Here is a 63,076-nt window from a genome sequence, read left to right on the forward strand (position 1 = left end):
ACACACACACACACACACACACACATATCCCAGCCACAGATTGTGTCAAATTGGAAGATCCTACTTGAAAACAAAGTGAAAGCCTCTTCCACATCTTCCTCTGGACTGTGTGTGCATTTCTGAGCATTGACCAGTTTAACAGTGAATGCACCACCCCTTCTTCCCACTGCCAGGACATAGTTCTAGGACAATAATTTTTATTTCTATTTAGTAGATGGGTAAACTGAGGCTGAGAGACCCTGAACTGCCTCCCCAGGGTCACTCAACCAGGAGTAGCAGAGGGGACTCCAGAGCTGAGCTCAGAACGGACATCCCCCTCAAGCTGTCCCTGGACCCACTGGTCATAAGGCCAGCCTCGGTGCCCTGGGTACATAGCACACGCAGTGGATGATCAGCCTCAGCCCGACTGTGGAACAGCAAGCCTCCTCCCCCTCTTCCTGCCCCTCCTCCCCACAGCCCAGCTCTGCTCAGAGCTATTAACCAGGTCACGCTGGCTTGTCCCAGTCCAATAGTTCCCTTAATTGCCTTTTTATAGCACGTCGTACAACTGTTCATTACGCTGTCATATTTCCCCTCGAAGGCAGCAGTGGGGGAGCCAAACTGAGGATGGGGACCCGTCCAGGTGGCAGGGGCTGTGTGTAGAGCACCAATGTGTGAAGCTTATTTTCTACTTGGTCAGAATGAATTAAATGCATGCTTCTCACACTTGAGTCAGACATGAGCCACTTTTAAAGGGGAAAAACAAATCACAGCCCCTTCCCAACAATTGATGAATTATCTTTATTACAATTATACTGAAATATGTATAAACATAAAGCTAGGTAGAAATCCTTATCCTTTTAGCTCTATACAATAGGAAAAGCTAAGACAATGTGCCAATGGGATACAAAGAAAGCTAAAAAATGAAAAGATTAAAAACAACACAATTAATTTAATATGATAGATGATGCACTGCTGAAATTAAATCGCCACTTGCACAATGTGTATGGTTCTCTATGCAGCAGCATTTAGCCCCCCGCTGATCTTTTGTCATGAGACCTGTGACAATGACAGCAGCTTGGTCATCTAGAAGACCTAGAGTCGGCTGGTAGATTTTCATTTTTATTTTTATTTTTTATTTTTTTAAAGATTTCATCCATTTATTCATGAGACACACACTCACACACACACACACACACACACACAGAGAGAGAGAGAGAGAGAGGCAGTGACACAGGCAGAGGGAGAAGCAGGCTCCATACAGGGAGGCTGACACGGGACTCGATCCTGGGTCTCCAGGATCAGGCCCTGGGCTGAAGGCAGAGCCAAACCGCTGAGCCACCCGGGCTGCCCTTGGCTGGTAGATTTTTTAGATATAAAATAATATAGGAGCGCCTGGCTGGCTCAGTGGCTAGAGTGTGTGACACTTGATCTCAGGGTTCTGAGTTCAAGCTCCATGTTGGGTGTAAAGATAACTTAAAAGTACAATCTTGGGATGCGTGGGTGGCTCAGTGGTTGAGGGTCTGCCTTTGGCCCAGGGCGTGATCCTGGGGTTCCAGGATTGGGTCCCACGTTGGGCTCCTTGTATGGATCCTGCTTCTCCCTCTGTCTGTATCTCTGCCTCTCTCTATGTCTCTCATGAATAAATAAATAAAATATTTTAAGAAATAAAAGTAAAATCTTAGGGCCGCCTGAGTGGCTCAGTCAGTTGAGCATCTGCCTTCTGCTCAGGTTGATTCCAGGGTCCTGGGATCAAGCCCTGTCCTGGAATTGAGCCCTGTGTCTGTCTGGCTGTCTGCTCAGCAGAGACCCTGCTTCTCCCTCTCCCTCTGACCCTCCCCTTCTGCTCGTCTTCACTCTCTCTCTCGATAAAAAAAAAAAATCTTTTTAAAAAAGAAGTAAAATCTTAAAAAAATAATAATATAACACAGAATGAACCAATTCTGAGTGAGAGCTCACACACCTCAGGTTAGGAAACAATCGATGTCCAAGGAGTCTTTATCAACTGTGCTGGGCTAAGCCATCCTGCGGGGAAGAACCATGTTCTCTTGAGGCTGGAAAGCCCAGGACACAGGGTGCAGCCCTCTGAGGCCAGCCTGCATCCAGACATTAGTGACACCCACAAGCTCTTCTGAGCACCTGCTCTGTGCCTCTCCATCTCCCTGTCCCAGAGGAGTTGCATGTATAGTCAGGAGGAAGAAGAGGGTGGCCAGAGTAGACATAAACACTAGTCAGTGCATGGAGAGACATCTGGCCAGTGGGAGCCAAGTCTAGACTACAGCCCCTCCCTGGAGCCCAGGGTCCAGGTCCTACTAGGAGGACTCACCTAGAGTACTGAACTTACAAGGATAGCTCTGAATCCTGGATCCACTACAACCTAGCTGTGAGACTTTGGGCAAGTTACTTAACCTCTCTGTACTCCGGTGTCCTCATCTTGTAAATGGACACGAAACCAATCCAAGCTCACAGGGATGCTCTAAGGGAATCATGAAAGAACTTGCATAGCATAAACACTTGCTAAATAGTAACATTGACACCTCGGCTGACTCCAGCTCTCAGGGAAACTGGAAGAGAAAGAAACTTACAGATTGGCTTCTTAAGCTGGAGGCCATGAAGTCATCATGGGCAGGCTATAGAGGCTTTGGAATCCTGTGTGACATGTGTATGCGTCTGGAAAGAGGACCTTCAACCTCATCAGACGTCCAAAGGGTTTGTGACCTAGAAAAATCTTTGCCCACTAAGCTAGTGCTGGTCAGGGGCTGACAGAGTGACTCAGTGTCTTAGCTATCTGACCAAATGCCACAAACTTGCTCTCTTACCCAACAAATGTTCACCGTCTCACAGTTCAGGAAGCTGGAAATCCCAGATCAAGGTCTGGCAGGGTGGGTTTCTGGGGAGGACTCTTCCTCGTCTGCAGATGGCCACCTTGTCACTGTGTCCTCACATGGCAGAGACAGCAAGCAAGGTTTGAGGGTCCAGGAGGTCAGACACCCCCATCTCCCCAGCCCCTTTGCACTCCTGGAGCCCAGGGTCCTCAATGCAGAGCTCACCAGAGTCAGAACCTCCCCCACAGCTGTCTCTCCCAGTTGCTATAACCAGTGATCCACAGATTCCTAGGATCACTGAGCGCTCTCGAAAGGAGTCCCTGAATCTGAGTGTGCACCCCAAGCACGTTCTGAACAAAGATCACATCTTGCACATGTCCGTATGTAGGAAAAGACATTAGGGTTCAAGAAGGAATTCTTGAGACGTCTTTGGTACAAAAAGGTGGTGTTATTAAAGCACAGGGACAGGACCTGTGGGCAGAAAGAGCTGCATTGGGGTCATGAGGAGTGGCCCATTATATACTTTCAAGTTGGGAGGAGGTCAGGGATAGGGTAAGTCTCTAAGGAATTTTGGAAACAAGGTTACCAGGACCTTGAGGGGGCTAGCCATTGTTGGGAAAAAGTCATTTATTATCATCTAATAAAACCTGAGTCGTGAGACCCTTCAGATGTATATGGGTTCACTCTCCAAGCCGTGTGCTTGGGGATGATTGTCAACATGTATTCGGGCAGTTTAGAGATAAAGGAAATTTCTAAAGGAATTTTTATATGTTAAAATAGACTTACAGGATCCTGGGGGTCAGGCTAACATTGCCTTTTGCCCTTAGCAAAGTACTAACATCAAGACAGTTGAGTCCCTAGAGGAATGTCACTCTGTTTCAAGGACTTGTCAATAGGCTGTATAGGTAGTAAGGAAATTTAATAATTTTCCTCTGTCTTGGTTTCCCACATCACGTTTGACTAACTTTCAACCCTGCAGAAGGTGATGTGGGTGTGAAAAATGAATCTGTTTAGAGGGGCTACAGATCCTAAAATTCAGAGCTGGATTTTGGCCACTGTGTATGTGTGTTTCCTCAGCCAATTAAAAGTTCACAAGGGCAAACGGTTTTGTGACATGGATTTAATTAAACCCCACAAATGTTTATTGAGTGTCTAATGTGTGCTGGGAACCCCTCGGGGAGTCATGTCACTGTGCTCCCCACCTCCCACCATAACAGGAGGCTATGTTCTCAGAAAGGGGCAGAAACCATTGCTCTAACCCACCAAGTCTGGTCCAGGTGGTCCTCCTTTACAGGCAGCTTTTTCTGGTTTCCAAGGCTGCCGAGGGCCAGGCCTGGGTCCCCACTTCCCCTGTTCCCTGGTTTTTCCTTAGAGCCATCCGCACAGAAAGCTTGAGTCTAGAAACCCAGAAGGTTTGGAAATCCAGCCTCCCTTGCTCTGAGACAGAACTCCCCTGAACATCATCCCAGCATGCCTTCAGAGATGGGATGCTAATTTAACAAGGAAAACCACTAATATTTTGTCATGAATTATTTTAATATGTTTTACCCAGAGCTATTGGAGGCAGCACTTACACCCTCCATGGTCCCACCTGATTTGTCACACTAAAGAGGGGAAGAATCAGGTCTTTTTTTTTTTTTAAGATTTATTTACTTATTCATTCAGAGAGAGCGAGAGAGAGGCAGAGACACAGGCAGAGGGAGAAGCAGGCTCCATGCAGGAAGCCTGATGTGGGACTCGATCCCGGGTCTCCAGGATCACACCCCGGGCTGCACGCGGCGCTGAACCGCTGCGCCACCAGGGCTACCCCCAGAATCAGGTCTTTGTTTCAAGCATGGGCTGCCCGCTTGGAACCCTCAGCCCTGCTGCCCCCTGCCTCCCTTCTGCCCACAGATACAGCATCAGGAAATTGAGTTCTGGTTTTGGGCAAGGTAGGCATGGCTTTCTCCAGCTGTAGGAAAACCAATGCCCCAGCTTGAGGGAGGAAGGATGATTTATAGATCCAGCACCTGTCCCCTCAGCAGGAAAAGGCTCACGACAGAACTTGCTCTGGAAAAAGAAGGAGGGGGTGTCTGTCTGTGATCATTCAGCCCCGAAATGATGCTCATGATGTTGGCTTTCCAGGCCATTAATTCAAGGGCTCCCTGCCCCATCCCCCATGTTACTGCCTGCTCTGGGAGATAAGCCCAGTTCTATTTAACCCTATTTATCCCCCCCCCAAAAGTGGCTTCCATCTCCCTTTGCCAGGCGTTTAACCCCTTGGGTACTGAAAGCTTCAAAAACAGAGATGGGAAAAAAAAAAACAAAAACAAAACAGAGACGGATCTCATGTTGTGAGAGCGCTGTGCATTCCACTTGGGCCCACGTTGCAGGGTTGATCCAGAACACTGTCCTCACCTCCTGGGGCTTGGCAGGAGTCCTGGGATCCCCCACGCCCCTCAAGACTGTGGGACCTTGTATGGCCCTGAGAGGAGAGCCGCACCCCCACTCCCAGGGTGTGCTCCCTCCCCACACTCCCTCCCAGCTCCCATTTTCTTAGTCACAGGACTGGGTCCCTGGCATGGGTCAAGAGGAAGGCTGTATGTAGCATCTCTGTCTCTTTTGTGCCCTGCTAGTTGGTGCTTCTGCCAGGCATGTCCTCCTCTGTCTCCCACTTCCCTCTTCTGGCATGTTCCTTTTTATGTCTCTTCCACCCCTTTCCTCTCTTTGTTCTCCCCTCTTTTCTCCTTTAGTAATCCTATAGAGATATTCTTGCACTGGGGGTGCCTGAATATGGGTCTCAGCATGAATCTGGATGTGTGATCCTATGTATATGCCTGTCCCGTGCTGCCATGTATCCAAGGCTGTTATCTGGGTGGTGGTACCTATGGGCATTGATCGAGGGGTGTCTGTCCTGGTTTCTTTGTGTGGCAGGCAGTCTTGGGTCAAATCTTCTGTGTGTCCATGCGCTGCCCTGTCTTTGACCTGTATGCGCTGCCCAGTGTAAATCTGCCAATGTGCTTGAATCCATTTCTTTGTCCATCTGTCAGTTGCCTTGTCATTCTCTGTTATGCGAGTGTATGTGTATATGTGTGCGTTGTGTTTCAAGGCAGGGGGCTTCGATGCTGCAAATTCCTCTCGAGAGGGTGCCCCTAGAGGAGCTGTCAGGAGAATCTAGAGGCTGATGGCTTCACTAGAGCACGCCTAGCTCATTACCAGCTAGGCAGGTTGTCCTCTTTGCCTCCTGGGGCTGCCTGCCAGGTTCCCTTCCCTCTGCCCAACACCTGATGTCCATTCCTTTCCCTGGAAGGGGTGAGGACAGAGAGGTGAAGCAAAGACAGAAAAGTGCACATGCCAACTTACCCTGACTTTCACACCCATCACAGGATTTTTCTTGTACACTCACTTTTCCCTGAACAACGAGATATGGCCATTTGATATGACACCAAGGATAGAATAATTGCTATCATGAACTGGCCACTGAGCATTCATTGCTAGGCATTTTATATACAAGACTCACTGAATCCCTTCAAAAACCAAATGAGGTTGTTATTATTATTTTCATATTTTAGTGATGAGGAAGTAGAAGCTAAGAGAAGTTAAGTAAGTAGTCCAACGTCACACAGCTAGTACACTAAGAGCAGAATTTTTAGTACAAGGGAGCAGAATTTTCCAACAAGGGAGGGGCTGCTTGGGAGCTTGCCACCCTGGCCAGAGAAGAGACATTTATCCCAATTAGCCAGAAAAGAGGGATACAAGGCTTTCCTCCTCCAACTGCTGGCATCTAACTGCCAGAGAGATGGATGTCTGCTTCGAATTTCGTCTCTTGATGGTGTGGTGGACAAATACCAAACAACCAGGAAGAGGAAATGGAAGGACAGACAAGGTCATGGAAGGAAAGGTATCAGAGGAGCATCAGGATTCCTGGGGCCTAGCCTGGCTCTACTCTAGACTCTGGGTGACCTTGAGCAGGACACTTCACTGCCACACCTGGGTGTGCTTATCTGTAAAAGAAGCAGTGCTTTAAGGATGTTTTAAGCATCGCAGAAAGGATGATTAGACTGAATGCCCTCTGATGTCTTCACAAACCCAAGAATTGTGGTGGGGAGCCTAGGCAGAGACCATGTTCACATGTCTTGGTGGCTTCCACAACAGTGGGAAGACAGACACATGCGTAGTAGGGCAGTGAGAAGGTTTGCTGAATGAATAAATGAATGAATGACCCTATTTTTCACTAATGAAAGAACTGCACAGCTCCCCTTGGGTCTTATAGCAGTGGACATCGTAAGGGAAAAAGAGAGGGTAAGCATTTTGGACCCTCGTAAAATCTACACATAAATCAGCAATGATCAACTGATACATATATGTCATTACTTCACTTATCAAAGAAGGCATCAATGGCCATCTTCAGGTCTGGATGTGTATGGGGTAGAGGCAGGCACTAGGGACCCCTAGTCTCTGCCCACATCACCTTGTGTGGAACTAAAGAATTTCACCTCGAACAGAAAAGGTGGCAGCTGAGGATTAGGAGGTAAAGATCTTTGTCTGTAGTAGTCTGTAGGAAAAGGATCTCTCTTCCCCAGCCTTAGGGGATGGGGGTAGAGGAGGGTCTCTGCATAGGGCAAATCTCTGCAATGGGAGATGAGTTCTACTTCAAGTCTCTTTGGAGGAGACGGTCTATGTTTGAGGAGGAAGAATTTCTGTTCTGTCTGTTGAGTCAAAGCATGACTTGGAGGGTCTGTGTTTGGGGTCTGGCTCTATGGAAAGGTTTTCTTGTCACAACAGCTGGTGCAGGGAGACTGATTCTTCAGGTTATGGAGGGGTGGTTCTGTCTTGGTTTCTGGAAAGCAGGCTCTTGGGGCAATTTAAGGGGGGGGTGCCTGGGGTGGGATCAAGAGCATCTCTGTCCAATGTGGTGGAGGTTCCCTAACTCTAGAGGAGCTGCTTTGGAAGACTGTGAGGTGCTGACAGTGAGGGAGAGGGAGTAGGGGGAAGCCTATCTCGTCCTGGCAGCTCCAACTCGCTGGTCAAAGCCCTCAGGCCGCCCTACTTGTGCGCTGGCGTGAGCTAATCTAGAAATACTACAGGGGAGGGGGAGACTGGGGTTCTCAGAGAGACAGAGCATCGAGAGGGGGGGAAATAGGGGATCCCTTTTTTTTCCCCTTTGCTTCAGTTTCTCCCTACCCCTACCCCCACCCCAGTCACAGCCGCCAGTCCTCCACCTAGGCCGGGTTGCAAAGCCGCTGTTTACAGCTCAGGCTCAAGAAGAATCCCTGCGGGAGCCCAGATGGAAACACAGGCAGGGACCCAAACCGAGCGGTGGACCCTCAGGGAGACACAACCACAAAAGGGCTCACACAGGCAAAACCGCAGGCAACCCATTCGGGAACACTTAACCACACAATCCAACACACAAGCTCTGCGCACGCAGAGACTCAAATGCGCACGAAACCACACATCTACAGAATAAACACGGTTACCAGCTCTCACCCTCGGAGTCCGCTCAGATTCGGCCCGTAGCTGTATCTGATGCAGTATCGGTCTTTGTCTGCGGGTCGCTCTCTTACCCGTGCGCGCACACACGCACCGCGCTCAACGGCACCGGTCCAGGGTTTCAGCACCGCGGCGAGCGCCCCGCGCACCTGCGCGCCCCGGGCCCGCCGCGAGCCCTGCTTTCCTCGCCGCGCGACACCGGCTGCGCCCCTCCGCGGCGTGGACATACGCAGACCCGCCACGAGGCTGTCCAGAGAGGCCCTCAAGAAGTCCTGCCTCCTTCCACGCTCCCAAACGCAAAGAAAGTGAAAGGCCAACCTTTCGCCTCCATTCTGCTCACATTTTGAGAGCGGTCGGTGGCGAGCGAGCCGCAGAATCGCTTCCAGCGCAGCGGCCCTGGACGGGCTGAAGCTGCCCGGCGACCGAGGCCAGGCTGAGCATCCTTGAGAGCGGCCCAGGACGGACACTTCTGCCCTCGAGGGGGGCTTGCGGACAGGTCTCAGTGTGCGTAACGGGTACGGATCGACGCCCAGACGGCCCGCGCCGCCGGAGACAGGTGACTTGTCGCTGCCTTTCTGGACGTCTAGACCAGTCCTTGGCCAGAGGCTCTGGGGCCGAACGGCTCTCGGGCTCTGGAGGGGGTAGTCGCGGCCGCGGGACCGCGAGAATCAGCACGCTTCGGCCCCCTCCCTCCCTGCGGTGGCGAGGTGGGAAGGGCTAGGATCCGAGCTTAGCACCTCCCCCAGAAATGCAGCACTCCGGCCCCCACCGTGCCCTCTGAGCCCCTTCCCCGTGTGCGCTCCCACTCGGTGCCACCCACCCCGCGGCCGCCCTTCCCGGCCCCCATCTCAATTCTCAGGAGTCCCTCCGAGCCCCTTGTCTCTTCTCGTCGCCCTCCCCCCCCCCACCCCCCGCCTCCGGGTGTTCCCCCTTCCCCAAAGCCCGCCCTCCGCCTGATTCCGAGGGGCGGGAGCGCATTGGGCCGCGCGCGGGTGGGGGCGCCGCGCCAGCCTCGCGTAGCGGCTCTGACGCCGCCGCCGCCGCCGCCCTCCGCAGCCCAGCGCGCGCCCCGCGGCAGCTCCGCAGTGCACCCGCCGCCGCCGCTCCGCCAGCCCCGCTGCCCGCCCGCAGGGTGGGCTCCGAGCGAGCCTCAAACGCCAGCCGAGAGGGTCATGAGCCAGGGCGCCTCGGGGCGCCGCGGGGAAAGCGAGCGAAGATAGCGGCCTCGCGCCCCCCTGGCCTTCGCCGCCTTGCCGCGCGTCCCCCGCGTCCCCAGCCCCTTGTGTCCTTTCCGCGGACCTCGCCGCCGCCATGGCCACCCTTCTCCGCAGCAAGCTGTCCAATGTGGCCACAACTGTGTCCAACAAGTCCCAGGCCAAGGTGAGCGGCATGTTCGCCAGGATGGGTTTCCAGGCGGCCACCGACGAGGAAGCGGTGGGTTTTGCTCACTGCGACGACCTCGACTTTGAGCACCGTCAGGGCCTGCAGATGGACATCCTAAAAACCGAGGGTGAGCCCTGCGGCGACGAGGGCGCCGAACCGCCCGTCGAGGGAGACATCCATTACCAGCGCGGCGGAGGCGCGCCCCTGCCGCCCTCGGGCTCCAAAGACCAGGCTATGGGGGCTGGTGGCGAATTTGGGGGCCACGACAAACCCAAGATCACGGCGTGGGAGGCGGGCTGGAACGTGACCAACGCTATCCAGGTGAGCGCGGGATTCCCTGCTCTGCCGGCCCCCACCCTCCACCTCCTCCCTTTCTGGAGCACCAGGCTCTACCCTCAGCCGAGTCCCCCCGGGCGATCTCGATCTCCGCCGAGAGACCCCCTCCGCACCCAGGATCTCGCCTACCCCCCATCCCTCCCAGCCTTTGGGGGGGGGGCGGGTATCTACAACCCTACAAATCGATGTCTCCCGCCCTGACCCTCACTCCCTCCTGCGGCTCCAGCCGCAGGACTGCTAGGCTGGGGTTTGGTTTGAGAGGCACTTGCCCTCAGACCCTGCAGACGGGAGGGAAACAGGAAGAGGGGAGAGGAGAGGGGTGAGGAAGAAAGAAAATCAGGATTGGAGGGAACCGTGTCTCGGGGGACTCCGGAATGGATTCACAGCTGCATTTTCAGACGGAAAGAGAGAGGGAAACTGCTGAGCTGGGACTCTCCTCCCCCGACACAGGCACAGACTCACTTGGTCATATACCCCTTTCCCACAAGAACAAACGCTGGGCACAGGTGCACACGACATGCAGCTATATATAGACCACAAGATTATCCTCAAACGCACCTTCATACGCCCCCACACAAGCACATACCCGTGCATACCAAACACGCGCACGAACCTGTTTGACCATACACATGCATACAAGCACAGATTCATGCAAATAGGATCCAGCCCACCTTCTCAGGTGCAGCCCTATTGGGGACATACAGGTGTACACAAAAGTAAGCACATAATTTTATACCCGCACAAGCACAATTGGTCTGTGGTAGCTCCGCGCTTGCAGCACACAGACTCACCCCTTTCACCCGAAATCCCGGCTAAGCCGCAAAGAGGTGACCAGCTTCTCTGCGGGTCACCCTGGAGAAGTCGCCTCTGGATGCTCTTAACAACCTCTGGTCTCCAGGCCTGCCACCCCTTCACCCTACCCGCAAGGACCCACTCCCCACCAGGCGGCGCCGGACTCCGCTGGGAGCGGGTTTGGAGTCTGCCTAACGACCCCAGGAGCTGGCAAAGGGAGGCAGGCCGCAGCTGGAGGGGAGGAGGAGGCCTCAACCCAAGGATCCCCCGGGCCCTGTGGCTTGGTCCCCCTGGCGTCCCCGGAGCTCACGGTCGTTGGGGCGCACAACGTGGATCTCTCGGGAGCAGAAGGCCGCTGCGTGGGTGCTTTGGGGAACCAGGCTGCGCAGGTCCCTGCGCACTAAGTGGTCCGACCCCAGGCGCCTCCTGCTCCCGGGCCCTGCGAGACGGCCGAGCGGAACCACGGGGCAGGGGACCGCGACCGCCTCCTGGCCCCCCCGCGCCTGCGCCAGGGGCATCTTTGAAGGCCCCGTTCCGGAGGCCCCGAGGGAGGCCAGGGAGCGGACCTGGAGGCTTGGAGACGGCGGGAACCCTAGATTTCGTTAGCTTTTCTTCGCTTTGTAGATTCCAAACCCTCCTTCCGTAGTCCGCCCGCCTCTGTCCACAGCTTGACGCTTGCTCGATTTAGACTCTCACAGGCTCGCGCTTTCCCCCGGAGGCCCCTTATCCTGCTAGCCTCTACCACTCACGGCCCCTTCCCCAGGCCTCAGCCTCTGCTACCCTACTCGGGGCTAGCCCTAGGACTCCCGGCGCCTCTGGCCTCATCCCTGCCCCCCCCCCCCAAGCCCTTTCGAGCATCCTCACATTCCCGCCTCCTTGCCTCCTTCTGCTTCGCGTTCTCGCACCCTCAGCCTCTCTTCCTCCCTACCCTAGCTCTTTTCTCTCCCTGCCGCTTTCATGTTCTTCCCCAGTTGGCCATAGGCTCTTATGAGCTTCCCTGGATCCCATTCCAGCCCCACCTTAAATCCCGCGCCCTCTCTTCCCAATGACTTGGGCCCAGCTCTCTACCTTCCTCAGCGCCCATCTCTAGCCACGACCTCTCCATCCCCTTATCTCTAACAAATTATCTTATAAAGCATTCCCTCCTGGTGTGTTGACCCTCCCACACTCAGCCTCCTCCGCACCTCCCAGCCTTGAGCGCACTTTCCCCTCTCAGGTCCGGCCTCGAACACCTCGCACTCCATCTCTGACTCGACGCCCCGGCTTCCCTCATTAGGCCGCGGTGCACCCCCAATCCAGCCTACTCTAACCTCTAAACCTCCGGGTGGTTTACGCCGGGTTCTCACTCCGCTTAGCTCCCCCTTGCGGCTACTGCCTTAAGCCACGCCCCCAGGTCCCCTGGAGCGGGGCTGCGCCGCTGAGCTCCCGGGTCTGGTTGCCTTTCCGCTCCGCAGGGCATGTTCGTGCTGGGCCTGCCCTACGCCATCCTGCACGGCGGCTACCTGGGGTTGTTCCTCATCATCTTCGCCGCCGTGGTGTGCTGCTACACCGGCAAGATCCTCATCGCGTGCTTGTACGAGGAGAACGAGGACGGCGAGGTGGTGCGGGTGCGGGACTCCTACGTAGCCATAGCCAACGCGTGCTGCGCCCCGCGCTTCCCCACGCTGGGAGGCCGCGTGGTGAACGTAGCGCAGATAATCGAGCTGGTGATGACTTGCATCCTGTACGTGGTTGTCAGCGGCAACCTCATGTACAACAGCTTCCCGGGGCTGCCCGTGTCGCAGAAGTCCTGGTCCATCATCGCCACCGCCGTGCTGCTGCCCTGCGCCTTCCTTAAGAACCTCAAGGCGGTGTCCAAGTTTAGCCTGCTGTGCACTTTGGCCCACTTCGTCATCAACATCCTGGTCATCGCCTACTGCCTCTCGCGGGCACGCGACTGGGCCTGGGAGAAGGTCAAGTTCTACATCGACGTCAAGAAGTTCCCCATCTCCATTGGCATCATCGTGTTCAGCTACACGTCGCAGATCTTCCTGCCTTCGCTGGAGGGCAACATGCAGCAGCCCAGCGAGTTCCACTGCATGATGAACTGGACGCACATCGCCGCCTGCGTGCTCAAAGGCCTCTTCGCGCTGGTCGCCTACCTCACCTGGGCCGACGAGACCAAGGAGGTCATCACGGATAACCTGCCCGGGTCCATCCGTGCCGTGGTCAACATCTTCCTGGTGGCCAAAGCGCTGTTGTCCTACCCGCTGCCCTTCTTCGCCGCGGTCGAGGTGCTGGAGAAGTCGCTCTTCCAGGAAGGCAGCCGCGCCTTCTTCCCCGCTTGCTACGGCGGCGACGGGCGCCTCAAGTCGTGGGGGCTGACGCTGCGCTGCGCGCTCGTGGTCTTCACGCTGCTCATGGCCATCTACGTGCCGCACTTCGCGCTGCTCATGGGCCTCACCGGCAGTCTCACGGGCGCCGGGCTCTGCTTCCTGCTGCCCAGTCTCTTCCACCTGCGCCTGCTCTGGCGCAAGCTGCTGTGGCACCAAGTCTTCTTCGATGTCGCCATCTTCGTCATCGGTGGCATCTGCAGCGTGTCCGGCTTCGTGCACTCGCTGGAGGGCCTCATCGAGGCCTACCGAACCAACGCGGAGGACTAGGGCGCGGGGCTCCCGCTCCCCCGCGCCCTTCCCACCGTCCCCCCCACCCCCACCAGCCCTGTGCGCCCTGCCGCCGCGCTTGGGAAGCCAAGCTTCAAACATCTCTGGTTCCTAGTTTCTGATTATTGGGGATGGGGGGTGGGAGGGGATAGGAATCCACAATCCATCGCGTCTGCGTTTCTGTTGTCCTTTCTTTACCACAACACCCTAGTTTCTGGGGAGGCGGGGACGAATTTACGGGCCGGGCTTTCTGTCCTTCCCGGAGGGACCCCGACTCTTCGGCCCCTGTCGCTGAAGCGGGTGGGAAGGGAGGGAGAGGGGGCGCAGCTCGCAGGCGCAGAAACTTGACCTTGGGGGGACATTTCACAGCCATCCAGTGCTCGGAATCTGCAGCCCCAGCCATTTCCAAGCAAGAGTGCTTCCCATTCCAGAGACATTTCAACCCCGCGGAGGGAAAGGCTGGCCGGGAAATCCGATTCGGGTGGGCGATTTCCTGCGGCGAAGCGGGGAGGGGAGAAGCCGAGGCAGGGCTGACCTGCCTGCCGGTTTTCAGGAATCCAAACTCATCTTGTGCAATTTATCAGGTTGTGGAACTGTTCTACTGTGCGTGTGGTGTGCTCGTGGTGAATAAGATGAAATGTATATCAGAAAAAAAAATCTATCTCTAATTTAGAGTGCGGTACATAATTATATCCGCAAATAAAGAAGAAACAAAGGCGTCCGCCCTTCGTGTCAGTTCTGCATTTCTGTGCCCCCCCCCCCCCCCCCCCCCCCCGGGATCCTAAAGCGTTGGACCGCAGGGAAACCGGCTTTGGCCAGGTAGGGTGAAGCCGGGGTAGGTGAAGGAGCACTTGTAGGTAAAGGGGCCTGAGAGAACCCTGGGGAGTGAAGAGGTGAGGATGGTCCTCACTAAGAGGAGGAGGCTCTCCAGGCGTTTGGGGGAGGCAGGGGAAGGAGCATGCCTTGCTCCCAGCGATTTGTGTGGCATTGGCAGCCCTATAGCCACCAGGACAAGATTTGTTCTGAATCCCTCCTAGGGGTTGGATCCATCTGAGAATTCCAGGGACTCTTTTAACTTCCAATCCTGGGAGAGAGAGAGGGAAAGAAAAAGCCAACAAATAAGGGCATGCAGAAATCTGCACTTGGCTGTGGACTGTGAGGAGAACTATAAAGGAAATCAGCAGGTGTCTTTCCTGAGGCTCCCAGGGCCAGGGGCCAACCTGACCTCCCAGGCATCTCTCACCCTGGAGAACCCCACTTAAGTCCAAGCTAAGTTTACACAGCCACAGCGAAGAGATCTGGCTGTTTAGAATAAACAGCCTGAGCAATTAGAGTCCCAGTCTCCCCTCTTCTTGAACAGCCTGTTTGAGGTTTTGTGTTTTGTTTTGTTTTTTTTTAATTTACCTAGAGAATCCTGTCCTTTTTTGGTACAGATCCCACTCCAAAGTGCCGGTCTTGAACCCATTGGAGAGGGTTGTAGTCAGTCTTAAGAGATGGGACCAAGGAATGCAGGAAGGCTGGGCCATTCCTGGGGTCCTTACTGCAAGAGAAGCCCTGCAGAAGGTTTTTGGTCTCTACCACCAAGGCAGAGGACTAGTTTGGAACAATTTCTCTAGATGAGATCTGTACACAAGGAAGAACTGTGAGAATGCCTAAGAACAACATCCATTCTCCCTGCCTTTTACAATGGCTGTGGGGGCCTGGCGCGCTTGTGTAGAAGATATAAAGATGTGCGTCTGGAGTGCGGAGAAGCCTGCATCTGTGTCTTGTGAGAGTCTTGATGAATGTGTGCCTCTGTGTGTGTGTGCGTGTATGTTTATGTGTGCCTGCGACAGAGGTGACTTCGGACCACCCTTGGTTCTAGAGCCATGGAACATAAGGGATAAGATCTGGTCCCCTCTGTTGCCGAGGGTTCTGACGATTTAAACGGGTCATTTGAGTTGCCCACTGTCATCTGCCTATCACCATTTGTCACTATTCTTGTTTGTCCAGGATCCAGAGCTGGCCAGAGGAACCTCAGTTTCCAGCTTCCCTCAGCTTTCTGATGTCCCCCAGGCCTGGAAGGTGATTCCCTTCCACCCCCAGCCCTGCCTGCCCTGCCTGCCACTTCTCCTCAGTGGGTCCACTGACCCTGGGGTGCGCTCTGAGTCTCAGGGCAGTCTGTAGTCTTCAGAAAAAGCCAGGACTGCTGCAGTGGGAGGGGAAGTGGGAGCATCACGTGCATCAGCTCCATCCTTCCTATCTTTAGAAGGACAAATGAGACGCATAGACAGTGCCACCTCCTCGGACTTGCCTAGATCCAGTCCCCAGCATTCTGGTCCAGGCTTTGTGCTCAGCTTTCAGGAGCCTGGGTCCTGTGTGAGATGGGGGCAGGACAGCCAGCCTTATAGGAGCACCCCCATTGGTAGTACATCTATTTCTGACTTGCATTCAGGCTGCAGGGAGAAATAGGGAGCTGAGATCCATCCCTGCACCCCTGCCTCCAACACGCCAATGTATGTGGGTACAAGTTGAAAGGAGGCATTCCAATCTTGCTTCGGGTCTTCAGTAAGGGCACTTTCAGAGTCTGAGGGAGCAGTTAGGCCTAGCTAGATTCCTTAGGGGGTCGAATTGAGGAGGGGGTGGGGGCCCCCAGGGTGCCCATCAGTGCCCATCAGTAACTCATCAGTTCTTTGTGCAGATCCTGAAAAGTGGTCCCCTCCAGCATCTGTGTCAGTCACGCATTGGTGTACCTGGCTCAACACTTTGAGACCCTGGCCTGGAGCCAAGACCCTTGCCCCTGGGGGAATCCAAGAGTTGCCACCACCTGGTCCCCAGATGGCCCTGCCTTGTCCCCCAGTGGTGAAAGCCCAAGCTGCCTGCCCTCAAAGAAGGCTCTCCACTTTTAGAATTTGGGTAAACTCTTTCCTGCAGACATCAGATTTCTAAATGCTTCCTCCCTCCCTGCCACCCATCACCTCCCACCCTGCAGTTGATAATCACTGTTTATCTCTATGCTTTATTTTCAGGTCCTCCATATTTTAAAAGTAGGTTTTGATAGTTTTTTCCCTCAAATATAGAAGAATGCTCTGTTGTGGAACATGCTTCATTAAATGACAGGTCTTACCCCAGGGACTGATCTGTTCCTGCCTTAGGGACTCAGGAGGGAGCCCAACAGGCTTATAGGGACAAGTCAGGAAGTTGAGAGGATCCTTGGCTTTCTGTTGGTGGGAATGAAGGTTCTCAGGTCAAGGGCCAGAGAGAGGCCTTCAATCAAAGAGGGGACAGACCAGCTAGCTGGCTTAGTCCTCACTGCCAGTGAGGGGGTGATGGAAAACCCAGATATGGACATCCAAGGATTCAGGATAGAGAGCTTGTTGGACCCCAGAAAGCCAGCCTTGGGTGTTCTCACTGCTTTTATTTTTTTCCTTTTCAACATTATGAGAACTTTCAAGCATACAGAAAAGGTGAAAGAATTCTACACTGACAGCCCACATGCCCACCACCTATACCAAACAATTACCATTTTTACAATGCTGAAATATCTATCCCATAGCTATCCATCTGTCCATCTAGCAATCCACTAGCAATTAAATAAAATGCATTTTCCAAGTTGCAGACATTAGTGTATTTCCCTATTGTTGAAGCACTCAGGATCGGTTATGATGATGACATTCAGATAGCACAGGACCGATAGTAGTCTACGCTTCACCATATCGAGTCAGAAGCAAAAGAAAATATCAGCAACAATCGGATCTCGATTTCAAATTTTATTATTTTGTTCATGTTATTTTGAATGCTATAGCTGTTTCGAATTTTGATTTTGAAAATAGTTTATCAAATATCTTATTGAATTTTTTTGCACCTTCTTAAATTTTACTCTCTGAGCAAATACTTCACTTGCCTCATGCTAATCTCAGTGAGGTAGGGCTTGGGAGATGAGCTCTACTTCCTAGAGATTTGGACAGAGTCTGTTCAAGAGCCTAGCTGTGATTGATCCCACAGTGAGGCACAGTGGGTGCCATCCTTACCAGGATGTGGGGATCAGGAGGGGCCAGAAGAGGAGAGGCCTCTAGCCGGAAACACCCAGCAGGATGATCCAGTAGTGCTGAAGGCCAAGATCGAGGGGTAGGGGGATGGTGGTGGTGGTAGGTGGAAGAGCTTTATATTTCCAGCAGCTCCCAACAACACTCTGTGGGTGGGATGGAAACAGGGTGTACAGATGTAATTCATTAAGATAAGGTCATACTGAAGTAGGATGGGCACTTAATCCAATATGACTGGTATCCTTCTAAGAAGGGGAAAAGAGATTCACACACAAGGAGAATGCCATGTGACAGTGGAGACAGAGAGTGAAATGATGTGCGTACAAGCCAATGACTACAAGCAACATCAAAATATAAGACAAAAACATGGAACAAATTTTTTCCTTTAGAATCTTCAGGGAGAGCATGGCTCTGTGAACACCTTGATTTGGGACTTCTGGCATCCAGAAGTATGATAGAATAAATTTCTGTTGGTGTCAGCCATTCTAGTTAGTGGTGTTTTATTATTCCAACTGTAAGAAATTAATACAGTAGGCTTCTGATTATTTTCTTCTAGTCATTTCTGTAGGCAAATAACCACAGCCATAGATTTTGACCAGTGCTGTGTTTGTTGTGCAACAGAGTAGCCACTAGCTACACATGGCTTTTTAAATTTAACTATAAACTAAAATTAAATAAAATTAAAAAATCAGCTTCTCGTTTGCACCACTCACACATGTCTCATGCATTGGACATTGCAGAACATTTCCATCATGGCAGGAAGTATTATTGGGCACCATTGGTCTAGTGTGTCTGTCAGTGTTCTCCTATGATGATGCTGCATGGCAACCCAAAATTTTGATGGATTATAAGAACAAACATTTTTGGTATTATTGTTCATGTGGCCACAGGGCAGATCAACTTTATGTTGCAGGTCAGCTGAACTTGGTTCCTGGCCACTGTTTGAGTTCTGGTCTGCTCCAGGTGTCTCCCATCCTCTTTAGACTCAGAATATGTTCTTCTCATGACTAATAGCAGGAGTGCAAGAGACCAGCCTAAAACCACAAAGCACACTTAAAACCTTTGCTCAGGGCAGCCCGGGTGGCTCAGCGGTTTAGTGCTGCCTTCAGCCCAGGGCCTGATCCCGGAGACCAGGGATCGAGTCCCACGTCGGGCTCCCTGCATGGAGCCTGCTTCGGTCTCTGCCTCTGTGTGTGTGTGTGTGTGTGTGTGTGTGTGATGAATAAATAAATAAATCTTAAAAAAAAAAGCAACAACAAAAACCTCTGCTTAGGTCACATTTGGTTATCATTGGCTAAAAGCAAGCCACATGACCAAGCCCAGGATCAATGACTATGGTGAGAGGTCTTTTAAAGTTACATGGCAGATGGTATGGATTATTATCCTCTTATTATATGGAAGCAAAGAAGTGGGATCAAGAATCCAGGCTACCTTTCTTAGACATAGTGCTTTTGTGTGTGTGTGTGTGTGTGTGTGTGTGTGTGAAAAAGTAATACATTCACATGGCTGAAAATGTTTTAAGGTGTGCAGTAAAAAAGTTTCCTCCACCTGATCCTCCCACCTTGGCTCCACTCTTTTTTTTAAAGACTTTATTTTATTTATTCATGAGAGACACACAGAGAGAGAGGCAGAGACATAGGAAGAGGGAGAAGCAGGCTCCATGCAGAGAGCCCGATGTGCGACTTGATCCTGAGACTCAAGGATCACTCCCTGGGCCAAAGGCAGACACTCAACCGCTGAGCCACCCAGGCGACCCTTGGCTCAACTCTTTACAAGTAAACTCATATTAGTTTCCTTTCTATCTATATGAAAATATGAGCAAAACCATATGTATTTATTACTCCCCCTTTTTAAAAAGGGAGTCCATTACACATTGTACTGCCTTCACTTATTTCTTTTAAAACTAAATTTTGAAGACTTTTCCATGTTAGTATGTAGAGATGTAGTTCTTAAACTTACATTCACATATATTTACTATTCTCTGTCTTCTGCTTATTCCTGCTTTCTCAGCTCAAGGATGAGTGATGAGTACTTTCAGATATGAGATAATGGGTTTGTGTTGGAAGGCAACACCCTTAATCTGATTTTGCCACTTGGCTAGTTTTCAGTCTGGCCTAGAAGTGTTCACAGAGATTTTGAGAAAGGTTTAAGGTCTCATCTCCTGCTTAAGATGTTTATTCAGAGCCGTCTTTTATAATTAACTTGCTTTTTTCCTCTCAAAGTAATGTGTTCCAGAACTGGAAGCATAGAGTCAAGGCAGCTGCTGTAAACCTTTGTATACTGCTAGCTGAGGGAAATTAAGTAAGGGAGAGCTTGCTCAGTCCTTTTATTTATTTTTTTTAGATTTTATTTATTTATTGATGAGAGACACAGAGGCAGAGACATAGGCAGAGGGAGAAGCAGGCTCCATGCAGAGGGTGCCAGGGAACTCGATCCCAGGACCCTGGGGATCACACCCTGAGCCAAAGGCAGATGCTCAACCACTGAGCCACCCAGGTGCCCCTATTGTATTTAATCTAATTAATTAATTTTTTGTCCGTTAAATGATTATGCCTTAGAAGTGAAACATTGATGCCTGACAATGGTTTAAAGGTCATTGACTTGGGAAATGTAGAGAACAGTTGCAAAAATTGTAATTGTAATCATGAATATCGGAAATAGAAAACATCCTCATAAATACATTACCTGTTAAAAATATATTCCTGTACATATATAATCCATCGTTGTGTAGACTTTATTTTGTGGTCTCCATTTTTTAAAAAATTTAAATTAGATTTGCCAACTTACAGTACAACGCCCAATCCTTTTAGAGCTAGAGCTGGGGGGGGGGGGGGGGAGAGTGTCCCATTACCTCCGCTCCCATGCCCATTGGCCAGAATTTAGTCATATAGTCATACTAGATGACCTCCTGCAGGGTGGGGAGGGGGCAGGTTACCACCCCTTTTGGCAGGTCACCAAAAGGAAGAGAGATTATACATATTGAGGATCAATTAGTCCTTTTTTCAAATTTTTAAACATTTTATTTAAATTTAATTTGCCACCATAGAGTGTGACACCCTCCCAGTGTTCATCTCATCACAAGCCCTCTTAGTGCCCGTCACCCAATCCCTCTACCCACCTCCTCTTTTCCTAAGTCTTTGAGGTCTCAGTGGGAGGGCACAGTCTGTGGGAGCTAATAAACGATAAATAATAATAATAAACCTCTGAAAACGCTTTATTGTATCACAAAATATTACAGGAAAGTGCACAAATCATAAGTGGACAGTACGATGAAGCTTCACGAAGTGAAAAAGTGCGTAGCAGGATTGCTGGGCCAGAAATCGAGGGGGATCCCCGGGTGGCTCAGCGGACTGGCGCCCGCCTTCGGCCCAGGGCGTGATCCTGGAGCCCCGGGGTCGAGCCCCGGGATGGGATCGAGCCCCACGTCGGGCTCCCTGCATGGAGCCTGCTTCTGCCTCTGCCTGTGTCTTTGCTTGTCTCTCTCTCTCGGTGTCTTTCATGAATAAATACATAAATCTTAAAAAAAAAATAAAAAGAAATTGAACACTATCGCTCCCCTAGTCCGCTTCGCGGGCTGCAGGCGAGGGAGGAGGAGTGAAGGCGAGTTACGGGGAAAACGGGCTGTGGCGGGTCGAGAAGGCGTCCCGGAGCCCGGGGGGGCGGGGCCCGGTGGCGTCACGCTTCGGGGCGGGGCCCGGTGGCGTCACGCTCCGGGGCGGGGCTTACTGGCCGGCGTCCCGGCTGCGGCGAAGGGGCGTGGCCAGGCCGGCTGGCGGGGCGAGGTCAAGCAGAGGCGGGACTGCGAGACCAAGGTGGGCGGGGCCTAGCGATCCCCACACGGTCTGGGTCGCAGGCGGCGAGTCACCGCAAGGCTGGCCGGGCGTAGCGAAAGTCGGCTCGGCGGGCGCTCCTCGCCGTCGGGGCGGGACCCTGCGCCTTCCGGGCCGGGCTGCGGGGGGGCGGGGCTCGGCGCCGCCTGGGCGACGCTGCGGAAGGGGGCGGGGACGGCGGCGTGCGCGCTCCAAGATGGCGGCGGCCGGGGCGGCCGGCGCGGTGGCCAACGTCTTCCCGTTCCGCGACGCCCGCGCCGCGCCGGACCCGGTGCTCGAGGCCGGGCCGGGGGCACACGGGCCATTGCCGGTGCCGCTCGTGCTGGACAACGGGTCGTTCCAGGCCCGCGCTGGCTGGGCGTGCCCCGGCCCGGACCCGGGTCCCGAGCCGCGCCTGCAGTTCCGCGCTGTGTGCGCCCGCGGGCGGGGCGGGGCTCGGGGCGGGGCGGGCCCGCAGGTGGGCAACGCGCTGGGCAGCCTGGAGCCGCTGCGTTGGATGCTGCGCTCGCCCTTCGACCGCAACGTACCGGTCAACCTGGAGCTGCAGGAGCTACTGCTGGACTACAGCTTCCAGCACCTGGGTGTCTCCTCGCAGGTGACGCGGGGGGGGGGGGGGGGGGGCGGGGCTCGCGGCTCCGCGCTCTGGGCTCTCTGGGGTCGTCCTCACTACAGGAGCTCTCACTTGCTCATTCACTCATTCATTTGGTCAGTCGAGTAAGGCGTAAGCGCCCAACGTGTGCACGCCGTGTGCCAGGCTCCTGGGGTACAGCAGTGGGCACACAGCGTTCCTCCTCCCTTGCAGCACACATTCGGCCTTGAGCACCCCACTCTGTGTCAGGCACTTTTCTAGGCGTTCGGAATACATCCGTGAATGTGACACATTTTTTCTGTGCTTTGGAGCTAGAATGGAAAAAAGACAGTCTAGTATGAAAAGGCAAATAACTAGAATTAGGTAGTAGATTTTCAGGTAGGGTAGGAGGAGAGGAGAGGATGACTTCCCGCCCCACCCCCCCCCCCCCCCCCCCGGGGGTCAGGATAGAAGGTGCTGTTTGAGCAAGGATTCAAGGAGGTGATTGAGGGAGCAGCCATGTGAAAGAGCAAATGGCATTCCAGACGGGGAACAGCCAGTGAGCAGGCCCCGAGGCAGGAATGTGCCCCAGTCCTAACTGATAGCAGCCAGAGTGAGAGGAGAATAGTAAGTGGAGGAGGAAGTCAGAGAGCTGCGTGGGGGGAGCAGATCACGTTTGGCTTTTACTTGCGTAAAATGAGGAGCCATGGCAGGGTGTTGAGCAGGGGCAGGGATGTGGCTTTTGTTCCAGAAGGATCATTGTAGCTGCTAAATGCAGAACAAACTGGCAAGGGGCATAGGGGGTAGAACCAGGAGGTCAGTTAGGAGGCTGTTGCCATAACCCAAGTGAGAGGTGGTGGTGACTTAAGCATGAAGGAAGTTGGGGGAGGGGGATGTGGTGTGAAGCCATTGGGTTCTGAAGGTAAGTCGCAGACAGAGCTGACATGGTTTGCTGACACCTTGGAGGGAGTTTGACTTAACAACCTTAAATTGACCCTGCTTTCATATTTTCTACAACAACTTCCAGTAGAGATGAGGTGAGTACTCTACAGTTGCTTCTGGTCAGATTTTTGATTAAAGACCAAAAAGCAAATCCAGTCTTTACAGTAGGACTTTGGTTTCTTTTTGTGCTTTGAAAAGAGTGTTTTTTGTTACTTGTCTGTTTTCTCTTTTCTTTCAAAGTAGGGCTGTGTCGATCATCCCATAGTTCTGACAGAAGCTGTGTGCAACCCACTGTATTCTCGACAAATGATGTCCGAGCTTCTTTTTGAGTGCTATGGGATCCCTAAGGTTGCCTATGGAATAGACAGCCTCTTCAGCTTTTACCACAATAAGCCAAAGAACTTGATTTCCAGTGGGCTCATCATTTCATCTGGATACCAGTGTACACATATTTTACCCATCTTAGAAGGGAGGTGAGTAGCCTTGACAGCATTTGAGTGCTGTTTTGAGAAACATTCAGAAAACATTTATTGGGGGCCCACTTTAGAGGTGGAGTGGAAAGAACAAGCATTGGACTGTGAACCGGCCTCTGGGCTTGGCTCTGACATACTTGACTATGTGACTTTAGTCAATCCACCTTCCATCCTTGTGATCTCCTGGGCCAAGTTGCAGTAGATGGTCTGCGAGGGCCAAATCCACAATTCTAGAATTTTGCTATTTTGAACTATGGCAAGATAGCTCACATAGTACCTGCAGGTAGTAGGTGCTCCATAAAAATGTCTTTGAAATGTTCTGGAGTCACCTTATTATTGAGAGGTTATTTTTTTATTTAAAGCTTTTTAATCATGATTGTTTAGACCTTTTTTTTTAGACCTTTTTTTTTCCAGGTATAGTGCCTGGCATGTAATACAGGTACTTATTAAAACATTTCCAAGTTGGATAAAAGGTGAGGGTAGTTTCATTTTTAAAGCTGTTTTCATTTTATGTTTGGACTTTTATGCTCAGAGAAGAGACGAGGCCAGCATGGTGCTCTCTGAGGTTTCTCAGTGCATAAAGGGCATTTAAGTAGGAAGTAGAGCCCTGGTTTTGGCCTTGAAGGCCTGGATTTGCAGCCCTGCTGAGGGTGAAGTTATTTACCCTCTTCACATAGCTGCTTAACATGTAAAATTGGGAGAAACTAATTTCTTAGGGTTTCTTAGAAACTAATTTCATCCTCACCCTGAGGATGAAATAATTATGTAGGTGATGGCACTTTGTGAACTAGAAGATTATAGTCTGAATGTTTAAGTCAAAATAAATATTGAATTTATTTAGAACTAAAGTGGTATTTTCTCTGAAGTTTCTACAAAAATTTATGAAGATAATACTTCTTTTACATATTACCAAACATTCCTGATGTATAGAGTTTTCTATTTTATGTAAACAAAATATGCAGAAATTAAAAATAACCTTGTTATTTTTATATCATACTGAGAGAAAAGTGTTTTACCTGAAAGCTAAGAAATGAGCACATTGGAGCGTAGCCTGTTCTATGCTGGCATCTGCTGGTGAAGCATGATATAGCGGCAGCATTTCATTATGCTTCAAGACCCTAGTGCTCTGCTCCTCTTTCTCATGTTAAGAAAAATGTTATTCTGGTTCTCTTTCCCTTTATATCATGTGAAGGGGACCAGGTCCTTTTAGTTTACAGTAAGCCAGTATGTGCATGGTTCCTTAATGTTTATGCATCAGTAAAAGTGGAGTATCTAGGGGAGGGGATCTTAAACTCCAGCCTTTGCTGCACTTACCTGGGAAGTTTGTTAAAATGCATATTTCCGGGCCTGCCCCAAAGCAAAGGAGTCCTGAGAATTAGTATGTTTAACATTTTCCCCAGCTGATTCTACAAGGCCCACAGGTTGAGAAATGCTTGACAAGTCACATTAGGGTCTGAATTCAGAGTGCACAATCTTTCCATCTAACCTTGTTTCCTTCTGAGACTCGTACTGGAAGTTAGATGCCATGTGTCTGGGTGTGAACTACGAATTCCTGCATTGAGTAAGAGACTGGGAACTTTAGAGTCCCTTCATCTGTAAAGTTTTCTCTTCCCTTACCTGGTTGGTTTCTTCTTTGTTCATCTGGACTGTTACCCTTCTCTCAGTCTCCCCACCAAGTGGTCCCTGTTCTTTCTTCCATGTTGCCAAAAACGTCAGCACTGTTTTCCATTCCTTGATTGTAGGTTAGATGCTAAAAACTGCAAACGCATCAATCTGGGAGGAAGCCAAGCAGCTGGCTACCTCCAGCGCCTCCTGCAGCTGAAGTATCCTGGGCACCTGGCAGCCATCACACTCAGCCGCATGGAGGAGATCCTGCATGAGCACAGCTACGTTGCTGAAGATTATGTGGAAGGTAATGAAGAGGGCATTTGCCTGCGGCTTATAGATGTTGGCTACATTGAGGGTGTTCCTTAAATTGTGCCCAGGATGACTCTTTGGCTTTTTATTATCCCCTCTTCCTTTTGGTGTTTACTTAAACTGTTCAGTAAACTGTTAACTTTTTGAAAAGGGTTTTTGGCTATTTTACCTCCTTTACCTTTCCATATAGATGTTAGGATTAGTTTATTCATATGTACAAAAAAGATTCTGTTGGAATTTTGATTGAAAGTATATGAAATATGTATTAGATTGGATATGAACAACATTTTACCAGATATGATATTAAATCAAGATGTAATATTAAATCTAAACTGGGGAGAAGTGACATTTTATACTACGTGGAATCTTCTAATCCATGAACATAGTAGCTCTTTCCATTTACCTAGGTTTTTATTTCTTTCTTCAGCATGTTGTAGTTTTCGACATACGGATCCTGTACGTTAGATTTATGCTTGAGTCTTTCTTTGCTTGTTTCATTTCTGTTTCCACTTCTCATTGTTAATGTATAGAAATGCAATTAATTTTTATGGGTTGACCTTATATCCTGTGACCTTGCTAAATTTATTTTTGTTTTTTTGTAGATTCCTTGGGAATTTCTATGTAGACATGTCATCCATGAAAAGGGACAGTTTTATTTCTTCCTTTCTGATCTGTTTGCTTTTTTGCTTTGTCTTGCCTTATTTTACTGGCTGGGACTTCCAGCACAATATTGAATAAGAGTGGTGATAGTGAGCATCCCTGTTTTATGCCCAGATCCTGTTTTTGGCATAGTGGAGGAATGTGGTCTTTTACTATTAACTATATGATATTAGTGTGAAGTTTTTTGCAGATGCCCTTCATCTAACTGAGGAAATTCTTTTCTCTTCCTAGTTTTACTGAGCATTTTTATCATGAATGGATTTTGAATTTTGTGAAATGTGCTTTTTGCACCAATTGATATGATCCTGTGGTGTTCCTGCTTTAGGACTACTCCTATGGGAGATTTTAATGATGGCTTTTGGATTTTGAACTAGCCTTGATTGGGTAGGGGGATAGACCCCGCTTGTTCAGGTATATTATTATTTTTATACGTTTTTTTATTTGAGTTGGTAATATTTTGTGGGATTTTATGTCGATATTCATGTATTCATGAAGGATGTTGATCTATAGTTTTCTTATATGGTCTTTGACTAGTCTTGGTATTCTGGTGATGCTGGTCTTATTAAATTAGATGGAAAGTGTTCCCTTTTCTTCTTCTGTTTTTTTTTTTTGTTTGTTTGTTTTTTTTTGATTAATTGGGGGAGAAGGGGAAGAAAGAAAGGGAGAGAGAATTTTGAGGCTCTGTGCTCAGTGCAGAGCCCAACATAGGGCTCAGTCTCAGTACCCTGAGATCATTACCTGAGTGGAAACCAAGAGTCGGACACTTAACCAACTGAGCCACCCAGGTACCCCGGCCTTCTATTTTCTGGAAAACATTGTGTAGATAGATGATATATATATATTTTTAATATTTGATAGAATGCTCCAGTGGAACCATTAGAGCCTGGAGATTTCTTTTTATACAGACTTAACTATAGGGATGCCTGAGTGGCTCAGTGGTTGAGTGCCTTTGGCTCAGGTTGTGATCCTGTGGTTTGGGGATTGAGTCCCACATGGGGCTCCCTGCAAGAAGCCTGCTTCTCCCTCTGCCTGTGTCTCTGCCTCTCTCTCTGTGTCTCTCATAAATAAACAAATAAATAAAATCTTTTAAAAAATAAATAAAGACTTATAACTATGGATTCAATGTCTTTAATAGAAGTAGGACTATTTAGGTAATCTCATTGATGTCTTTTTATTATTTCCTTCCTTCTACTTTGTTTAGGTTTAGTTTGCCCTCTTTTTTTAGATTCTTAAGATAGAAGTTCAGATTATTATGAGACCATTCTTCTTTTTAGTGTAAGCATTTAATGCTGCAAATTTCCCTTTCAGCATTGCTTTATCTACATTCTGTACATTTTGATATTTTAAAATTTTTATTGAGTTCAGATATTTTCTAATTTCCCTCAATATTTATTTTTATGAACCATTGATTATTTAGAAATGTGTTTTATTGAGAATACACCAAAATAAAAAGCTTCCACACAGTGAATGGATACAACAAAACTTAAAAGACGACCTATGGAATGGGAGAAAATATTTGCAAATGATATGTCCAATGAAGGGTTAGTATCCAGATTATATAAAGAACTGATTAAACTCAACACTCATAAAACAAATAATCCATAAATGAGCATTTCTCCAAAGAAGACATACAGATGGTCAAGAGACATGTGAAAAGATGCTCAACATCACTTACCATCAGAAAATGCAAATCAAAAGAGATACCATCCAAAATCAAAGATACAAGAAACAAGTGTGGCCAGGGTATGGAAAAAAAGGAACCCTCTTACACTGTTGGTGGGAATGCAAACTGGTGCAGCCACTCTGGAAAACAGTATGTAGGTTCCTCAAAAAGTTAAAAATAGGACCACAGTGATCCAGTAATCCCATTACTGGGTATTTACCCCAAGAATACAAAAACAAAATTCAGAGGGATATATGCACCCCTATGTTTATAGCAGCATTATTTACAATAGCCAAAGTATGGAAGCAGCCCAAGTGTCCATTGATAGATGAATGAGTAAAGAAGTGGTGGAACACACACACACACACACACACACACACACCAGAATATCATTAGCTGTAAAAATGAGTCGATCATGTTGTTTTGCAATGATGCGCATTGAGCTAGAGTACTATGCTAAGTGAAATAAGTCAGCAAAAGACGAATCATGATTTCACTCGTGGAATTTAAGAAACAAATGAACAAAGGAAAAAAAAAGGCAAACCAAGAAACAGATTTTTTTTTATAATAAATTTATTTTTTATTGGTGTTCAGTTTGCCAACATACAGAATAACACCCAGTGCTCATCCTGTCAAGTGCCCCCCTCAGTGCCCGTCACCCATTCACCCCCACCACCCCCTTCTCCCCTTCCACCACCCGTAGTTCGTTTCCCAGAGTTAGGAGTCTTTATGTTCTGTCTCCCTTTCTGATATTTCCCACACATTTCTTCTCCCTTCCTTTATATTCTCTTTCACTATTATTTATATTCCCCCAAATGAATGAGAACATATAATGTTTGTCCTTCTCCGATTGACTTACTTCACTCAGCATAATACCCTCCAGTTCCATCCATGTTGAAGCAAATGGTGGGTATTTGTCATTTCTAATGGCTGAGTAATATTCCATTGTATACATAGACCACATCTTTATCCATTCATCTTTCGATGGACACCAAGGCTCCTTCCACAGTTTGGCTATTGTGGACATTGCTGCTAGAAACATCGGGGTGCAGGTGTCCCGGCGTTTCATTGCATCTGTATCTTTGGGGTAAATCCCCAGCAGTGCAATTGCTGGGTCGTAGGGCAGGTCTATTTTTAACTCTGTGAGGAACCTCCACACAGTTTTCCAGAGTGGCTGCACCAGTTCACATTCCCACCAACAGTGTGAGAGGGTTCCCTTTTCTCCGCATCCTCTCCAACATTTGTGGTTTCCTGCCTTGTTAATTTTCCCCATTCTCACTGGAGTGAGGTAGTATCTCATTGTGGTTTTGATTTGTATTTCCCTGATGGCAAGTAATGCGGAGCATTTTCTCATGTGCGTGTTGGCCATGTCTATGTCTTCCTCTGTGAGATTTCTGTTCATGTCTTTTGCCCATTTCATGATTGGATTGTTTGAAGAAACAGACTTTTAATTGTCAAGAACAAATGGATGATTTGTTCAAATCAAATGCAGGAAGGTGGGGGGATGGGTGAAATAGGTGATGGGAATTAAGGAGCATACTTGTAATGAGCACTGGATGATGTACGGAATCGTTGAATTGCTGTAATGTATGCCTGAAACTATGTTAACTATACTGGAATTAAAATTAAAACTTAATTAAAATAAAACATTTAGGTTTTAAAGGTTCAATCTAATTTGATAGTTTAATAAATAATTGATGTGGAAGGCTGAAAGTTAAAGTAAGGTGTTTTATGGTCAAGTATTTAGAGATAACTCCTGTAGTATTTCCATGACTTATTTATAGTTAAATTTCATTATGTCAAAAAACCTTGGTATCAGTGGAGTTTGTGAAGGTTTGCTTTATGACCCTGGTGCATGGTCTCCTTTGGTGAATGTTCCATTTATACTTGAAAAGATCATGGACTTCTGCTGTTGGGCAGAGTAGTCTGTGATGTCATTTAGGTTCACTGGTTGATGATGCTCTTCAGTTCTTCTATGTCCCTGTTCCTTTCCTGTGCTTGTAGCTCTGTTGATTATTAAAAGAGTTTTGAAGTCTCAAGAGATAATTGTAAATTTTTTATTTCTCCTTTCATTTCTGTCAGTTTTTGCTTTTAAGTATCTAAAGCGCTTTTGTTAGGTACATATTGAGGATTCTTATTCTATCTTGACAAATTGACCTTTTATCATTATACAGTATCCCTTTTTACCCCTTGTAATTTTTCTTGGCTTTGATGTCTACTTGGACGTTAATACAGCCACTCCAACTTTTTTTTGCTGAGTGCTTGCATGGAGTGTCTTTCCATCTTTTAAATCTACTTTTATCATTATATTCAAAGTGAGTTTCTTAATAGTTGGTTGTTTTGTTTTGTTTTGTTTTTTAAATCACGGTGTCAGTCTCTTTTAACTAGTTTGGTAAGACAGTTTAAAATTTATTATTCATATGTTGGGTTTAGTTCTACCATTTTATTATTTGTTGTCTGTTATTCTCTTTGTTCCTGTTTCTACTGCCTTTTTTGGGTTATTTAAATATTAAAAATTTTGTTTTCGTATTGGTATTTTAATTTATCTGTTGTGTTTTTACTGTATCTTTTTGTATAGTTTTTTGGTGGTTGCCCTGAGGTTATAGTCAACAGACTCCTTGCAGTGTTTTGAGAGTCTCTTTTTACCATCTCAGTGGAAGGTGGCAATATTAGCACCCCAGGGGCTCCTTTATCCTGGGTTGTCTTACGTATTACATTTATACACGTTGAAAACCCAACAGACATTGTTAGGGCTTTTTACTTTGAATTGTCAAACATATTTTAAAAGAACTCCAGAAGAGGTTAGTCTATCATGTTGACCGAGATTTTCATCATATCTATTGCTATTTCTTCATCCCTAAAGTTCCAAGTTTCTTTCTGTTATCAGGTCTGTCTGGCAAACCTTAGTTAGCAATATTTTGAGAACAGATCTGTAGGCATTACACATGTCCAGGTGTTATATCTGCGTTTTGTCACCGGGGTGGAGTCAGAGTTTGAGTGGACCGTGCTTTCTCTACCTTATCTGGATCTCAAAGCTTGGTATTAACTTTCTAATTTCTGTGCTAATAGTGTTTCCATTTTATAACTTCCAAAATTATTTCTCCAAAGAACTGCAAAAATGGAGATGCCCTGATTATTACGAAAACAATGTCCACAAGATGCAGCTCCCGTTCTCTAGCAAGCTCCTGGGCAGCACTCTGAGCTCTGAGGAGAAGCAGGAGAGGCGGCAGCAGCAGCTGCGGCGCCTGCAGGAGCTCAATGCCCGCCGGCGGGAGGAGAAGCTGCAGCTGGACCAGGAGCGGCTGGACAGACTGCTCTATGTGCAGGTGCGTGTGCATCCCAGGAGGGCGCTGCAGCCTTTGCACAGGCGGTCCCAGAAAGGTTTCTTCCTAGATCTTCTTCCTCAGCCAAGAAATGCAGTGACTGTCTGAGTTCCCCTTGCGGTCAAGGAGGACTCGAGGGTTCTCAGTGTGGAGCTCCTCAGCACAGAGGAGTCATGCTGCATACAGAGCAGCAGGTATCTCTGAGAGAGTTGTGGGCTTGGTCTTCACCGATTTACTTTGGCCTTATAATCTGCTTTGTCTTATAACTTTTGAATTGAAGTGTAGCGCACGTCCACAAATCTATAGTGTGTAGCTTGATGGATTGTCACAACGTGAGACACAATGTATATCTGCCATCCAGAGCACTGGCATCCCAGAGACCTCCTGCATATCCCTTCTTAGCCAATACATTTCTGACATCCGTCACCATAGATTAGTTTTGCCTATTCAGATGGTGCTGAGACTGTAATACGATGCAGCCTAGAGACAGCTAGGGAAGAGGGTGGTGTGTGAACTGTGGGTGGGAGGTGAGATTTTGTGGAGGGGCAGGCTAGGGGAGTTGTGGGAGCCCTTCCTGCTGTAGTTTTCCTCTGTTTAGCTTCCAAACTACTTCTTTTTCCTTCCTGTTTGTGATTGTGTTGTCATCTTTGAAGATGAATTGCAGCTGCTCTGGTTTTAGGAACTTTTAGAGGATGGCCAGATGGATCAGTTTCACAAAGCTCTGGTAGAGCTGAACATGGACTCCCCGGAAGAACTGCAGTCCTACATACAGAAACTCAGCTCAGCAGTGGAGCAGGCAAAGCAGAAAATCCTCCAAGCAGAAGTCACCCTTGAGGTGGATGTGGTGGACAGCAAGCCTGAGGTACCAGGGGCCTTGGGAGGAGGGTCCCATAGGGTCGTTTAACCTGAGGGCAGGAGGGAGGACTATCTTGAGAAGGCTGACCTCAAAGAGGTATGACCAGACTTGGAAAGCAGCATGGTGAGTGCCGTCCATGGGGACATGGACAGGGCAGAGAGGCACTGACCTTGTGCTGACTGAAGTTTGTACCCAAGGGTGAGTCACCCTGTAGATTTCTGGCTCCCCTGGGAGGGGCATCTGTGCATGTAGAGTAGAAAGAACATTCACGCACCAGCCATGTGGTGCCATCTTGAATCTGAACATTCTTCTAATGGTTATTTGCGGTTAGTCACACACTCCCTTCTACTTTTCCTCATATTTTCTTAAATATATTGTGGTTGATGTTTCACTTACTTTCTTTCCATCGTGAAGTCCCCCCAAGGACAGGGGTCATGCTTCATAATAGTTGATGGATTTTTTACAGCACCTAGTAGATGTGCTTAATAAAATGTCCATGCGTTGATTTAGCCATGACTAAAACTGTTTGAATAAGCTCTTCAGTGTTCTCTGTCTTCTCCTTTTTGTTTCCATGCCAGTGGAGTGTTAATAAGTGTTGATATGGCATCAAGGCAAGTGGCAGGCTGAGATAGGGCCCAAGGTGATGCACACCCTCACACTGGGCGCTGCACACCCATACACACGAGTTGACTTGCTTGGCTTTAGAACTGGAAGAAAGTGTTAGTAAGTGTGTGCATGTCCTAAATCTGTCTGCTCTGGAGTTCTAAGACAAAGGACTTGTTCATTGACTTGTGACATTTCTGGGCCAGGATTAACCATTCTAGCTTGGTAGGTTTTTGTTTTTAAATCAACTTTCTTTAAATTCTAAAACCTATACATTTAGAAAGAAGCAGTCCCATGGAAAAATCCAGTTTGGTGCTAGGCGTGGTGTGGCTGCTTGCCAGTGACTTCAGAGGTGTCTTTGGCTCAGCAGGAAGCCTGTGCTTGCTCTGACTCTCAGCTGGAGGCTCACTTACACACTTGCTGCACTCAGCCTCCATCTCCAGCTCTCCAAATACCTGAGATTCCCTGAGGCCAACAGCCAGCCAGGGCATGCATGTCAGAGCAGACCCCGAGTCCAGCTTCCTGGACACAGCTTCCCAGGATGGCTAGAGTGTGGGTGAGGGGCCATGACTGCCGTCTTACTCTGGAGTGGTATCCCAGGTCAGCTTCCCCGATTCCCTGTTGTGCTTTGGATCTCAGCTGTTTACTGGGGTCCAGACCCATGTTGCCTTTGTTGTGTATTCCCCCTTGTTCAGTTCTTACCGTGCTTAATGTGCTAGTAGGACATCAGCATCTTTATACCAAAGATGTATCAATAAGCCACTGGCAAGCGAGGAATTTCAGATTTTTTTTTTTTTTTTTTTTTTTTTTGAGAAAGAGAATGCAAGCAAGGGTAGAGGGAGAGGGCGAAATAGACTCTCCTGAGCAGGGAGCCCAATGTGGGGTTTGATCCCAGGATCCTGACATCATGACTTGAGCCAAAGGCAGACGTCTACTCAGTCATCTGAGCCACCCAGGCACCCCGGGATTTCAGATTTCAAAAGAAAAGCCCCAAACAACTATAAAATGTGATTCGTAAGCAGTTGAGAGCTAGTTTTTCCTTCTCTTTGTGGATTTTTCTGTATTTGTTGCAGGCTGTGAGTCAGCCACTCCTTCATGCAGTTAGCAGGTACTTGTTAAGTCCCCACTTCCTTCCGTGCTCTGGGGATAATATTCAAATCTCTCTGGGCTTGGGGAGGTTTTGAAATTTTGGACTTTCAGTAGTTTCTCTGTATACAACAAATTTAATGAGTTGATCTGTCCTCAAAGCATGAGGGTCAGTCAGCATTTATTGAGGGTGAGTGTGATTAGGGTCAGTTACAGTAATTTCATGGGATAAATGTGACCACGACACTGGCTGGCTAGTTCTACCTTTCAAAACGTATTTATGGTGTTTTCCGGCAATGTAATTTGTTTAGAATGGAGAGAATGGATTTATGTGGATCAAAGTTCATATTGAAATACCATCCAAGTAGTAATGGCTAAATTGGATTAATCCAGCAAAATTTTTAACTGAAGTGTTTTCTGAAATCCATTTTTTCCCCATAGACCAGTCCATTTCAACACTTGCTATTCTGCAAGTATTCTGATGAGGATATTGTAAAGGAGTGGGCTTGTCAGCATTCCTAATGAAGTATTTAAACTAGAGGATGTTGGCTTTCCATCACTAAGTACAGCAATGGCGTTGGGGGCAGGGCATAGTTTTAGAGCACCATCACTTTTTGGAGAATACAATGAGCTTAATATATAAAGTTCTCTTGCCTGATTAGCCAAGATCAGAGCTGGCCTCTGCTTGTTCTTATGCCACTCCATCAAGACTATTCCAGGGAACCATGCCGCATCTTCTCTCATGTGCTTTGGCAAACTGTCATTCTGTTCAGTTCCAAAAGAATGGCTATTTGTGTTCCTGAATGCTACACAATACATGTGGACACTCTGGCAAACCCTAGAAGGCGAGAAGCCAGCCGTGGTAGAGAAATCTGTTCTCTCTAGCATGCCCATTGTCTGCTTTGAAATCATTGGCTTTGGGGCAGCCTGGGTGGCTCAGTGGTTTAGCACCGCCTTCAGCCCATGGCATGATCCTGGAGACCCGGGATTGAGTCCCACGTCGGGCTCGTGCATGGAGCCTGCTTCTCCCTCTGCCTGTGTCTCGGCCTTTCTCTCTCTCTCTCTCTCTCTCTCTCTTTCTCTCTCTCTCTCTCTGTCTCTCATGAATAAATGAATAAAATCTTTAAAAGAAATCATTGGCTTTATTTCTCTGTGAGTCATATGAATTAGGATGAGTAAAATATCTTTTTATCATTTCTAGTGAAACTGAGAAGTGATCTTTAAGTAGCATGCTTCTGAGTATAGCTAGATGAAGGTGGATGATGATGTTTTTGCTATAGCTGAAGAAGTCTTTTGAAACTTGAACATTTTATAATCTGCTGTTCCAAGGAAATTAAAGGGTATATCCCAGGGGCTCACCACACACACAGTAATAGGCATGGTATGCTAGGTACTAGTGACATAGATTAACATACATTTTCTGCATCTTTCATTTACCTGAAAAAATGAGGATATTGTATTATACTTAGCTGACTGTAATGAAGCTTATCTGGTATGATGGTAGATGTGTGTGAGAATATAGATGAAGTTTTGAGAAAGGATTGGTATATTTGAGGTGGGCCCTGAAAGATTGTAGATTTCAATAGGTAGCAAATAAGGGAAGGACATCATAGATTGAGACATTTAGATGCAAAGAAGGATGCATGCAGGGAGCATGGTAGGTTTAGTGTGCAGCGTGGGAGATGAAGCAGGGAAGGGAGGCAGAGGCCAGCCTACAAAGGTCTTTATCAGTCAGCCTTCACACAGAGCCTTCAAAGGATGTCCAGCAAGGAAATAATCTAAGGAGACTTTATGTTAGGAAAGTAACTAGTGACAGTTAGGATGATGGGAGGGGTGAAGCTTGGGGTGGGAAGGCAGGTATAAATGTGTTGTAATCCGGAAGAGAGCTGATGTGGGAAGGGTGGGAGAGCAGCCATGGGGGTGGAAGGTAGAGGAGACACTTCAGAGGTAGCATCCAGGATTTTTGGTGCCACTTTTTTTTTTTTTTTAATTTTTTATTTATTTACGATAGTCACACACAGATTGAGAGAGAGAGAGAGAGAGGCAGAGACACAGGCAGAGAGAGAAGCAGGCTCCATGCACCGGGAGCCCGATGTGGGATTCGATCCCGGGTCTCCAGGATCGCGCCCTGAGCCAAAGGCAGGCGCCAAACCGCTGCGCCACCCAGGGATCCCCTTTTGGTGCCACTTAGTGGATGTGTTGACAGAGTGGCAGTTGCTGATAATAGAACATGTGACATGTGCCAGACCCTGTGCTGAGCACTTCTGCAAGTGTTATCTTGATTAATTTTCACAATTCTGTGAGTACTATTATATATCTGTTTGACAGAGAAGGAGGCTGAGATTCAGGGAAGTAAAGGAATTTGCCCAAGGTTTCACAGCTACAGGTAGTGCAGCTGAGGTTCAGACCCAGGCCATCCAAGTGCAGATTCACTCTGGTCCCATGAGGGTCCCACAAGGGTCCCACAGAGGCCCCACAGAGGCCCCATGGAGGCCCCACAGAGGCTATCCTGAAAGGCAGAGGCTGGAGGTAATGCCTTTGGTTTGAGTGCCTTATCTTTAGAGTCTCTGTGGGACTTAAGATGAAATTTGCCAGGACCCTGCTGTGGAAGGACCTAGTATTGCATGGGGAAGGCCACTCCTTAGAATTCTGAGGGTGGAGGAAAAGCCAGGGTAAGAGACCGAGGAAGAGCTGAAAGAGCAGCAGGGTTACTGGGAGCATCGTAAGAGCTTGGGTGGTGGGCTCAGCCTAGAGTGGGTGATGACACTGGAGCGTGGAAGGACAGGAGGAAAGGTAAAGAGGTGGGGTGCAGGATAAATAGGCAGTGGGCTTTCTGAAGCACCTGAGGCCATCTGCTAAGAACTGCCAGTGGTGACTAAAAGTGGGGGCTGCGGAGAAGTGCTGGGAGGGCTTGCAGACACCTGCTCTGGGGAATGCACGAGGAAGCCGAAGAGGATGGCAGGCCCTCCAGCAGCAGCCTGGGGCTTTCTCCACTCCTGCTCACAAGAAGTGTATTTCACTTATCTGTTGCTGTGTTGAAAAACTACTCTAAACTTAGTAGCATAAAATGATGACCATTGTGTTGTGCTCCCAAATATGATGGGTCAGGAATTCAGAGTGTAGTAGGGATCTCTGCTCTGTGACACTTGGGGCCTCATCTGGGAAGACTTGAACAGCTAGGGACTGGGATCCCTGGAGGGCTTTTCACTTAGCTGGCATCTGGGTTGGGATGACTCCAAGGCCATGCTTAGCAGAATGCTGGACCTGAGCACCCATGTGGGGTCTGTCTATGTGCCTTGGACTTCTCAGCATGGTAACTGGCTTCTAGGAGGGAGCTCCCCAAGAGAGAGTAGCCAGAGAGCCAGTGTTTCAGAGGTCAAGGTGAAGGGAGCTGTGTGGCCTTTTATGACCTCACATAGGAAGTCACATGATACCACTTGTGTCAGCTCTAATGGTTGGAGTCTCACAGGTCCCTGCTAAGATTTGAGGGGAGGAAATAAGCCCCATCCCTTTGTGGGGAGTGTCAAAATCCCCTGGAGGAAGAGCATGTAGGATGGAAGATACCGTTGTCATGGTTTTTGAAAAATACAGCCTGCCTCAGAGCAGAAGAGGAATGAGCCTATGGGTGGGATCCTACCCTTTAGGATCTGAGAGTGGCTGTTGGAGCAGCACAGCGGTAGAGTAGGATTGGAGGGTGGCAGCTATGATCAGGCTCCTGGGTGGGTAGAGGAAGCTGTGAATGCACAAGGGAGGTCATCCCTGGGAGGTCGGAGAGGTCAGGAGTGGAGGTTGGGATAGAAGATGAGTCAGACCGAGGTGTGGGGAGTAGAGCAGTAGGTAGGAGGTAACTCTGGAGCCTAGGGCTAGCCTTTACTCATTATTTGGAGAAAGGATCCACAAGTATTGCCTGTAGTTATTTTAAATACACAAGTGACATATGTGTGCCTCCAACCTGGTATTGTAACAGTTAAGGGACCAGAATGAGTGCCTAGTTGAAAGAAGGAAGAAGTGTTCACTTGTCACCCCACCACTGCCCTAGGGGTATGCCCTAGGAGGAGGAGGAAATATGCTCAGACTATACCATTGTGACATTAAATAAATCTTTGGTTGCCATTGAGAGCTGGACTGATGTGACCCCAAAGCCTCCCTTCTTTCTGTAACACCACAGTGCTCCTGGTTGCCAGTTGCCCTGGATGACGAGCCACCAAATGAGGGAGAACTTTCACGATCTGTTTCTGATCCTCTCTTGGGACCCCTGAGTTTAGTGCTGAGTTAGAACAGGCCCAAGCATTCCCAGGGTTGTGGCTTCTTTCTGGGAGATCAGAGTCTTCCAGACTAGACTGCAGACCTCCAGGGGAGTGTCTTCTCATGTGCTTCGCAGCCCGTCCTGGGGTAGAGAAGCCTGCCATTTCGCTCAGCTGGCCTTGCTGCTGCTTGTAAAATCTTTTGTTCTCCTGTTCACTGTGACCTCAGATCTTTTCCATACTCGCAGAGCCCAGTTGTCCTGCTGCACTCAGACTCATGATGTCTAGAAGTTTAGCTTGAGGCAGGTCCAAGACTTTGGAGCTAAACCATCTGTCTTGGGCCAAGCTTCCAACACTTAGTAGTGTGACGTGATCTTGGGCAAGTGTTGATCCTCTGTGGAGCCCATTTCCTCACACCTGAAGCATAGTAGTCATCTCCACAGGGAGGATTGTGCAAGTATCAGGTTTTCTGCTCCTGAATTGGATGCAGTATTCAGATGGCTCTCACCTCCTTCCCTGAAAGCAAAGTCCATGGATTCTTGCCTCCCAGCCTACCTTCTTCTCTCCTTAAGTTACCTACTTCCAAACTAGTTCTTCTCTTCCTGTTCTCTAGTCTCAGATGAAATGTTCCCCGTCCTTTCCAGGGTTCACCCTCTCCTTAAATTTGGTAGAATTCTTTATATTGAACAGAATTTAGGATACATTATCCCTCATTCTATAAGCCATATATGCGTGTAACTGTTCTGGTGGGTGTGCACCGCAGGAGTGTTGAAGGGCATTCCCTTAAGAGTGAGTTTGAGGGATGCCTGAGTGACTCAGTCGGCTGAGTGTTCAACTCTTGATTTTGGCTCAGGTCATAATCTCAGGGTCCTGAGATTGAGCCCTGCATCAGGCTCTACACACCATGGAGCCTGCTTGGGATTCTCTGTCCCTCTGCGCCTCCCTGCTCCTGTGCACTCTCTGTCTCTTTAAAAATTAAAAAAAAACAAAAAACAACAAAAAAACACCTTTAAAAAAAGTGAGTTTGAATGCTAATTTACATTGGCAATATATGTGGCAATGTTCTAGAGAAGTGTACTTAAGTGCTCTGAATTATATTGGTAATTTGTGCACTTCATAGATTTCCAAGGGTAAGGCTGACCTCAGAGGGCTTGTACCCCACGCAGGGACCTCCCTTCAGCATGCCAGGTGGATAGTACCGAGTCAGCTTGCGTCCTCCCCAAGACCTTCTCGTAAGACAGTCCTTTTTACGACAGCTGTCATTGTTAGAGCATTCTTCCATGGAATTTCTTCCTGTAACTTCTCCCCCTTGAGTCCAGAAGGTGAAACTCCTCTGCCTTTCACATGGCAGAATGACAGATGGCTAGAGATGTCACCTAGAACCACACTACCCCTGCTCAGATTCTCTTGTTCAGGTCAAAATTACAGTATGTCCTAAGTCCGGTGTTGGGGGTTCTGCCAGCGTGAGTTGAATCCACTTAGGTTCACTGTGGCTGAAGAGGGAAGCCCATTGTGCTGGGTGCCAGAGTCGCAAAGCTCTCTGCTGCCTCGGGAGCTTTTAGTCTTTTTTTTTTTTAATAGTTTAGAAAAATTTTAATAATTTTTACACAAACTTCGAGGACATTGAACAAAACACCAATTCTTGTTCGTGACTGTGAACTGATAGAGTGAAGGCCTTCTTAAATTACAGGTGCTGTTTTGTTCTGTTTCTTCTGTTCTTAGACCCCTGACCTAGAGCAGCTGGAGCCATCTCTGGAAGATGTGGAAAGCATCAATGATTTTGAACCCTTGTTTTCAGAGGAAACCCCTGAAGTGGAGAAGCCAGTCACCACTGTCCAGGTTGGGTTCCTGTAGCCTGCACCATGTTTCTGCTTTGAAACCATTGATAAAAACAACTAGTCTGGTCTAGTCTGCTTCTTTAGGAATATTTTTGCAAACAAACAAACAAACAAACAAAATCCAGTTTTATTTTCTAGAATGTTGGTGGGCTAGGGTACAAATACTAAAACATCTGAAGTCAGGGCTTTTCTTATTGATTGAGGTTCCAGCACTAAGATTGTGAACCTGTGGGAAACAGTCTCCCTTGGAAGAAATATTTTGGCAAGTAATTGAGGACTTTAGACCTGAAGCCTAGCTTTAATGGTTTCATTTATATTTAAGCCAGTGTAATTATGCTTAGTCCCCATTTGGGCCTAAGTTTCTGTCATTGCAAATGGCAATCAGACAGACTGACCTGAGTCTGAGACTCACTGGGGAGAGCGCTTTCTCTGCTGTGTAGCGACTGGGCTGCTGAGCAGGGTGCTGGCTGGAGGTTTGGTCTTGCAGTGCTGGTCCTTTCCACTGCTCTTCTTCTGATATCTCTTTCCCTGTAATGCAGAAACCATTTCATCATGCAAAGTTGAAGGTATTTGTAATACAGAGGTGGGAGAAAGACCGAAAATGGGATTATCCTATCAGGAGAGTTAGGGAGAGGTTATTCTGGCAGGAACAAAGAACAGAAGCTATGTTGGAATAAGAAATACTGGCAACTAGAATGTTTGTCACTGTGGCCTAAAAATATCTTCTAAACCTTGGGTTTTTAAAGCCCGTGTTTAACTTGGCAGCCTATCATCAGCTGTTTGTTGGGACAGAAAGAATTCGAGCTCCAGAAATTATCTTCCAGCCGTCCCTCATAGGGGAAGAGCAGGCTGGGATAGCAGAGACCCTTCAGTACATCCTGGACAGGTGAGATTAAACCTCCTTTTCCTTCCATCTTCCAGAACCATTTCCTTGGATTTGACACTGAATGGTAGATGAGATGGTTGGGCATTTGAAAATCTGTTTCATGCCCTCCTTTTCATTGACTTGCTGTGTTCTGATAGTATTCTTTAACTTTCCCCAGCCCTGGCATGTCACAGGGGCTCTGTAATTCTTTTCTGAAAATGTAAATGTTCAGTTGATTTGAGGAGCTTTAAGAAATTCTTTGATGTTTAAGCAATACAGTAATGTACATGCATTGGTTTTCATATAAACCTTTACATTATCGAAGACTAGTGATTTTTAAGTACCCTTAAAATTTGCAGAGCTTATGAGTTTTTTTCCTCTTTGCCGACATTATATTTAAGAGTTTGTACTTCTATAAACTGCTCCTTTCCCATCCCATTTATATAGGCATTTTTCCTGCAGTGTGAGTTTTCATAATTCAAGCTGGACAAGTGGAGAGCATGATTTGTAGTTTCCTGACTGCTGTTGATTGAAACAGAATGAAAACTGGCACCTAGCAAGGAAGAAAAGCTATTGTGGCCACTTCGAGTGGCTTTGAGCTTTGTCTCAATGGGAAAGTACTCAAACATGTATAAGTTAAAGCTGTTATTTTTTAAAAAAAGAAAAAAGAAAAAAACGCAGGTGGAGGGATGGGTCAGCAAAAGTAAGGCAGGACTTTTTGGGGTAATGGAAATATCTGTATTTTGATTGTAGTCATTACCTTTGTCAGACTTTATCAGAATGTTTGGAAATCAGTCCTCCATAAAGTCCGTTCTTTTAAAAAGTGTGTTAAGAGGCATAAAACTTGTAATCCTACTAAGGAAGTGAATTCTGCAAAATCGTAAATGACAAATGGAAGTTTTGTGGGTTTTTTTTTAAGATTTATTTATATATTTTAAAAGATGGGGAGGGGCAAAGGCAGAGGGAAAGAGAATCTCAAGCAGGCTCCATCCCCAGCATGGAGCCTGATGTAGAGCTCAGTCTCATGACCTGAGTTGAGTTGAGAGTTGGATGCTTAACTGACTGAGCTGCCTGGTGCCCCAGGAAGTTTTTAAAAACACTTTATGTGCAGATTTCTGTTTTTTGGCAAGACCTTACATTTCTTACATTTCTACATTGGCATTCTCTGATCCTACGTTGGTAAGACTATGCCAGAAGGAATCATCTCTCTCCTAGATACTCAAAGGATGTTCAGGACTTGCTGGTTCAGAACGTTTTCCTCACCGGTGGAAACATGATGTACCCTGGGATGAAAAGTAGAATTGAGAAGGAGTTGTTGGAGATGAGGCCCTTCCAGTCTGCTTTTAAGGTACTGCTTGCTCATATAACCAGCTGTTTTGTAAATAGCATTAGTTATTCGTTTTCTGATTGCAAAAGTCATAAATATGGTGTAGGGGAGGGAAATTACTTCTAGTTCCATCATCCAGAAATATCTACTGTTAACATTTTTTGGTTTTTTTCTGGTCTTTGATATGTGTTGAATTTTTAAAGCAGAATGGGAATCATGTTTTATGTATTTCTCTGTTGTTGTTTTTTAACTGAAAAAAGACATGCATCTAATAAAATTTGGGGACTACAAGGAGTACACACTGAAGAGTAGTCATTCTCTTCGCCCCCCCTCCATTCTACAGGCAAAGCTTCTCTTGTGCAGATTCTTTGTATATGAGTGTAACCTGCCTGTAACCTGCATTTCCTTAAATCGCCATGAGCGTTTTCCCATGTCATTATTTTTTCAAAATACTTTTTTTTTCCCTGAATGGTGTTTATGCCCCATAGTGTATCTCCCAAATCTCTGATCACTAGGAGACATGGTCTGAGCCCCCATAGAGGACAGGCACCTTGCAGCTGCTAAGATGCCTAGTCACAGCCCTTAGCTGCAGGGAATTTACTACCTGAGGGGCAGCAGCCAATTAAATAGACCGTGATATTCCAGAACATGATGGACATCCATGCACGGGCATCTGCCTGTCTTGGAGTTCAGGAGGGGTTCAGACCTGAGTCCCTAGGATGAGAAAGTGTGTGCCATGTAGACGGTGTGGAGTGGGGTGGGATGGAGGGAGCATTCCAGAGAGGGACCTAGCATGAGCAAAGGTTCAGGGACCAGAAGCCTGCTGAGGGACTGAGGTACAGTGGAGTGTGGCTGGAGCGTAGGGCCGCTAAAGAGGAGTGGAGGGGGGTGCGGTGGAGAGGTCAGCAGGGCCCATACATCCTGCTGAGGCTGATCTTGGTTTCCTGCTGTATGATGTATTTATTACACATTCACGGCATGGTCTTTGGGCTCTGGTCCTGACTCCATTACCACTCTTACTGAATTTTGCCAGGCCTTTGTTTTGTCAGTGGTGCAAAGGGATAATCAGAGCTCCTGTGACCAGGATTCACTGTGCTAGTGCAGGTCTAGTGCTCAGCATAGGGCCTGTACAAAGTGCACACTTAAGATGTGAGCTGTTGTATAGAGTAGGAACCTAGGACCACCCCAGGTTCCATGATTTGCTAGGAGGACTCACAGGAATCATATACACACACACACACACACACACACACACTACATAATCACGTATCATACTTGTATATAATCATGCTCATGGCTATGACTTGAAAGGAGACAAAGCAAAATCAGTAAAGAAAAGGTGTATGGCGTGAAGTCAGGGGAAAGCGGATAATGAGCTCTGGGAGTCCTTACCCAGTGGAGTCACACAGGACATAGCAGTGAGCCGTGACAACACATGTGAAATGTCAACAATCAGGGAAGCTCATTAGAGACTCAGTGCCCAGGGTTTTTATTGAGGGCTGATCATTTAGGTACCCCCTGCCTGGCACATATCCAAATTCTAGACTCACAGAAGGAAGCTGGTGTTCAGCATAAACTACATTATTTGTCTAAACATCAGGAGAGTGAGCTGCTCTTACCAGTCAGGATGGAAGCCCCCCTGAAATCCAAGTTTGAATGTGCCAGCCAAGGACAGCCTCGTGAGCAGTTAGGCCTGCAGGTTAACTCTTTCTTGCACAGCTCTTGTTACTGTTAGGCCCCATGACACCATAAAGGAGTCTAAGCAGGGGAATCATTTTGTTTAGTTTGAATTTTAGGAAGCTGTTTTTGACTTGTGGAAAATAGGGTATCAGGTATCTATGTGAAATATCAGAAGCAGGAGGTCAGTTAGGACGCAGCTCCCAGGTTTCAGGATGGAGTCCTCATTCCACCAGTTGCAGCGTCTCCTATGATCTGACCTTGAATTACTCCAGCATCACCTCTCATCACTTCCCCTTCCACCCTGTACTTTGTTCCCCAATACATCATGTTTCCTTGCCTCAGGGCATTTGCACCTGCTGGTTCCCTTTGCCTGGAATCCTCTTCCCAGCTTGATACTCATGTCTCTCATGGCTGGCTTAGATGTCACATCTGCCAGAAGCCTTCCCTGTCCTTCCCTGTATTCCTTACACACCTCTATTAGGGAGGACAGACTGTCTTGTGAATTGTGCCCCAGGTCTTGGTTCAGTGTCACTGGGTGGCTATGCAGGAAATATGCAGTAGGTTTTGGGAGAGGACAGGAAGGAGTTGATGTGGCAGAGATTAGGGGAGTGAAGTTGTAAGAACTGAATAACAGGTTGGATTTAGGGAGAAAAGTGTGGGACCCAAGACCGTTCCTACGCTCTAGGTTGTCCCGCAACTGGTGGGACAAATACAGCATTCCTTAGACTAGGAAATGGGAGATGAAGAGAAGGCTCGTGGGTGGAGAATGAGTTCCACTTCTGAGGCGGGTTGAGTTGGATTTCCAGTGGGATGCCCAGGAAGCAATGACTCATAGCCAGCTGCTGAGTGCTGGAGAAAGGAAAGCAGAAGGGTGGACTCAGATCCCCCAGCACAAACTGTGTTGTCAGTGGGCACCGTTTGGAGGATAGAGATGTCCATGATTAGGCCTTACATAACATCAGCATTTAAGGTCTTGGGAGGGTGGGGGTACCCATGAAGGAGGCTGAGGAAGAGAGGCAGGAGGAGGGCCAGACCCTGTGGGGGGTGGTGGTGACGGTACAGAAAGTGAGTGCAGGTGCGCGCTGGCAAACTTGACTTGTGATGACATAACACATCATATTATTGGATGTTTAAGATCTATTGCTTGATCATCGCGAAAGCCCTTCCTGTGAATTACTTTGTGAACATTAGCTGTAGGAATGCTGCCAGATTGCTCTTTGCTGCTGTCCTTTAGCTGGTTCAGCCTCATGTGGCACCGCCCCAGCTTCCGTGGCTTCCACTTTTGCTGCTCCTTTGCAGCTATGATGTGATAAGTATGCGTCATGCCAGAATTAACCCTTGATACTCACTCAACATTTAGGTTATGTATTCAGCAGCTCAAGTGTGAGCCATTTAAGATCTTGAGATGGTACTTGAACATACTTTAAGTTTCTCTTGGTTTCTTATTTAAGGAGCAAAACATTTTAATATTCAATTATAATAGTGTTTTAAAAGTTAACAAAGAATAATCTCAACATAAGCACAAAAAAACCCTCAGCAAAACATTAAAAAATGTTACTAAAATCTCAGACAAGTTAAGTAGGCCAAAATGAGGATAGAAAAAAAAGCAAAACACTTGTAGTTCAGCCACTGTGAGTTACATATAAACTTTTGGTTCATTTTCTTCTCTTGTATTTGATTTTAGCTTAAAAAAAAAAAAAAAGGAGAGATTGTTGATGGCTTATTTGTGACCTGTATTTTTGTTTTACTTTTCAAAATTTTTTTTCTTTGCCAGTAGGTATATGTCCAAAGCCTTTTTTGTATGGCTGTATAGTATTTCATTATTTTATTCCATTATCTTACTGGTTTTTCAGTGGTAATAATGCTAGCTACCATTTATTGAATACTTAGTCTGTGCCAGGAGTATCACACTGCTTCACACTCATTCTCTCCTGCTCCAGCCAGAGCATAAGGGCTCTTGTGACCCTAATTTACTGACGCTCTTTTATCACAAGTATGTCCCATGTCAGCCCAGTCAATCTTCTGACTTTTGTGTTTGTCTGCTTCATCCTCCATCTGTGCATGCTGATTCTACTTTATGTCACCTCCCTGTTACTTCAGAGAGTTCTCAAACTACTATTCCAACCTGGAAATCCTGTGGTTGGGGAGGGAGGTAAGAAGGAGGGGGGAGTCAGGTGGCGACACAGGAAGCCTAACTGGAGCTCCAGAGGATGTTCCTGCTCTGGTCAGGTCAGCCGAGTTGAGGGGCTCCCACGGGGCTGCTGACTGTGGCCTCACTCTGACAGTAAGCAGTGGAAACAGCACTGGCAGCGTCCTGGAGAATGCCTGGGCCATCCTCTCTGCTTTTCACTCCTGACTCTTCTTGTCCACCACGGCCAGAACCACCTTGTATCAGCCTCTGCTTCCCTCTGCTCACAGAGTGGGTGTCAGGGTGAGAAACCCTTTCCTCCACCTGGAGTGCTGGCTCTGCTTCCTTTCTCCATGTGGCAGCTTATGGCAGTTTGTGGTCGACAGTGTGGGAACAGGAGGGGCAGCTGGGCCTTTGTTGCCCCATTGTGGCAGGTCCAGTGTTGGTGAACTAGCTGGCAGCCGTTGATTGTGTGAGGTCGAGTCTGCTGCATTTTGCATTCTTGTGTGCTCTCTTGTAGAGTCTGCAGCTTCCCCACCCAGCTGTATTTGGAGGGTGCGGGCAGTTCCGCACCGGGGCCCCCACATGTGTGTATTTCTGGTGATACCACATAGGGGGTTGCAGCTGAGCCTGCTAAATAGTCACTCCATGAGCCCTAGGGTTGGAGATGGCCCTCTGCTGAGTGCTGTTTGTGTTTCAGGTCCAGCTTGCCTCCAACCCTGTGCTGGACGCCTGGTATGGCGCTCGGGACTGGGCCTTGGACCATCTGGACAACGATGAAGTGTGGATCACCAGGAAAGAGTATGAAGAGAAGGGAGGAGAGTACCTCAAGGAGCACTGTGCATCCAACATCTACGTCCCCATCCGTCTGCCCAAGCAGGCCTCCCGCTTCTCAGACACGCAGGCCCCTGGCAAAGGCTCGGGGGCCAGTGGAGGCAGTGCTGGTGAGCAGGCATAGTAGATGCCCTCTGGGACCTGGGGCCTCGGCCAGTGTGACGGACGGTGGCTGTGCTAGCTGGCTCTGCCCTGAGCCAGCTGGTAGCACTGGGCGACAAGGTGGATTTCTCCTGGGGAGAATAGTTACAGGACACTGGGAGTTTCCTTTTGGAAGTGTGTTCACTTGGGGGTTCCTGCAGTGAAGAGACTTGAAATGGCTTTCTGGTATTGTTCCTGAACCAAGGACGAACTGTGGCATCAGCTTCCTGCAGCAGTAAATGAAGACCGTGTAGGACAAGGATGTACAAAACGTAAAAAGTTTATTTCTTTATTTAAAAAGTTCTTTAAAAGAATCCTTCAAAACGGATATTGTCAGTGTAGATATTCTTCTGACTTTATTCAGAAATCATGTGACTGCCCAGCAGATGGAGGACTTTCACAGGTGTATAAACAAAAGATAGTGTTAATGTGACAAAAGCAGTTGCCCACGAAATCTCAGGAGCTGGAAATGTTTTCCTTCTATCATTTCCTCTTAAAATAGGTAAAAAGGGCCTAGAGAAGGTGACCAAATGGCAGAGTTTCTCCATCAGGGACCTGCATAGGTCCACTTCTGAATGGGCAGAAATGAGGCCTTTGCCCAATTTTTGTTCATACTTTCTATGCTGGAAACTTTTCCACCACATGAGGCCTTCCTACAGATTTTTCTTTCAATGTCCACAAGTTTGTTGGCTGCTTAACTTTCTTGGGCCTTTCAGAAGAATGAAACAAGTCAGGAAAAGGTGAATTCTGTAGCTGCCTCAGTGTTGCCATAATCTTATATTCCCTGTGCCCTTGCAGCATCATCTTAAATGGACAAATGACCCCTCTCTTTTATAGAGATTGCTCAGTGTGAATTTTAACTCTGAAACATTCCTGGTAATTGAGCCCAGAGGCCCCTGAGACGCTAGTGTCTGTCCCAGAATCTGTCCATTTAAATCCTATGGAGCCTCTAGCCCATCCTTCCGATGAGGCCCCCTCAGGACCTGTTGGCTCATGCAGTGTACCAGGGGCTATCACCTGGATCTGCAGCCCTCGGGTTAGAAACTAAAGGCTTGGAGTGGGCAGTGGTGGTGCAGAAGGTAGAAGACTCAAGCCAACCCAGGGTCTCCCAGAGGATTGCCAGTGAGCCACTGGCCATGTATAGCAGGGCCCAGGTACTAAGGAGACTTTGATAGGCATGTGCTGTTATGAAAAAAGAATAGTTGCCAAGAAGAAGGCAGGACCAACCTCCACATGAGGGAGGTTTTCATATCCTGTTCCCAGGAAGAGGAGCACACTGACTTCTGGTGGGCCTGGAGGTCCCTCCCTCTCCCATTGTCAACAGTTTTAACAGCCTGAGCGACATAGTGAAATCAGCGTGGTCAGGGAGGCCGAGCCCTGGTGGCAAGGCCCCTGGGTGGGCAGGTAAGCCCAGACATGGTTAAGCTGGGCCTACCGGAACTGAGGAGGTGTGGGGCTGCAGTGAAGGGCAGGCTGAGGGGCTTGGGCTCTCCAGTTGCATCTTTCACTCCTCACATTAAGTATACCGTGACCTTTCACAGCCGCCTTACGGGTTACCGTGGCTCTTCTGAAGGAAGCTGCCCCACTCTCCCTAGCATGCAGAGCAGGCATATGCCATCCGTGCATTCCCTCAGCTTTGCACAGACCACCAGCAGAACACTCACCACAAGCCTGGGCTTTGTCTCTCCCCCAGGACTGTTGCCTTAAACTGAAGTGTTCTGAAGAGCAGGAAGTGTTCCATTCAGTGTAGAGTATCTACAGCTGAGTGCTGGACCCTGGAGGGTGCTGAGGGCTCACAGGATTTTTAATGGATGACTAAATCTATGACCAGAGAACATTTGAGAATAGTCTGATTGTCTACTCTGTTGAGAAGAACAGATCAAGAGTCCACGCTGAGGACTTCCTCTCAACCGGGGAGCCCTATTCATTGAGGCATCTGATGTTCCTGGGTAGGTGGGCCATGACTGCATGCAGCTGAATGTTCTGGGGGCGGCTGTGAAGGAACAGACTCCTGTATCCCAGCTTCGGGCTCTCGTGGCAGGAGGAGATAGCCTGAGGAAGGGACTGTCCTGTGTCTCTAGGACCAACTAGCTCTGGATTTGAGTTAGGGCAGCTCTCAAAGTTGGGCAGCCACAAAGAGTGATTGAGCCCCCCACCCCCCGGGCTAAGATGGTGGTAGGGATACCCTGACTGTTGCCTGCTTATGCTGCCTCTGCCTCCTGGTGGCATCTCTGGAAATAAGCAGTTTTGCCAAAGGAACAGAGCAGGTAAAAATAAAAGGAAGTGGCACAAGAGTGTAGTTAAGTGTTCAGAGATGTGCAGACAAGGCTAAACCAAGAAATGGAGATTTAGACAAATGTAACTTGCAAAGATTATTTTATGCCTACCTAAGGGATTAAGTGAATAAAGTGACATCTATCATTAATAGAACTTTGCCATTAGATTGTCACCAGAAAATTAGAGAATGAGAGGGTGCCAGAGGATTCAGAAGTGTAGGCAGAGCCTGGCTGTGTACAGAGTACATTCTCCTTTCCTTCTGGGCCCATGGCTGCACTACATTTCCCAGCCTCCCTTGTGGTTGTTATCAGGGCCATCTGAGTTTGGCTGGTGGAATATGGGCAGAAGTTCGCCCATTGTTTCCAGGGCTGGCTTCAGTAAACCTCCCCTAAGAGCCCTCTTCTTCCTCCTTCCCTGACTGTGGGCTGAATGGAGAGCCATCTAAGGCCCACGAGGAGTGCAGAGCCACAAAGTGGAAGGAACCAAGTTCCTAAATGACTGCCTGGAGCAGCGGCCCTGCAAATTCTTCCCCTGTGAGGAAGTAAACTCTCACTGTGTTAAGCTGCAGAGCGCTCAGGCCTTATCTACTATAGCAACTAGCATTATTCCAGCAAAAACTTTAGGTTACAAATAAAATGTCATCAACTTCGTGTTAAACAGGGAAAAAAATAAAAATATGAAACTAGGAGAATAATGTGACAGATAGTGATTCTTTCATTTAGAAAATGAGAATGACCATCACTTTTATCCTGTAGGAGGATTAATGAGATAATGAATAAAATCACCTAAGGATTTCTACCAACATGGCAGACTTCTGATTTAGAAGACCCCCTGCCCCCAACCTGCTACAAAGCTAGGCAAAAAGTTAAAGTATAACTATACAAAAAGTTGTAATGCTGAACCCGAAAGAGAAAATTCTAGCTATCATAGGAAATGATAGAAATCAGAAATAAATACAAAAATCGTGGCTGGAGTGGTAACCACAGTATGCACTGAGGGAAACCAGAGCTTTCAGGCTGAGATGAGCCCTAGGGATGGACAGGGACTACTGAGCCCTGGGAAGTCCCACAGGCAGACTGACCTGCTCCTTGTTTTCTCTTTCTGTTCCCTTCCTTCCATGACATCTCTATTCCCCCAATTCCGCTTATGTCTGTGAGCATCCACTAAGACCCAGGTACTCTTCCCTTGTGCCTCATGCCCACCAGGGCTCCTCTTCCTTTCCTAGGCCCAGGGAGCCCTGTGAAATTCAGTCGTTCCAGAGGCCCAGAAGCCATTTCCCATAGCACACATTTTTACTGACCAAAGTCACCATGAGGGCAGGGTGAGTCTGTGCTATAGGGAAAGTCAAGGTGATGCGGTGGGTTGAATTGTGTCCTGAGATGATATGTCCAGGTGGTAACCCAGTGTCTCTAAATGTGACCTTATTAGGAAATAGGTTCTTTGTAAATGGAATTAAGGATCTGGACGTGAGATCAGCCTGGTAGGGTGGGCCCTCAATCCAATGGCTGGTATCCTTATAAAATAAATGACACAGGAAAGAAAGCAATGGAGAGGCAGAGGCTGGAGTAAGGCAGCCACAAGCCAGGGAATGCCAGGAGCCACCAGAAGCTAGAAGAGGCAAGGAAGGATTCTCCCCTAGTGCCTTCATGGGGGGAGTATGACCCAGATGATACCTTGATTTGGTATCCAGGACTGTGAGTAAATTTCTGTTGCTTTAGGTACTGTGTTTGTGGTCATTTGTTATATACACAAATGTCTAGGTCGAGTCTGGGAAGGAATCTGGGTATGGGTAGGAAATTTTTAAGCCATAAAGAAGCAGAGAACTTGCCTACAAGATGGAGGAGTCCTAGCAATGGCAGGACCAAGATAACAACCAACATCTATCATGGGGCAAGCTGGCATTGGCAATGAAGGATAGGGAGGTGGGGTTTGGGAAGTGCACAGGACCAGAGCTGAAGGTCCTGGAGAGGCGCCCCTTCTGGGGATAAGAGAGGCCCTAGGCAGTCCGAGGTGGTGTATGGGGAAGCATGGAAGGGGCTGGCACTGGAGGTTTATTACAGCAACAGAAGATCACAGGAAGCTGGACCATCCAAAGGTGCTAAATACTGGAGAATCTACCTCACTGCTGCACCAGGAGGGGGAGCTTAGAGAGACTTAGAGACCAACTAAAATACTCTCCCTGCCCTGCTCCTCACCTATATCCTGCTAATAGGTGCTCAGGTAAACCTAACATGCCTAAATATGAAGAGTAATAAAAACAGCATCCTAAAGGGGATATTGCAAGATAAAACTAAAATCGGAAAATTTAAAGTCAAACTTGTTAGCAGGAAACACAGGAGGATAAAAGACAGAAAAAAATTGTAATGCAGCATTCCAACACAAAATAATTAGACAAGCAAATGCAGTTGTGAGGACACCACAAAACAAAAGCTTCGAGTAAAAATGACCAAGCAGATGTGAAATGAGAACTGAGAGGACCCAGGAAAAGAAACTGAATATAAAAGAAAAATGATCTCAGAAATCTAAATCCAAGATGCACAAAGGGGAGATACAGTCAACTGGAAAGAAAAAGGAAAAACAAAGTGAAAGAAAATAAGAGAAAGTTACAGATAAGGAAGAAGAGGCACAAGAAATCTAATCAAGTTGGACATAGTTGAAAATTCGGTATATTGAATTTTATATTGTAAAGGAAAAAAAACAATGGAATAAAAATTCATATTTCAGTGGTAATTTGGTAATACTTTCCTCCGAGAGAGAAAATGCTCTGAATACAAATACGGTAAAGACACACTGTGTATGCACTTGGGAAGAGAGACTCAGAAGTGTCAACTCTAAGAAGATCCTAGGCAAATAAATCCTCTGGGCTTCTAGGCAAAAAGACACAATGGCTTACAGTATCAAGAAAAACTAGATGTCATCAGACTTTCTGACAGCACTCTGTGTAATTTAATACTAGAAAGTTGACCAAAGAAATTGAATTATGAAAAAACAAAAACGGTAGAATAAACTTACTTGAAAAAAAAATTTAAGAAACCTGCTAGAAAAAGGCCAACAACAGTTTAAAACTACTAGAAAGAATAGGGAAAGAGCAAATACATGAAATAATAAGGAATTACTAAAACAAGAAAAATCATTACTTTCTACAGTTCTTTGCAAATACATTTGAAAATATAGATAAAATTTGTCATTTTTTAGGAAAATGGAATGTACCAGTACTGACCTGACAGGAATCGAGTCCTGGCTCCAGATGCTTTCACCCAGAAATGACACAACACATGTGCTCTGATTTCATTGGCCAAAGCAAGTCATTTAGCTGTGTGTGATTTCTTAGCATTCTGTGTTACCTCCTCTAACTAGTTATATCTTTATGTAATTTTTTTTTGTGATTGCTCTAGAAGTTACATTATGCATCCTTTATTTATTGTATGGATTCTATAATACTTCACATACAATGTAAGAATGTTGCCACATATAACTCCATTTTTCACTTTGGGGATTTGCTATTGGTATGTGCTTTACTGTCACAAACCCCATAACACATTTTTAATTTTTAAAATGTGGTTAGTAGTCTTTTGGAGAAATCTAAAAAGATCATCTTTTACCTGCACATTGATTCTTTCTGGTCAAGAACGTGGGAGTGGGAGGAGAACATTTTCTTGGCATTAGTTCTGGCACATTCTCCTCATACTAACAGGATGGGGGAGGGGCTTCCCTCTGGCCTGTGCCTAGCCAAACAGCCTTTTGGAAACCTTCCAGAGGAAATGCAGTGGGTTCTCCCTGGAGCCTTACTGCAAATTGGACAAGAATTGTCTGGAAGATGAATTCACCTGCTTGGCTTTTTCTAGCCTGCGTAACATTTCGATGAAAACCTGGCTGGGAGTAGGCTATATTGGATCCTACCAGCCCTCTCCCAGCCTGGGCAACCATCTGGAGATTGCCTGGGAGTCAAGGTGATGGGTATTTTCTCAGTCTAGACAAAATTCTGCAAACTCTAACTTTAGTTGTGGGAGGAGGAGTTTACCTGCTGATCATTCCCCAGCTCAGGACACCAGTAGTATTTTGGACTGGGTTTCATAGAAGTATTGTTAAATCTAGAAGGGTTTATAATTGGGTCAGCAAAATCCATGCCCTGATCACTGTTCATAGTAAAGGACATTCCGAGAGTATGAACTAAGGAAGTCCTTTTGTTGATAGATTCTGTCGGTCTTTGTCATAGGCATGTCTCTGCCATTGTGAGGAGGTACACCCAATTGCTTAAAATATACAAATAATAATCTGAATAAAACTGACCAGAAAATTTACAAAGGCCCCCAAGGAGGAGGTAGATCTGCCCTCTTCTTGACAGCTTTCCCCACATTCTGAGTCTGACTATAGGGAAGTTCTTACAAGATCATTGAGGAACACTGGGAAATTTGGGGACCTGCCAACTATAACCAGTTAATCCTGACATCCTCTCTGTGTGTGCCAAGCCATGGGTTCTGGAAACAGGATGAACAAACAGACCCTTTGGTGCCTCAAAGTGGTGCCCCCACTTTGGGGGTACACCAAAGAAGACATGGAATGCAAAACATCCCAAAGGTTCTTTGAATTTGGGGCCAATTCTGAGGGAAGGACAAAAATCAAAAGAGCTTCTAGAAGAGCCTGCTTGGGTGAAGAAGATGAGAACAGGAGGGGGTGGCTGGGGAAGATGAAGGTGAAGCTCCGCCCCTTGTGAGCTCTGAGAGCAGTCAGGCGATTTTTGAATGAATGTGCTTTTATTTTCCTCATTCTGAGTTCCCAGGCCTGCTCTTTTCACTTGCTGCTATCTAACAGGATTCCAGGGCTTGGCCTTGAGAATAGAGAGCCTCCTTATTGGCAATTTCTAGTGAAGAGAATCTCAGAAAAGGAGGAAGTGTTCCCTCTTACCCTGAAAATTTGGAAAAGCAGACACTCTCTGGAGAGCAGCAGAAAGCTGTTTCAAAGAGCCTATTCCTGGGATGCCTGGGTGATTCAGCAGTTGAGCATCTACCTTCGGCTCAGGGTGTGTTCCTGGGATCCAGGACCGAGTCCCACATCGGACTCCCTGTGGGGAGACTTTTCTCTCTGCCTATGTCTCTGCCTTTCTCTCATGAATAAAAAAATCTTAAAAAAAAAAAAAAGCCTGTTCCCTTAAAATATGGGATTCTCATCCTGCTCTGATTTTAGCTGCAAGTGTTATTTGTAACAAAGGACTTTAAAAAAAAAAAAAAGGTTTATTTATTTGAAAGAGAGAGAAAGCATGAGCAGGAGAGGCAGAGGGAGAGGGAGAGAATCTCAAGCAGACTCCGTGCGCTGAGCCCAGAGCCTGACTTGGGGCTGGATCTGATAACCATGAGGTTATGACCTGAGCCAAAACCAAGAGTTGGATGCCTAACTGATTGAGCCACCCAGACACCCCTGTAACAGAACACTCTTTAAAGTTGTCTGGGTTTTACAGAAATACAATCATGTGCTATAAGAAAAAAGAAATCTTTTAAAAAAGTGATATCTTTAAAATTAAAAAAATTAATCAGTAGCTTTGCTTAATTATATATTGCCCAAGTGATAACATTTCATTTACATTTCTGTTTTAAAAATAAAGGTATAGCCCTTTGTCCATTGTCTGTATTGGCCAGAGGAGCTTTGCAATTTACCTCTTCTTCTTTCTCCTGTCACTATGACTTTAAATTAACAATACACAATACAATGTACAAAATTGTGCATTTGGCTTTGGAATTGTATGTATGTTATTTGCAATTATAAAACAAAGTTTTACTCAAAGTAAGAGCACAATCCTTAAAAATCAAAAGCAAAGTGAAAGAAGTGAACCTAATTATCAGGTTGGTAGCTTACTTACACAGAGGTCTTATTTTAAGTCTTGAATGAGGTGACTTTAATAAGGTGATATTATTTTAAGTGACTTTTTTCACAATAGTGAGGAAAAAAACCAGTAGTTGAATGTACATCTTTCATGGGATATAGTCTAAGAACAAAAAAGGACTGTAAAAACATCTTGCTGTTTCAGCAATTATGGCATTGGTAATGGCTATTCTGAAGATATAAATGTGTGTGTGTGTATATATATATGCAAATAATTCTGTTAATGTTGCTAGAAACCAGGATTTCCAGCATAAGAGACAAGATATAAAAATATAAAATCAGGGGTGCCTAAGTGGCTCAGTTACACGTCCAACCCTTGATTTTGGCTTAGGTCATGCCAGGGTAGTGAGATCTGTGCATCAGCTCTGTGCTGGGCATGGAGCCTACTTAAGATTCTCTTTCCCACTCCCTCTGCTCCTCACCACGCCCCTCTCCCACTGTGTGCTATTTCTTTGTCTAAATAAAAAATATATATGTATACATATAAAACCAAAAATTAAAAGTTCTGCAATCCTAAATTTGAATCATAAGTATCAGTATGAGCACATGATGTATTTTCTCTCTAAAAGTATTAATTTCTTAGCTGAAATATGATCTGGAAATAATATCCCAGTATCAAGGAACACCCCTAGTGTGGCTTTTTATTAACCATTTCTCATTAAAAGGAACCAGGGCTCTTTGGAGAAAAGGCTGCTTCCATCTCTGGGGCAGGAAAGATGAACCTGGCCTACCTTGTTGCATCAGAAAGCAAGGAAACTATCAAAGACTCCCAAAGACTCCTGGGATCATATTGAAAGAAGGAGCCAACTTGAAGTGGCTCCCACTGGCTGAGGAATGAGATCATTGGAGCGTCAGAAAGAACAAAAATGGGGGCACCTGGTGACTCAGTCGATTAGGCATCTGCCTTTGGCTCCGGTCGTGATCCGGCGTCCTGGGATCAAGCCCAGGGTCAGCCTTCCAGCTCGGCAAAGAGTCTGCTGCTCCCTCTCCCTCTGCCGCTCTCCCTGCTCATTCTCTCTCTCTCTCAAATAAAATCTTAAAAAAGAAGAAATTAAAAAATTAAGGGTTCAAGCACATCAGATATGAAAATCCATGAATTCATCATTGGTTGCCTTTGGAGAAACCAGCTCATAATTCTGCAAATGATATAAAGTGAAAGAAGTGAGCATTGATTCAGCCTTGTACCAACTGCATCCCATGGTAAACAAATAAATGGTAAGAGAATTCTTCTTTATGGAAGACTTCTAGCTAATCTATGAAGAAAGAATGATAGAATACCATCATTGTCTAACTCCTGACAATGGCAAGAGGCCATGATCACCAACCCCTGCTAAAACCCATTGGGTGAAAAGCTGAAGGTATCTTTATAATGGACGGATATTATGTGCCTTCTGACGTGATGCAATATAACATCTTGAACACCATCCATGAAGTACTCTTACAAAAAATTTTTAATCTGAATCTAGTCAGGCCCCCAGATTTGACTGCCAGTTTCCTGGAAATACTGGGAGCAGAGAAGCATTGTATAAATTAAGGTCCCAACAGGAAGCAGATGGTGAACTCTGATTAGGGAAATTCCAAGCGGGGTTATTTATCCAGGTGAAGGCAGTGTGGAAAGAATTAATGGAATGAGAGGCAGAGAAGCCTTCCCCAGAAGAAAGAAGAATTACCAGAACCTGGAAAGGGAGGGAGTTGTGTCTTGAGAGGAACAGTTACCTTCGGCCAAGAAGCACAGCCAACCCAATGTAGCCTTGCAGGTAAGGGGCCAGGAAAATGATGACTCTGACTTCACTCTTTTCCCTCCTTCCCACTCCCCCCCGGGGCTCCCTATTGGCCAGACCCTGGAGCCAGAGGGTGATGGAACCTGGAGATGCCATCTACGTGGGTCAACCTCCAGGAGCAAAGACCAGCGTGGAGAAGAGTGGAAGGAGGACCTGAAGGGGGCAAGTAAGTAAAATTGGTCACAAACATGCTAACACCATGGGGATGCAATCAGCAAAATCCGGAATTCAGAGAACTCTCCAGGACAAACAATCTTCTTCTTCTTTTTTTTAATTCCACCAAATAAATTGCAAAGATGGGGGGAAAAAAAGAGGCTGGGGTGGGGGGAACCTATAAATTAACTTTCCTCCTGCCCCAACAAATAAACTGCAAAGGGGGTAAAAGGAAGACCCGTGAACTAAAAGACACTTGAAACCAAACACAGATACGAAGTTTGGACCTCGTTCAGATCCTGATTGTAATGAATCAACTGTTAAACAAAATAAACTTCTGAAAAAAATCTGGGAAATGTGACCATTGGATATTTGATGATATGAGAATTATTGATAAGTTTTTATTTTCTGATGTACTTGTTATGCCAAGAGAGGGGTGGGGAGGCTTATCGGAGGTACATACTGAAGTATTTGCAGATGAAATGATGTGTCTGGGATTTGCTCCAGAGTAATCAAGTGGGAGGGAGGTACAGAGGAAAAGTTGCCAACTGTTAGGTGGGGAGGAATAGGTACACCGGTTCATTATACCTCTGTCTCTACTTTTGCATGTGTTTGAAGTTTCCCATTTAAAAAATTAGAGTCATAGTACTCTCATCTAGCCTTTTTTTGTTTGTTCTGTAGCAATATGTCTTAGATATTATGCAACCTCACTGCATATGGAGTGGCTTCTCATCTTTGAAAAATGTATGTGCATATGTGTCTGTCACAAACATGATAAACAACTCCATGAGAATGTGATCTGCATATCCATGACCTAGATATATGCTATTTCCACAAATAGTAGCAGACCATACACAGTATAACATATCTTGGAGATCACACCACATCAATATAAAGAGAACTTCTACATTCTTTTTTTCTTTGTTCTTATGTCTTATGGATAAGGCATTCACAAGATTCTGAAAAACCACCCTCCAGTCCTTTGTTTTTTTATAGTAAGAAATGTGAGAAGAATTACAACCATTTTCCTGTAATGGATGTTTGTCATTTGACTTTGTTGGGTGTTTTTTTCATGCAGAATTCTTTATGGTCTCAAATCAAGCAATCTTTTAAAATTGCTTTTTGAGTTTTATCTCATACTTAGAAAAGCCTTACTCTGAGATAATGAAAAAAATCTTATGTTTTCTTTCCATACACTTAATTCTCTTAAACCTTTTATTTAGAAAGATTTTATTTACTTATTTGACAGAGAGAGAGAGAGACGGAGGGAGTGGGAGGGAGAGAGAATCTGAAGCCGACTCTATGCTGAGCGCAGAGTCCAACACGGTGCTGTGCTTGGAATTCCAGGAGATTACGCCGGGAGCTGAAACCAAGAGTCTGAATGCTTAGATGAGCCATCCAGGCACCCCTCTTTTAAATCTTTCTTGTAAAAAAAGTAATGTAAATAATGGCATAAAATTTAAATGTACAACCTAGTAACGTTATAAAATGAGCCCATGTAATCACGGTGGTCAAGAAACTAAATATTGCTTTTCTGTGTTCCCTCCCCAGAAACCCCCACTATCATCTTTCCTGATTAAAATCTGCTGCTTTACAAACATTATATGGTCTCATTCATTTGGGGGATATAAAAAATAGTGAAAGGGAATAAAGGGGAAAAGGGAAAAAATGAGTGGGAAATATCAGAAAGGGAGACAGAACATGAAAGACTCCTAACTCTGGGAAACGAACTAGGGGTGGTGGAAGGGGAGGTGGGCAGGGGCTGGGGGTGACTGGGTGACGGGCACTGAGGGGGGCACTTGATGGGATGAGCACTGGGTGTTATTCTATATGTTGGCAAATTGAACACCAATAAAAAATAAATTTATATAAAAAAAATCTCCTTTGCCCTGGTAAGAAAGCACTGTACAAATTCCTAGAATATTCCTTTTGGTGTTCTTCATAGTTTTACCACCCAATTCTGCATCCCTGAACATGGTCTTTAAGATCTATCCCTGTTACATGTGATTCTGTATTCATGCCCATTGTTCTGTAGTGTTTTACTGATGCCTGTACCATGATTTATTTATCCATTTGGAATTCATGTTGGTATAGGTTTATGGTAGAGCTCCAGCTGAATTACTTTTCAGATAACTAGCCAGTTGTACCAACAGTATTTATTAAGTAATCCATCTTTTCTCCACTGATTTAAATGCCACCTTTATTATTTATTAAATGACCTTATATTTTTTGGTCTAGTTCCAGACTCACTCATCTGCTCTATTCATCTCTCTGCCTATTTCTGAATTCATAATGAACTATTACTCTCACTTTGTTATACACTTTAAAATGCAGCAGAGTCTGTCTCTCCAGAGTTCTCTCTCTTTCTTTTTTTAATGACTTATTTTTTCATATTCCTGCATGCTCCTTGGAATCAGTGAAGTTCTAGAATAATCCTGTTGGAATATTTGTTTGCATCCCATTAAAATAATGGATTAAACAATGAAAGATGGGATCTTTTCTTTATTGAATCTTCTAGCCCCAAATGGAAAAGTGCCTTTTTCCTTTATTCAGGTCTTCATGTCACACAATAGACTTCAGAAGTTTTATTCATGTATTTCCTGCACATTTTTTTTGTGAGGTAAAACTCATTCATTCAAACATTTGAGTAGTATTCCATGATGTTTCATGATTTGTTTATTTATTTAGCCCACTTCTGGTGGCATTTGAATAGATCTGTTTCTAAATTTATTCTGTTACAAATAATGCTGCAGTAAATATCCTTGCACATAGCACAGGCGTATTTGGAAAGGATTTACTCTGTAAGCAAAATTGCTAGACCAAAGGATGTAATTTTTTTTTTGGACCACAGGATATTTTAAATGTTGACAGATATTATAAAATTACTGTCCAAAATGATACCAATTTACACTCTTTCTATAGGTATCCACCCATTTTCCACACTTTGATAGTCATCCTGCATATTTACAACTTTAAAATCCTTTTCTAGTGTTCAGGAAATTATATTTCATTGTGGTTTTAATGAATACTTCTTTGATTTCTGGTCATTTGTATTTCTTCTGAGCATTCCCCATTCATATCCTTTACCTGGTTTGACAGGGATATACATCTTTTTCATACGGATTTTGTGTATTCTTTTTATTTTGCGTGTATACCTTTTATTTTATTAAAGTATGAAACATTTAGTTCTTCTTCACCATCTGGCATTATAGTTTCCTAATTTTCTCCATAAAGAGCTTATGCAGGTTTTTTATTCTGAGACACCTCTTAGGTTTTATTGCTATTGTAAATGGCATCTTTTTTAAGAGGATATTTTCTAGTTGTTTGTTGCTGGTTTATAGCAGCAGCATTGATTTGTATCACTCATGTCTGTTTAGTGATACTATATCTCACAGTCCCGAAGAGCTCTCTTACTAGTAGCATGACCTGTATGAGGATCTGTTGGATTTTTAAATGTAGAAAATCATAGACATTTTTAGTGTCATGTTGTCAACAAGTAATTAAGCAAGTCTTGCAAGGTCTTAGAATCCAGAAAGTGGGGAGAGGGACACGGAACTGCGGAGGCTGGAGGAAAGTGTGAAAGCAGGACAAGGAATAATTTGTCAAGAGGGACAGAGGAGCTGGGCAGACCAGGAAGCCTGGAGGTGTGTGGGGAACGGAGGGTGGAGAAATGAGGGTTTGTGTAAGTGTTTCCAGCAATTGTGTTTCTGTATTCCCTTCATGATGTTTGCAAAATAAAAGTTATTTGTAACATTTTTGGGAAACTGTACCATGCTGCCTGACTACAGCAATGTTATGAGACGGGATGTTTGAATCCTGGCTCATACCTTCTGTGGACTTGCACAGAGCAAGCGTGAGCAAAGGAACTAAAGAAGAAAGAAAACAGGAAGAATGCTCTATTAACATAATAGAATAAACAGCTGGGCTGCAAACATGCAACACTGGCCATTCTAATGAAAGAATAGTATGCTATCCTGAAAAAAGAATACAGTGATAAACATATATCAAATAAAGTTAAAAATCTATAAAGTCCTTGATATTAAGTCGAGGATGATAGAGAAAAGGTAAAATAATAATAATAATACATTTATTATTATATTTACTATTCTATTTTGTATTTTATTATTCTATTTGGTTATTAATTTTTATTACTATTATGCTGTTGTAGCTTTCTAGATGGACAGATCTTGGTTGGAATTCTGGGTCCTCCACTCACAAGCGGTGTGAACTTGGGCAAGGAAAGGCAATCCCTGAGATTGAGGTCAGCTGAGAGGGCAAACGTGGGACAAAAGCCTGTGCACTGGCTCAGGACCGTGGGAAATCCAGGCCCTTGCGGGGATTCCTGAGACAGGTCCGTGGCTGGGTCATTCTCTGCCTGTGATCACTCATCCTTATGTCAGCTCTGGTTCCATGCACCAGGTGGCAGGGTTCCAAGAGAGCCAGGCTTATGCACACCTGCCTGTGGAGCTCCTGTTTGCATCACCTTTGCTGATGATGTCCCGGGGGCCACAGCAAATTACTCAGACAACTCCCAAGTCCCTGTGGGAGGGGACCAACAAAAGCATGGATATTGAGAAGAGTGGTTCATGGGGGACCGTTAATGTGATCACATTGCAATAGAACAGACAATGTCATTTGCAAGACACGCTGGGCTTTCAGCCCCTGCTCACAAACTCAAGTGAGACCTTCCCTGGAGCAGCCAGATCATAAGCAGGTAAGGCCAGCAGGTGGGACCAGAACAGCTGCTATCCAAATTATTGCAGGGGACTGTTGCTTTGATAGGAGGGTTGAGCCAGGGTGAGGGCAGCACAGAGGAGGCCAACAGAGGCCCAGTAGGGCAAAAGGTGGCAAACACAGGCTCTGGAACAGGCAGACCTGAGTTCAAGTCTTGACTTTGCCATTTGCTTGTTCATAGCTCTGGGCTAGTAACTTCCTCATTTTGGCTTCTTCATCTGGAGAACTGACCTCACGGGTGGTTCTACGAATTAAGCGAGATCAGTAGAACTTAGCTTGCACAAAGAAGTGGTCCATGAATGGCAGTTATTGTGGCCAGTGTGGCAAGGGTGATGGTGAATGGAATGATGGTCAGTGATGGCCAGGGACAGAGGTCAGGAATGCTCTGGATGAGCATTGACCTCTGGACAGGTGAATGAGAGTGGTCTATTAGAGCAGGGCAGGTGAAGGCATCCCAGGCAGATGGAACAACATGTTCAAAGGCACGGGGCTAGGATGAGTCCGATGGGCTTAACAAACTGTAATGCCGTTGGATTAACTGGAGGAGGGGAGGCATGCAGATTGTGTTTTCTTTCCCAAGATGGCTATAGGACTCTGTTCCATCCCGAATGCTCTTCTGACAGTGTGGCTGTTGTGGGCTGAATTGAGTCCCTCCAATTCATATTTTGAAGCCCTAACCCTAGTACATCAGGATGTGGAAAGGAAGTCTTTAAAAAGGTGATTAGGGATCCCTGGGTGGCTCAGTGGTTTAGCATCTGCCTTTGGCCCAGGGCATGATCCTGGAGTCCCGGGATTGAGTCCCACATCGGGCTCCCTGAATGGAGCCTGCTTCTCCTTCTGCCTGTGTCTCTGCCTCTCTCTCTCTCATAAATAAATAAATAAATAAATAAATAAATAAATAAATAAATAAATAATAAAGTAAATAAGTAAATAAAATCTTTCAAAAAATAAAATAAAAAATAAAAAGTAATAAAAATAAAAAATAAAAGTAAAGGTGATTAAGTTAAGATAAGGCTGTTAATGTGATCCAGTCTGACTGGTGTGCTTATAAGAAGAGGAAATTTGGACACACAAAGACCCAGGGGTGGGCACACAGAGGGAAGACCAGGTGAGAACAGAGCAAGATGCTCTGTTGCCACCATCTGCAAGCTAAGAAGAGAAGCCTCAGGAGAAACCAAACCTACTGATACCTTGATTTTGGACTTTTAGCCTCCAGAACACTGGGAAATACATTTTTATCGTTTAAGCCACTCAGTCTGTGGTATATTGTTATGGTAGCCCTAACAAATTACTATAGAGACCTTGACATTCCTCCCATCCAGTGAAGGTCCATGTTCTCTCCCCTTGAAGCTGGGTGGAAACATTCATCCTTGAGGCAAGCTGCCATGCTGTCAGGAAGCCCAAGCTCACATGGAAGAACCACATGGAGAGACTCTATGTAGACCTGTTGACCACCTAGCTGAGGTCCCAGCTGACACCCAGCACCAGTCAGCACACACGTGAGTGAAGACACCTCCAGATGATTCCAGCTCCCAGCTGTTGAGTCACCCCCAACCCTGAGCCTTTCCCACTGATGTTCCAGATAGGTGGAACAGAGACAAGCAGGCCCTCCTGTGCCCTTTCCAAATTTGGGACCTACAGAATTCATAAGCATAGTTAAATGATTGTTTACCTCACTACGTTTTTGGGTAGTTTGTTCAACAGCACCATTAATTCCCAAACACACTTCTAGAGCAGGTCCAGGAGCCTGGCTGCCTCACATAAAGGCAAATACCCTCTCGCTCCATCCTGTGCACTCCCCAGCCTTGATGCAGAGCTGGTG

General features: G+C 46.6%; 2 protein-coding genes across 2 annotated transcripts; both read left to right on the plus strand.

Annotated features, from left to right (window-relative positions):
• The first annotated feature begins 9,345 nt into the window (after positions 1 to 9,345).
• SLC32A1 (solute carrier family 32 member 1) lies at positions 9,346 to 14,154 on the plus strand. The gene is made up of 2 exons (XM_038571374.1): positions 9,346 to 9,980; positions 12,242 to 14,154. Exons 1-2 carry the CDS (start codon positions 9,588 to 9,590, stop codon positions 13,427 to 13,429), a joined length of 1,581 nt encoding a protein of 526 aa, XP_038427302.1. The 5' UTR covers positions 9,346 to 9,587; the 3' UTR covers positions 13,430 to 14,154.
• Positions 14,155 to 21,480: 7,326 nt separating this feature from the next.
• Positions 21,481 to 58,118, plus strand: ACTR5 (actin related protein 5). Its single transcript, XM_038572993.1, has 9 exons — positions 21,481 to 21,879; positions 23,038 to 23,267; positions 25,010 to 25,179; positions 30,616 to 30,833; positions 31,510 to 31,692; positions 39,342 to 39,458; positions 40,204 to 40,343; positions 41,538 to 41,670; positions 46,158 to 58,118. Exons 1-9 carry the CDS (start codon positions 21,481 to 21,483, stop codon positions 46,413 to 46,415), a joined length of 1,848 nt encoding a protein of 615 aa, XP_038428921.1. The 3' UTR covers positions 46,416 to 58,118.
• The last annotated feature ends 4,958 nt before the right edge of the window (positions 58,119 to 63,076 follow it).

The sequence above is a fragment of the Canis lupus genome, chromosome 24 (assembly GCF_011100685.1).
Source record: "Canis lupus familiaris isolate Mischka breed German Shepherd chromosome 24, alternate assembly UU_Cfam_GSD_1.0, whole genome shotgun sequence".
NCBI lineage: Eukaryota > Metazoa > Chordata > Mammalia > Carnivora > Canidae > Canis > Canis lupus.

Coding starts and splice junctions, on each gene's coding strand:
- SLC32A1 (XM_038571374.1), top strand. CDS start 9,588: ATGGCCACCCTTCTCCGCAGCAAGCTGTCCAATGTGGCCACAACTGTG. Junction 9,981..12,241: donor ACGTGACCAACGCTATCCAG/GTGAGCGCGGGA, acceptor TCCGCTCCGCAG/GGCATGTTCGTGCTGGGCCT.
- ACTR5 (XM_038572993.1), top strand. CDS start 21,481: ATGGCGGCGGCCGGGGCGGCCGGCGCGGTGGCCAACGTCTTCCCGTTC. Junction 21,880..23,037: donor ACCTGGGTGTCTCCTCGCAG/GTGACGCGGGGG, acceptor CTTTCAAAGTAG/GGCTGTGTCGATCATCCCAT. Junction 39,459..40,203: donor AGCCAGTCACCACTGTCCAG/GTTGGGTTCCTG, acceptor GGGTTTTTAAAG/CCCGTGTTTAACTTGGCAGC.